This window comes from Triticum urartu, chromosome 1A (assembly GCF_056163025.1).
Source record: "Triticum urartu cultivar PI428250 chromosome 1A, HENAU_Tu73, whole genome shotgun sequence".
Lineage (NCBI taxonomy): Eukaryota > Viridiplantae > Streptophyta > Magnoliopsida > Poales > Poaceae > Triticum > Triticum urartu.
In genome coordinates, this window is record NC_141873.1 from 288722726 (window position 1) to 288794518 (window position 71793).

The following is a 71793-nucleotide window of genomic DNA, read 5'->3' on the forward strand; positions in this document are numbered from 1 at the left end:
TATCCACATGCACAAATTCTTTCCCTAACCCCCTCTTTCTTTTTCTTCTCTTTAATTGTTTTCTGTTAAAAAGAATAAGAAGAGGAGAGAGAGGGAGAGCAGGCCAGCCAAGAAACTCAGGCCGGCCAATCTGCACCAGGCCCAGCTGCCAGCCTCCCTAGCTCAACAGCCAGGCCTCCCGCCACTTGGGCCTCCTAGAAGGCTGGCCCACTTAATCCCTTCCTAACCCTAGCCCCCCACCGATCGAACCCTCGATCCCCCTCGTCCTCCTCCAGAGCACCGCCAGCCTCCCCTGTCTCATCCTCCCGATCCTCTCACCCTCTCCTCACAACGCCCCTCTCCCTCGATCCCTCCTTCTTCCTTGCTTAGCCAGGGAGAGGAGCGAGGCCCCGCGCCCGTTCCCCATATCTCTCCCTCTCCTCGCTCGCGCACAAGAGAGGACCTCCCCGCGCTAGTTCCTTCCACGCCGCCCTCCTCTGCCATGGACTCCCTCCTCCCGTGCGCCTCTCCTCCTGTTTCTCTTTGTCACCACCAAGTACCTCAACCTTGCCGCCGGCAGCAGCAGCAGCTGCTGCACCCACTCGCCGATGCCATGCCCGGACCTTCCGCGCGCCTCGCCTTCGACCTTGGCTTCCGCGTCCCATGGCCACAAGCGCCACCAGCAGCAGTTTCCGGCAATCCCCGTCGCTGAGTCCCTCGCCGCCCTTCTGCACCTCGTCTCCGGCCCTGCCCATTGGAGCCACGCCTCCCGGTGCCCGCAGCTGCGTCGCCGGTCTTCCGCCTCGACCCGGCATCGTCCCCTTTGGCAACCGCATAGGTGCAGCACCATAAGTTTTGCCTCTGTACACCCGTGTGGTGTTGACCATGGAGTTCCACCAGTTGCTAGCATCACTCTGTTCCTTCCTCCCTAAATGGTATCGCTAAGTGCCTTTCGGCGTAACCAAGACTGCGAGCACCACGGATCCACCAAGTACCTCAACGTCCGATGCCAAGAACGACCACCGAACAGGGAATAACACCAAGTACCAGGTCAACAAGGACCGCCAAGTTCGTCTTCCACCGTCTCCAAAATCGCCAAGTACCACGACGCCAAGTACCCCATCAGAATGCCAAGGTGGATCGCTACCGTTGACGAGGTTCTGATAAGACCGTCAAGGGAACGACTACTTCCATGATGAAACAAGAACAACTACCATCGATGTGCATTTCGCCAAGTACCACTACCGTCGACCCTCGAAGACTCCATGGACGTCAAGTCCCTCGCCGTGACCCCGAACATCTATGGAAACTTGTGCGACTAAGAATGTAAACGACTACCATCGACCCCAAGTTACTCGGATTCGTCAAGTCCCTCTACGAAACGTGTATCACTACTTCCACTATGACTGTCCCGAGAACGTCTACTTCCTCTACATTGCACCGAACCCGAACCATCTCGTTTGCACGCTTCGAAGGTATAACCGCCGAGACGATGACCCGTGGACGAATGCATGTGTTGTATGAGATGCATGTTTAGATGTTGTATCCGCCCGTGAACGTTAGTTGATCCCTCACTTGACACCACCGTCGACCCGTGGGACACCCGGTAACCGGGAGCACCCCACCATCTCTTGCGTGTTCCACACATCTGCACACTTCTCTTTTGCATCGGTATCTCAATCGAGTTATCGGAACCGATATGTTGTTGTGGCATCATTTTCGGATTCGCCGCCATGGCACCCCTTTTCATTCCGTCACGGCAACCAAATGCTTCATATCATGTTCATGTCAACTTTTAACAAAAAATGCATAAAACTTGCATATGTCATCCGCATCATGATAATAACATTTAAAATGTTAAAAATTGTTGTTTGCATTAAATTGCTAAATGCATATGGGGACTTACCGGAATTGTTGTTTGATGTTTCCGGCCCCATTTAAATTGCTTAGATAGTGTAGTTTAATTGTGCTTAACCTCTTGCAATGTTAACCAACATTTAAATATTGTCTTGTTTATGAGTGAGACGAACTAAATAATTGAATGTGGTGTTTTGCCTATATGCATCTCGTTGCATATTGAGCCCCACTTAATCTGTAGTTTTGTTTGTGCACTTTGCCATGCCATGCATATTTAAACCGGACATGCATCATCCTTGGTTGTGCATCATGCCATGTTTATGCTTGTGTGTTTACCATGTTTGTCGGTGTCAAAACCGGCGGATCTCGGGTAGGGGGTCCTGAACTATGCGTCTAGGCGGATGGTAACAGGAGACAGGGGACACGATGTTTACCCAGGTTCGAGCCCTCTTGATGGAGGTAATACCCTACGTCCTTCTTGATTGTTCTTGATAATATGAGTAGTACAAGAGTTGATCTACCACGAGATCGAAGAGGCTAAACCCTAGAAGCTAGCCTATGGTATGATTGTTGTTCTTGGTCCTACGGACTAAACCCTCCGGTTTATATAGACACCAGAGGGGGCTAGGGTTACACAGAGTCGGTTACAAGGAAGGAGATCTATATATCTGTATTGCCAAGCTTGCCTTCCATGCCAAGGAGAGTCCAATCTGGACACGAGACGAAGTCTTCAATCTTGTATCTTCATAGTCCAACAGTCCGGCCAAAGGATATAATCCGGCTGTACGGATACCCCCTAATCCAGGACTCCCTCAGTAGCCCCTGAACCAGGCTTCAATGACGATGAGTCCGGCGCGCAGATTGTCTTCGGCATTGCAAGGCGGGTTCCTCCTCCAAATACTTCATAGAAGATTTTGAACACGAGGATCGTGTCCGGCTCTGCAAAACAAGTTCCACATACAACTGTAGAGAGAATAATATTTTCACAAATCTAATCTGCCGACGCATTCCGCGGTGTGACATCACACCACAGCCAGGTCACCATTCGAATCATTTTTCACAACCAACCTCAGCGTGTTTCGCAAGGCGATTTCCTTGGCACGTCTTGTCGAAGCAGAGATCATGTCCCCTTATTACGGGATTCCCATCAATATGGACGTGGGTAACCCAACCGCGCCAACAATTACGGCGCTTGGGGGATAAGCAAGTTTTACCAGGTTGGTGGGGGCGCATAGTTTTCGTTCGCCCTTATAAAGGGATAAGGGTTCACCTTTTTCTTCCCACGCCTTCTTCCTCCTTGCTCATCCATTCTCGCGCACTAGAGCTCCAGCGCCCAAGTCCACATCCTTCTCCTCAACTCTCTCCAAACATGTCCGGAGCGGGAGGCAAGTGGATGGTCCCCTCTGTCATGGAGGGAGACATCAAAAAGCTATGTGGGGCCAGATACTTAGCCACAGATATCGTGCACCAGCTGCCAGCCGCGGGGCAGATCGTCCCTACCCTGGAACCTTACGAAAGGGTGGTTTTCCTCCCCACTTCGTCCATGGACTGGGGTTTCCCCTCCATCCATTCGTCCGCGGCCTTATGTTCTATTATGGGCTGGACTTCCATGATCTGGCCCTGAATTTCATCCTCAACATCTCGGCGTTCATCGTCGTGTGCGAGGCTTTCCTCCGCGTCCGGCCCCACTTTGGCCTATGGCTGAAGACCTTCAATGTCAAACCGAAGGTAGTAGGCGGCCAAAAAGTGGAATGCGGCGGAGCCATGGTGGGCAAAATGCCCAACGTTACATGGCTCGAGGGCTCCTATGTGGAGACCATAAAGGGGTGGCAATCAGGGTGGTTCTACATCACCGAGCCACGCGACACCAACTGGGTGGCGGTGCCCGAGTTTCGATCCGGAATCCCCACGCGGCTCACTTCCTGGAAGGAGAAGGGCATGTCCTGGGGCTCATCGGTGGAGCTGGACGGACTCCAGAAGTGTATCCGGAACATGATAGGCAAGAAACTCAAGCTTGTCAACATAGTCCAGGTCATGCTCTTCCGTCGGATCCTCCCGTGTCAACGACGAGCTTTCAACTTATGGGAGTTCGACCCGGCCCAGCACCAGACTCTACGCGAGCTCTTCGACACGACGCATAAGGACGTCTGGAAGGTGCTCTTCAAGGGCACCGAGGTCCCCCCTCCCCTTACCGAGGACCGCGGGCTAAGCGCGACGCGCCCTGCGAATCCGGTAAGTTCTGTACACCTCGTAGGCTATTTATTTTCCATAGTTTAACCATGTGCGGGGTCTGAGCTCCCATGCCTTTGACAAGACTGGGTGGAGACATCGGAGCAGATTGACTGTCTGGCCCCTCTGCCCGAAGACCCTGCAGACGCTCTCCTGACGGAGATTTGGACTCTGGCTCCTTATGAGGTGCCAGAGAAGAAGATCAAGAAGAAGGCCACGGGAACCCGAAAGAGTTCCCGGTGCCAGGTGGTATCGGACTCATCGTCCGATAACTCCGAGACGCACTCCTCCCGTGAAAACAAGGAGGAGGAAGATGAAGATTCTCCCCCTCCAGTCGGGGGAGACAAGAAAAGGAAGGCCGCCCCAACCGGGGAGGCCGAAGGGTCCAAGAAGGGAAGGACTCTCCTTCCGGACTATTCCACCACCGCCGCCGACAGCGAAGACAAGTGGTTACTCAGGGCCAAGCCCCTAGCGAAGTCGTAAGTATTCGGATACTAGAGTAACTCATAGCATACTTTTATTGCACTGCTTTTCCTAACATCGAATATGATCATGCAGTCCGCCCCGAGCCCGTATCGACGTATCCTCGTCGGGCGGTTCCTTGGACTCGGCAGATATGAATAGTGAGTCACTTCCAACCGCCTCCTCTCCTCGCCCTACGGACAATGTCGAGGTATTGTCTCAAGGGGCACCGAGCCGGGGGGGAGATAGTCCTGGAGGCGCCTCAAGGCGACCTTCCGGACTCCAGGCGCAAAGGGAGCAAGACTCCCAAGGGCTCCAAGTTCGGCCCTCAGCCGAACACCGCGCCGGAACCTCCAGTGGTTCCGGACTCCGGCAGGCAGCCCCCTGCCAAGAGGGGCAAGCCGCCCGTGCCGGTGACCTCTGTCTATCCAGAGGCACCGGACAACCTACTGGGAGCGCTTCGCGGCGCTTCCATCGATGAAGAGCACCGCACTATTATGAGTGCGGTGATAAAGAAGGTTCAGTCCGCCAAGAGCGGACTGATTGAAGCCTGTGCCAGCCTTTTAACAGACTTTGAGGTAAGTATTTAAAATATAGGAAAATATTACCGCATAGACAGTAGCCCCTGATGCTCTGTTTGGTGTTCACAAAGAAAAGCCAAATAGAGGATCAAATAATATCTGCAGGAGACTAATACAAGTATGTCTATATGCGTATGCAGGCTTCGCTGCTGACCTCTGCCGCACTGACTGCGGAGGTCGCCGCACTGAAGCAGAACCTCGAGCGGTCCGAGAAAGAACTCGGCCTTGCCAAGAGGGAGCTCGAGGAGAACAAAGGTAAGTAATGCCTTGTCTATATATATATAAGATGTGGTTGCAAAATGATAGGATCATCATGGATGTGCCAGGGGCCACGACCGAAGTGGCGACCCTGAAGCGAGCACTGTCCGAGGCCGAAAACAAAGCGGCCGAGGAGCGCACCGAGCGGGAGAAACAAGAGGCATGGGTGGGCGAGGTGCAGCAAGAGCTCCAGGCTCTCGTGAAGAAGCACGAGACTTTGGAGCTTGACTCAAAGACGCGAGAGTCCGAGCTTGCCGCGGCCCTCGAGAGCACAAAGCATGCCAAGGCTGAAGCCCAAAAGGCCCTCTAGGAAATTGAGGCGATGAGGAAGATAGCGGCAGGTAAGGCATTCATTATGCAAAGCAAGCATGTGAAAGTAAATTACTTGTTACTTACCCAAGTCCGGAGCTCTCCAGGAGCATTCGCAGATTTGCCCCGCAGCGTGTCGGATGCCGCAAAGTACTACCAAGCCGAGGAGGGAAGCTCGACAGAGAAGTTGTTCTAGTCTCAGTATACTGGGACCGAACACCCGATGCCTGTGAGCGACCAGCTGAAGCAACTGGTCGAGCTGCACAAGGCGGCCGAACAGACCATGGGGGGCCTTATAGTCCGGATGTGGCCTGGCGACTCCCTTCCCAACAGCTACTTCGGCCTGGTGAGGCGGCTTGTGGATGCCTGCCCAAGGCTGGAAGTCATAAAGCGGTCCGTCTGCATCGAAGGTGCACGCCGGGCTTTTGCCCGTGCGAAGATGCACTGGGCCAAGATGGACGCCGAGAAGCTGGTGAAGGAGGGGCCGCCGAAGGGCAAGGAGCATCGCCACCCTGAAATGTATTATGAGAGTTTCCTGAAGGGTGCCCGTCTTGTGGCGGACGAGTGTGCGAAGGATGTAATTTTTGAATGAACTTGCCCGTGTGATCCTGTATTATGAAAACTTGTTCATGTGCGCTATGCAACGCTTGTTTGAATTTAAAATATTACCTTCTGTGTGGTTGTTTATCAAATATGAGAGATGGCCAGTCGTCGGCTTCTGCCCCCATGCCACGAGTGCTCGGGTGTTCGGGATAAATCTGAGCACTCTTTTTCCCATTGTTGGGTCCTTCAAGGGAGGTGCTCAGCACAACGAACAAGGCAATCAGACTATAATGCTTTATCACTCTCACTTAGCCATAGAAGTCTACAATTTTAAATTTTGGCGAAGCCCCTAGTATTCGGAAGGCCGAATTCGGGGCGCTATACACGCCTAAGCCGGACAACGCCGACTCCTGGCCCTAAGCGGCATAAGTCTTTAGGGACTCGAGACCTCTCGAACAGCGACCAGCTCTTGCCTTATCATGACAATCAGTTTTAGCTTTCTCTACTAAGGTGCTTGCCCAGATGAACCAGGGCACAATCGCAGTAGTTCTCCCAGTGCTACCTTAGCCGATATAGCGGAACGTAAGGTACCAAAACATGGGAGCCGGGAAAACCCAACTATTGACCCAAGACATGATTCGGAGCTGATGCATATAATGCTATAAGTTCGGGGTGCCTCACTGTCGAAAATGTTGCTTGCTTCTTTCCGGTTTGCTTCTCTCGTTAGCTTCGGTTTTCGTTCCGGAGTTGTGAGGATTCGTTCGACTACGTCTGTTTGTCTTCTTCATGGAATCGTTCTTCTTCCTTGCGGGATCTCAGTCAAGATGACCATACCCTCGATATCACTTCTATCTTTGCTTGCTAGTTGTTCGTTCTATCGCTATGTCGCGCTACCTACCACTTGTTTATCGTGCCTCCCATATTGCCATGTCAAGCCTCTAACCCACCTTTCTAGCAAACTGTTGTTTGGCTAAGTTACCGCTTTTGCTCAGCCCCTCTTATAGCGTTGCTAGTTGCAGGTGCCTTGCAGGTTGTTCCATGTTGGAACATGGATATGTTGGGATATCATAATATCTCTTATTTAATTAATGCATCTATATACTTGGCAAAGGGTGGAAGGCTTGGCCTTTTGCTCGGTGTTTTGTTCCACTCTTGCCGCCCTAGTCTCCGTCATACCGGTGTTATGTTGATTTTGCGTTCCTTACGCGGTTGGGGTTATGGGACCCCCTTGACAGTTTGCTTTTAATAAAACTCCTCCAGCAAGGCCCAACCTTGGTTTTACATTTGCCTAACAACCTACCTAACCTTTCCCTTGGGGGTTATAAACCCGAGGGTCATCTTTATTTAACCCCCCGGGGCCAGTGCTCCTCTAAGTGTTGGTCCGAACCGAGTAGACTGCGGGGCCACCTTGGGGAAACTTGAGGGTTAGTTTTACTCGTAGGATGTCTCATCCGGTGTGCCCTGAGAACGAGATATGTGCAGCTCCAATCGGGATTTGTTGACACACTCGGGCGGTCTTGTTTTACCATTGTCGAAATGTCTTGTAACTGGGGTTCCGAGACTGATCGGATCTTTTCGGGAGAAGGAATATCCTTCATTGATCGTGAGAGCTTGTGATGGGCTAAGTTGGGACACCCCTGCAGGGTATAAACTTTCGAGAGCCGTGCCCGCGGTTATGTGGCAGATGGGAATTTGTTAATATCCGATTATAGAGAACTTGACACTTGACTTAATTAAAATGCATCAACCGTGTGTGTAGCTGTGATGGTCTCTTTTCAGCGGAGTCCGAGAAGTGAACGCGGTTTGGGTTATGTTTGAACATAAGTAGTTTCAGGATCACTTCTTGATCACATCTAGTTTCACGACCGTTGCGTAGCTTCTCATCTTACTCTTGTACTCGTATGTTAGCCACCATATTTTGCTTAGCGCTTGCTACAAATCCACCTCATTACCACATCCGACCCATAAGCTTAAATAGTCTTGATCTCGTGGGTTTTGAGATTGCTGAGTCCTCGTGACTCACAAATACTACCAAAACAGTTGCAGGTGCCAATGATACCAGTGCAGGTGATGCTACCGAACTCAAGTGGGAGTTCGACAAGGAACTTGGTCATTACTATATTTCGTTTCCTAATGATTAGTAGTGGAGCCCATTTGGGACGATCGGCGATCTAGCTTTTGAGGTTATCTTCCTTTTCATTTGGATTTGACCGTAGTCGGTCTATGTGTGTATTTTGGATTATGTATGATTTATTTAAGAATTGTGTGAAGTTGCGATTGTAAGACAACTCTCTTTATCCCTTTCTTGTTCATTACATGGGATTGTGTTAAGATGACCCTTCTTGCGACAAAACCACAATGCGGTTATGCCTCTAAGTCGTGCCTTGACACGTGGGAGATATAGCCGCATCGTGGGCGTTACAAGTTGGTAATCAGAGCCATCCCCGACTTAGGATCCCCCTGCTTGATCGAATCGCTGACGTTGTTGAGTCTAGAACAAAATTTTTTGAGTCTTAGGATTATATATATCGAAGAGTAGGATTCTTTTTACTCCTCAGTCCCTTCGTCGCTCTGGTGAGGACTCCTGACGTAGATGTTTTGTCTTTCCTCTCCTCAAATTTCACAAAAAAATTTAGGATCACGCGGGTATCTTGGGATCGTTCCGATATTCTTGTGACGATAACATTGTTCTTGGTGCTTCCTGACATTTAGGGGTTGTGGTAGTGTCCCGGGGAGTTGAGCTCCGAGGTGTTGTCGTCATAATTTTATCGTTGCAGTTCTGGAATACATGAGTTCGCCGACATCGAAAATCTCTTTTATGCAGCTAATGGTAAGATAACCTCGACGCCACCCAGTACTGGGGCGGGAGTTCGGTAGTATTGCCATAACTCATATAACAGATGCTTTTCGAAGGTTGAGGTACACGATTTCCGGAGTTTTCTTGGTTATGTGTTGACGGATGGATACAGTTGGAGCGTAGGGATTGTTAGTTGTGTGATATATTGTGCCTCCCTGTATCCCCAACACCAGATTGCATAACCAGATAATTTCGGGAGTTTATAGGTGGGAATTCAAGTATCTCGTAGGGTATCTTTCCAACAGACACATGATACGATATGGGGTCTATCATATGTTTGTTCTGGCTTATTCTGCAAGCCAAATCCTTTGTTTTGTTTTCAGTTGTGGTATTCGAGTTGCTTCGAAGTCAAGTGTTGATTCCATACCTTCCCTAAATGGTGTTCTCATATTTCTACGAGAGTGCTAATCCTTTCGATCATTGAGATGGTCATGTCTATTCTTTCCCAACCGGCGTGCTTCTCTCCAGGCTAATCCTCTTGTTTTTCCCATTCGCGAGATCAATTATAAGTTTTCTCAACGGTATCCATTCCATCTGCCCAAGTTGCCTTTGTTTTCCCGCCCTCTCACCCTTTTCTTCAAGGAATCAGATTTCTTAATCAAGTATATTTTTTGTTGATTGGAAGTCTCTCCATTCTTTTCTGTCAATGTTCTTATCAGGTGATTCTCAGGAAGATGCTAAGGGAGCTTCAAGTTCACCACTCTTCACTCGTTTTCTTCTCTGGTGGATTCAACTCAAGCTTTCGATGTTGATCATATCTTTTCCTCGCTTGAAATGTTTTCTCATGCCGGTGCACCTCTTAATCATCCACTTCTCGCCATTCATTTGTTCTGGAGTAGTGAAGATATCTCAGGAGATTCGTGTTTTCATTCCTAATCTGTTCAAGATATCTCGAGGTTGTTATATCTTTTGAGCCACTTAATTCAACCGGCGCAATCTCTCTTTTAAATCATTCAACGATGTATCTTTTGAGTGGGCCCTAACCCACATGTCTTTTCCCAGGATCTTACCTGACTCTTCTAAAAAAATTTTGGAGTTATTCTCAAAATCTTTTTCAAAGTTTGACGTGAGAATGAATTATCATCAGTCATATATCTTTCTCCAAGATCTTTCAAATTCTTTTCATCGTTGGTTCAGCCTTTCTAATTTTCATTCCGGAGTGCCTCAACAATTCATGGTGGCGTATCTCGTCGTCATTCTCGGATTTTGAAGACCGAAGAAGAGTTCCTCTTAAATCCTTACCCATTCTTCCAAAGATGCGTAGTTCAAATTTGATGCCATCCTCTCATAATTGTTTTCGATTGTGAGAATTCTTTTCACCCATCCGGAGCAATTCAGGAGTCTTTTCAGTTTGATTCTCCGAATCCCATCATCTTAGAATTATTCACTCTCAGCTTTCAGCTCTCATTCTTCAAATCTTACCGGTCCATCATTCGAGCATTCTCTAATCAGCTCGGGATCTCTTTGCTCTCTTGCATCTTGATTCACTCAAGTATCTTCGTGCGTCTGTAATTCTTTCTGGCGGTTTATTCTCTTTTCATCATCTATTTCAATTCTCACGGAGGTTCATTTAAGATTTTCACTCCCGTTATTATCGTATCAGTTCATTCGTTCATTTTCAATTCCTTCCGATGGTTCGCTGAAGACCTTATCCAAGTTGGCGCTATATCTCTCCTCAATCCTTTTCAACAAGAATAAGTTGCATGCCAAATCTGTTGCTTGTCATCAATTTAACTTGGTGAAGGATATGCATAACGTATTCTTATTATTTGTTCCATCCGAGTGATCTAATTTCTTCTTTCTAGAGTTGCTCTTCATGTCAAATTCTCGATTCAAGATGCTTCATCTTTTCTTTTCCGGAGTTCCAAGTTTTCCGCATTATCTCATCGCGAAGATCCATCTAAGGCATCGCAAGGCTTCACCTTGTGTTTTCAACTTCTCTTCCTTTTATCATCCTTTTATTACTGGAGTTCTTCATGGAGGCTCTACATGGTGGTTCATCAAGGATTCTTTTCATTCTTCAATTGTTCTTCAAGATTTCTCTTGAAGTTATGATCCGCCAAGCTATACTCTAAAATAAACATGGTGTTCAACACATGTATTGTTTTGAGGAGTTCAAGCATTCTGCATCTTGCATTCCGAAGTGCAATTCTTTCTCTCTTATCTTTTGAGGTGGTGTTATGTCACTCTTGACGATTTCCCTTTGTGTTTCATGATTCACAAGTTGTCCGGAATGACATATTTTAAACCCATCATTTTCAATTCGTTCATGAGATCCTTTGCAACCCATCAATCTCTTCATTGGAGTTATCTTGGGTTATATGTCACCTAAAGATTTCCCTAAGGATTGTTGCTATTTATGGTGCTCATAAATGACCCAAGTTCTTCATTTATCCTCTCGGTGAAATAAGTTTCTCGTCTCTTTGTTCATATCAATCCAATCTATTGTTTCTGTTAGTGGCAAAATTTCACCTCATAATTTTGAGAAGCTTTCCATAATCCCACTACAAGCTTATTCATTTCGTTGTTGGTTTTCCAACAAATCCGTTATAACCTTCTTGGAAGGGTGCTTTCCATGCTCATTTGTGGCAGAAGTTGGCATTTTCTTCTCCATTCTTTTATTGCAATGATCTATCTTCTATTCTTCCTTCTGGAGGCATTGTGATGTTGCTCTCTTCACTCATCATCTCGAATTATGAAGATCATGTTCTTTTCCTTGCTTAGCCATTTAACCGGAGTGTGGTGTTCTCCTTTCAAGTTCTTTTCATATTATCAAGTTTTCCTTCTCTTTTCTACCGGAGTGCTGTCCAAATTCTGTCATTCTTGTTCCTTGGCTGTCTCATTATACCGGTGTGGTTTCATATTCTTTTGGTTTGTTAAGTTCTTGTTTCATGTCTTTCAACCCACAAGGTTCTCATAATGTTCTTTGTTCCGCTTTTTTTTCTAACGGAGCTTTTCAATCTTGTTAATCTCCGCTGTATTCTTTCTTTCAAGTTGTTCAACCTCCCAAGGTTCATGGTTTCACTCGTTTGTACAAGAAGCAACTTAGTTTTACCTCTCCTCTTCCTTTTCTACTTCTCTCCGGTGCCATCCTAGATCTCGGGATGAGATCTCTTGTAAGTGGAGGAGTGTTGTGATGCCCCAAGACCGACGCTCCAGAAGACTTCCGTATTTTCGTGACCTCCGTGTGTTTCATTTGTGCTTGCTCTATTTATTTTTGCATTGCATCATGCCATCATGTTAGCATGTCTTCTAATTTTTAAAACTCAACTAAATAAATTGCATAGATCTTTTGATCTATTTAAATCGAGGGAATTCACATGGTGATTTCTCTTTATAACATATCCTCCTAATAATTATGGAGCTATTATAAATATTCCATTTGTTTGGAATTAACCGGAACACACTTGCAAAATAAATCCCAATGCCTTTGTTATCACAATTCTTGGTCTCTAATTTTGCCATATATCCTTTCATCACTTTCCGGAGCTCCACCCTTGTCGTTGACTCATGGACCCCCCCTGATGTGAAACCGACGCCAAAAATTTCTATAAATACAGAAACCCTCAAAAAGAAACCTAGATCGGGAGTTCCGCCGCCGCAAGCCTCTATAGCCACGAAAAATCAGTCTAGGCCCTCTCTGGCACCCTACTGGAGGGGGGCCATCATCACCGGAGGCCATGGAGGAGGATCCCGGAGGGGGCCGTCATCGCCATGGAGGCAAAGGACCAGAGGGAGAACCTCTCCCCATCTAGGGGGAGGCCATGGAGGAGGAAGCATAGGGGGGAGAACCTCTCCCCCCTCTCTCGGTGGCGCCGAAGTGCCATCAGGGGAACCATTGCCGCGGTGATCGTCTCCATCAACATCACCATCTTCATCACCATCCTCATCTCTTTTACGTGATCCACTCTCCCACACCCCGCTATAATCCCCTACTTGAACATGGTGCTTTATGCCACATATTATGATCCAATGATGTGTTGCCATCCTATGATGTTTTGAGTAGATTTGTTTTGTCTTTTGGGTTGATTGATGATCTAGATTGTTTGAGTTGTATGTTTTATTTTGGTGTTGTCCTATGGTGCTTTCCGTGCCGCGCACACGTGAAGGATTCCCGATGTAGGGTGTTGCAATACGTTCATGATTAGCTTATAGTGGGTTGCTAGAGTGACAGAAGCTTAAACCCGAGTAAGGGGGTTGTTGTGTATGGGATAAAGGGGACTTGATGCTTTAATGCTATGGTTGGGTTTTACCTTAATGATCTTTAGTAGTTGCGGATGCTTGCTAGAGTTCCAATCATAAGTGCATATGATCCAAGAATAGAAAGTATGTTAGCTTATGCCTCTCCCTCATATGAAATTGCAATGACGACTACCGATCTTGTTAACAATTTCCTAGGATAATTCCGCACACCGACCCATCATTATTCCACACTCGCTATTTACAATATATAGTAATATATTCTAACTTTATGTTAACAGCACCTACTTTTATATTTTAGTTCTCCGATATCATGCAAAGTTATCCTCTTCATACCTGCAACGTAGTTTATTTCTCGTTTCTAGATGGAAGCAAAAGTTCGGTGTACATAGAGTCGTATCAGTGGCAGATAGGCTTGAGAGAATATTGATCTTACCTTTAGCTCCTTGTGGGTTCGACACTCCATACTTATCAATTCCACCTTTGGAAATTGCTACGATGATTCCTTGCACTTGGGGATTATCACCCATCTAGGGACCTTTTCTGGCACCCTGCCGGAGGGGGTTCAATCACAGAGGGCTTCTACATCAACTCTATTGCCCTTCCGATGAAGCGTGAGTAGTTTACTACAGACCTACAGGTCCATAGCTAGTAGCTAGATGGCTTCTTCTCTCTCTTTGATTCTCAATACCATGTTCTCCTTGATGTTCTTGGAGATCTATTCAATGTAATACTTTTTTGCGGTGTGTTTGCCAAGATCTGATGAATTCTAGATTTATGATCAGCTTATCTATGAATATTATTTGAATCTCTCTGAATTCTTTTATGCATGATTTGATATCTTTGTAATTCGCTTCAAACTATCGGTTTGGTTTGGCCAACTACATTGGTTTTTCTTGCAATAGGAGAAGTGCTTAGCCTTGGGTTCAATCTTGCAGTGTCCTTTCCCAGTGACAGTAGGGGCAGCAAGGCACGTATTGTATTGTTGCCGTCGAGGATAAAAAGATGGGGGTTTTCATCATATTGCTTGAGTTAATTCATCTACATCATGTCATCTTACTTTATGCATTACTCCGTTCTTTATGAACTTAATACTCTAGATGCATGCTGGATAGCGGTCGATGTGTGGAGTAATAGTAGTAGACGCAGAATTGTTTTGGTCTACTTGACACGGACATGATGCCTATATTCATGATCATTGCCTTAGATATCGTCATAACTTTGCGGTTTTCTATCAATTGTCTAGCAGTAATTTGTTCATCCACCGTATTATTTTCTATCTTGAGAGAAGCCTCTAGTGAAACCTATGGCCCCTGGGTCTATTTTCCATCATACAAGTTCTATTACTATTTTTGCAATATTTTACTTTCCGATCTATAAATCAAAAATACCAAAAATATTTACTTTACTGTTTATCTATCTCTATCGGATCTCACCTTTGCAAGTAACCGTGAAGGGATCGACAACCCCTTTATCACGTTGGGTGCAAGTTGTTTGATTGTTTGTGCAGGTATTCGGTGACTTGTGCGTTGTCTCCTAATGGATTGATACCTTGGTTCTCAAACTGAGGGAAATACTTATCTCTACTTTGTTGCATCACCCTTTCCTCTTCAAGGGAAAAACCAATGCAAGCTCAAGAAGTAGCACGGTCCCTGTCGGTGTCAAAACCGGCGGATCTCGGGTAGGGGGTCCCGAACTGTGCGTCTAGGCCGGATGGTAACAGGAGGCAAGGAACACGATGTTTTACCCAGGTTCGGGCCCTCTTGATGGAGGTAAAACCCTACGTCCTGCTTGATTAATATTGATGATATGGGTAGTACAAGAGTAGATCTACCACGAGATCGAGGAGGCTAAACCCTAGAAGCTAGCCTATGGTATGATTGTATGTTGTATATGATCTATCGACTAGCCTGGCCTCGGTTTATATAATGCACCAGAGGCCTAGGATAACAAGAGTCCTAGCCGAATACGCCGGTGGGGAGGAGTCCTTGTCTTGATCGCCAAGTCTTGTGGAATCTTCCTTGTATGCGGCAGCTGTCTGAACTGGCCCATGAGTATACGGCCATGGGGGTCCTCGGCCCAATCTAACAGATCGGGAGATGACGTGGTGAGTACCCCCTAGTCCAGGACACCGTCAGTAGCCCCCTGAACCGGTCTTCAAGTTAGGGACACTCCTCGATTCTTCCGAACCGTTCTTCATCTTCGGTCGTCGGTCTTGAAAACTGGTTCAACAAATCTTCTCATCTTCGATCTTGAGGATCGCCGAAATGCATTCGACGAGTTTACACGTTGGGTATCCGAGGAGCCCCTTTAAGTTTCCGGCCTTTATCAATGCCTTGTTATTTTTATGCCACACCTCGGGTTTGAAGTTGTTCCTGGGAGGCAGTGTCCTCTTGCGTCCGAGCTCCAACGCCGGACTGCATTCGAGGTATCTTTTGCAGCCGAGCACCAACGCCGGACCGCTTCTGAGCTCTAACGCCGGAATGTATCCGAGCTCCAACGTCGGACTATGTATCTGAGCTCCAATGCCGGACTGTATCCGAGCTCCAACGCCGGACTGTATCCGAGCTCCAACGCCGGACTGTATTCGAGGTGTCGTAAATCACCTTGGTTCAAAGAAATTTGAAGGAGTTTAGCCGAGCTTAATGCCGGAAATGCCCTCTATGGAGCCAGCCACTAGCGCCCGAGCTTTATGCCGGACTGCTTCCGAGGTGGTGCACCACCCCGAATGTGGGCCTATATTTGTCAATATTTTTGATTGGTGCAATTTATTCTCTGCCGAGATATATATAGCCAGTAGCCCTCAAGGTGGGTATCGGTCTAAAACCCTAGACGCACATGAAGGATGACATAAGACCGCTGATCCCAGTAGCCGCTGAGACTCAGGTTGATTTGCAAAATCGGTCTAAGGATCAAGTCCTAGCTCGGCAGAATACTTCGGGACACAAAAAGCGGCGTGCTCAGTCCTCGAGACTCAGGTTGGGTGCGGTCGACCAACCTGAGGATCAAAATCTCCTCAGAAACTGTATTACACTTAAAATTTTCTGCATTGGACAGGCAATGCAGTAGCCCCCGAGACACTGGTCGGGTGGCAACACCAGATCAGGGGATCGATGTGCCCCTTTAATATTTGTAAATAATGAGCCCGAAGCCCAGTAGCCCCCGAGCCTTAATGCAGGCACGGGTGGCCGAATTAAGGATTGATATCCATAGTAGAATCACAAATTATGTGTAATGACTCTATGTATCCAAGTACTTTATGTCATTAATGCTCGGATCCGCATTGTACCAAACTTTGTTGACCGACCATCGGCTTCCACCTCCTCGGCCAATAGCCGAGGAGTGTTTGTCCTACTTTATAAAGCCTTTATGAGGGCAAAGATTTACAACAAACAAGGCAATCTGGCCATACGGTTTTATAAACAAAGGTATGCAGAGAGATATGTTATATTACTGTTTAACAGAAGAAATGTCTTCCAAAGAAAATAGTCCCGCTATCGGTTCCTTTCTTTGGGTTGTCATGCTAAGCATGATCATGAAACCTCAACTCCAATGTAAGAGCAAAATGTCGAGGATTTAGTTTGGGAGGCCAGTTAATAGCCCCCGGTAGTGTTCGGCGACAGTCGAGGTCAAGCCGTAAACACTTCGGCCATTGTTATGAATGGCCCGTCATTTAACACCGTCATCGGATCGCTGACCAGTTTACGCTTATTGTGACAGTCAGTTTTTGGCTTTCTCCACTGAGGTGCTTAACCATGTGAGCTGGAAGCACAATCGCAGTGGTTCTCCCTTTGCACACCTAGTCGAACAAAGCGGAACGTAGGAGGCAAGCGCAGGAGCCGGGCAACCCAACTATTGACCGAAGACACAATTCGAAACCGATGCATATATAGCAATATCCGAGAATGTTTTTGCCGAATCTCTAAAGGTGTCCGGCGTTGCACTGCGAGACTTGTGCTGAAAACACACAAATAGTTTAAAAGTGCCATAAGCTTGGAAAACCAAAAAACGTCAGTAAAAACTTGACGTCCGAACAAGATCAAGTGTTCGGTGCCAATCCGAAAATTGGCCTTAGCAAAAGAAGTGCTTCTGTCGTGCTTTAACATGATACATCCTATCTCAAGACTTCAAGCGGGTCAGCCTACGGCTTCAACCTCCTATCCCAAGGGCGGAGTACTTCTCATTAGGCCAGTTTAGCAAACTAAACTCTAGCGGCTTTGAGAGAGAAATTAGGCTCCCCGGCTAGTGACCACACGCTCGTGTCGAAAAAAGGAGTGATAGATAATAATAATAATAATAATAATAATAAAACTTTGCAACGACTAAGAAGAAGAACACTTATCATAAAACGGCTCATATAAATTTAAGAGCCCCCAAGTGACTTGGGTAAAAGAATGATTGCATGTACCAAAGTATTTATATCATATCTATGTTCAACCGAACATTAAACGCGTCTTAACCGACCGTCGGCTTCTCCCTCTTCGGTCAAGGACCGAAAAGTGTTATGTACTCCATCTGTCGAGAATATCGACGGTGTTTTCAATAACCAGGCAATCAGGCCATAAGGCTGTAACAGACAAAGCGCGCTCAGGGAACTTATGCTATATTACTGCGAAGTGTAAGGAGCATCTTTGAAGAAAATAGTACCCCCACCGATACCTTTCTTCGGTGCTCATTGTTATTATGAGACTTGTGCAATAGATTTTTTGTACTCATGAATTCCGTTGTGTGCCGACCATCATTGAAAACTATAAGAGCGCTAGCTTTCGGCTTCACCCAGTCTGAGGTCCGGCTCGGATGACCCGATCGTGACAATCGCAGAGGTGCTCCCTTTACTCCCTAGCCGAACAATCGGGAACGTAGGGGTAAACACAGGAGCGAGGCAACCCAGCTTGCAAATCGCTTAAGTCAATATGGTGCATATTGTGGCGTAATACACGAACAAGGAATGAAGCCGTACAAGTATAATCATTTGCAAGAGGAAAAGCTTCATGAAGGAAGCCCCCAAATGAATTTATGCGTCACAAACAAAGTTTGGACAAGGAAATTTTTTACAAGCAACTTTTTTTCCAAAAAAGTATAATGCTTGGTCGAAACGAACACAAGTTAAAAATTAAAGCTTTGAGCATGAAAGCGACTTAGCTGGTTAATGTGTTCGGTATTGATGACGCGGTCCGAACTTTATGCGGGACAAGGTTCCATCCCCCAAGCCGGTCCCGAGATGGCAGAGCGGAGAGCTCGACACGCCGAAGTGGTGACATAGCACGGTCAATGCAGACTGGCAGAGTGACGCCGAAGTCCCCAGATCTTTTTCCTGTGCACAAAAAATTGTGCAAACCGGAGATAATAGTAATCATAATAATTAAAAAAAATCATTGCATAATAAATAATTTATGCGAAGTGAGTAATGAAACAAATATGGCCTGGCGCCGATGTCAATGTCGATGCAGAGCGTCGGCGTGATGCGGTGAAGGCGTGGCAAAGCCCGAATTCACAGGTCGGTCCGAGTTCCGGATGCGGCGTTCGCCGGACTATGTACGGAAACTGACCGAACCACCATGCGACTGTCGCTAATGCGGCCACCATTTGATAGACCTGTGTACCAGAGTAATAAATCCTTGGGAAGAATGAACCCAAACAAGCAAAAAATACTATTGTTGGGTACATAAACAAGAGAGAACTAAATAAGTCATGTGGTGTTCCGTCAATATGCAACTCGTTGCATATTGAGCTCCACTTAATTTGTAGTGTTGTTTGTTGCACTTTGCCATGCCATGCCCTCTTTAAACCGGACATGCATCATACTTGTTGTGCATCATTCCATGTTGTTGTAGTGGTTGTTTACTATGTTGTTTGCTTCTTTCCGGGTTGCCTTTCTCGTGAGCTTCGGTTCCGTTCCGGAGTTGTGAGGATCCGTTCGACTTCGTCCATGTGTCTTCTTCATGACTCGTTTTTCTTCCTTGCGGGATCTCAGGCAAGATGACCATACCCTCGAAATCACTTCTATCTTTGCTTGCTTAGTTGCTCGCTCTTTTGCTATGCCTATACTGCGATACCTACCACTTGCTTATCATGCCACCCATATTGTTGAACCAAGCCTCTAACCCACCTTGTCCTAGCAAACCATTGTTTGGCTATGTTACCGCTTTGCTCAGCCCCTCTTATAGCGTTGTTAGTTGCAGGTGAAGATTGAAGTTTGTTCCTTGTTGGAACATGGCTATGTTGTTCGTTGTTGGAACATGTTTATATGTTGGGATATCACAATATATCTTATTTAATTAATTCATCTATATACTTGGTAAAGGGTGGAAGGCTCGGCCTTATTCCTGGTGTTTTGTTCCACTCTTGCCGCCCTAGTTTCCGTCATATCGGTGTTATGTTCCCGGATTTTGCGTTCCTTACGCGGTTGGGCTATTATGGGAACCCCTTGACAGTTCGCCTTGGATAAAACTCCTCCAGCAATGCCCAACATTGGTTTTACCATTCGCACCTAGCCTCTTTTTCCCTTGGGTTTCGCGGACTCAAGGTTCATCTTTATTTTAACCCCCCCGGGCCAGTGCTCCTCTGAGTGTTGGTCCAAACTAGAGCCCTGTGCAGCGCCCCCTCGGGGAAACTCGAGGTTAGGTTTTAGTTGTATGGACTGCTCATCTGAGTGTGCCCTGAGAACGAGATATGTGCAGCTCCTATCGGGATTTGTCGGCACATTCGGGCGGTGTTGCTGGATTTGTTTTAACTTGTCGAAGTTGTCTTGTAGAACCGGGATACCGAGTCTGATCGGAATGTCTCGGGAGAAGGTATATCCTTCGTTGACCGTGAGAGCTTGTCATGGGCTAAGTTGGGACACCCCTGCAGGGTTTTGAACTTTCGAAAGCCGTGCCCGCGGTTATGGGAAGATGGGAATTTGTTAATGTCCGGTTGTAGATAACTTGAACCTTAACCTAATTAAAATGAATCTACTGCGTGTGTAACTGTGATGGTCTCTTCTCGGCGGAGTCCGGGAAGTGAACACGGTGTTGGAGTTATGCTTGACGTAGGTTGCTCTAGGATCACTTCTTGATCATAGTTTCTCGATCGTGCTTTGCCTTCTCTTCTCGCTCTCTTTTGCGTATATGTTAGCCACTAAATATGCTAGTCGCTTGCTGCAGCTCCACCTCATACCTTTACCTTACCCATAAGCTTAAATAGTCTTGATCGCGAGGGTGTGAGATTGCTGAGTCCCCGTGACTCACAGATACTTCCAAAACCAGCTTGCAGGTGCCGATGAGTCTGTGCAGATGACGCAACCAAACGCAGGAGGAGCTCGTTGAAGATCTTGTCCTTTATGTTGTTTCGTTTAGTTGGTCAGTAGTGGAGCCCAATTGGGGTCGATCGGGGATCTGTGTAGCATTTGGGGTAGTTTTCTTTTATTTTGGCTCCGTAGTCGGACCCTGATTGTATTTGGATGATGTAATGCTTTATTCATGTATTTGTGTGAAGTGGCGATTGTAAGCCAACTATGTATCCTTTTCCCCTTATTGTATTACATGGGTTGTTGTGAAGATTACCCCACTTGCGACATTGCTTTCAATGTGGTTATGCCTCTAAGTCGTGCTTCGACACGTGGGAGATATAGCCGCATCGAGGGCGTTTACAGGGAGGACCCTCGGGTTGGTTCCGTCGGATCTCACCTCAAGGTTACTCCCACCGGGATCTCGTCTCATTCTTGTCGTCGCACCAACTCCCGACCCGACCGCCGTGTTGGTGACCACCGCTTCTGATGTTGCTAACCCTGCCCTTTGTCGCGGTTTGTATCCTTTCTCTACCTGTTGGGCTTAGTGTGCTTCACTGAGTGTTTGTGGTGGTTGTGCTGCGATGACGGGCGGCCGGAAAGCCACACATGCTCTGCGTGTTTGTTGGTCCTTCTGGTAGTGCTTGCATGTGTTGTTCAACTAATGGTTCTACTGAAATAAAGCTTCATACGTTGTCTGTGAACTGTTGCGGTTCAGAAAGGAAATAATTATTGCAATAGAGTTGTTCCTGTTGCATGTACTAGAAGTTTGACACCATGTGAAACCTTAAACTCACCCATTTTGATTTGGTTTGCAAGCCAGTAATCTGCTGTAGAGGCTGTCGCTGAAATCGTAATCCAAGGCGACCGACAGAAACAAACTTGCTGGTGCCACAGAAGTTTGTTAATTTGCATTTCACGTGTGTTGCAAGTTTGATGTAGTTGGTGATTCCGCAGAGGCTGGGACCAGCCAGGCGCTCAACGCATCACGAATGGTCCTTCAAGATTTTTTTATCTGCTAAAAATCCGACGTTAATTTTTTAGTGGTGGCAAATTGAACTTTTTTATGGCAATTTATGTTGTATCAAGGATGGCAATTTCTTTTAACAAGCATCGCAAATCCAGGCAAAAATCTGAAATGGCGGATTTTGTCGTGCTTGCTAAAGGAAATTGTCATCTTTGTGACAACATAATTTACCCTAAAAACGTTTGATTTACCACCCCTAAAAATCTGATGTTCTCTTTGTGACAAGGTTCTCTTTGCAACCTTAATCTAAGATTTATGACATGACCATCACCGGATGCAGTTTATGGTACTATTGACTTGAAGAACAAAAGAGTGCAATAATATCAAGGCATGAATAAGTATTTTGAAAAGGTGAAATGGCCTGGTGCAATAATATCAAGGCATGAATAAGTATTTTGAAAAGGTGAAATGACCTGGTGATTATTAGGGGAACTGTTTAATGCTTAATCTTAATTCTTAATTGCTCTGAAGTGATGACTTTTTAAAAGCTATTGTTCTTCTAATCATATACAATGTCGTTTGTATGTCACCATGTAGAGCAAAATAGGTAACTGTCAGTCCATGTTTTCGTTGACCAGATCAAAAGAATTCACACTTAAAATATTGTGAAGCTCAACAGGGCGAAGTGGTTTTATTAAGATGTTTTGAGGTTTACTCAAAATAGAGCTCATCATTGTCGATAAGAAACTATTCTAGATCTTGATTGATGCACACTGAAAGAATATTATTCTTGTACAACAAGCTGAGGAACGGTTAGATATGCTCACAGATATTTGAATGTTTTTAGTGTGTAAAGTAAAATAATTCTCTACATCTTCGTTCTCTCTATTCATATTCACTTATTGTAGTGCCTTTTTTTTCATCGTTTTAATCATGCCATGTGCTGCCCTTGAGTGGCGAGATAAAGTATACAATATCGTAGAGACATGCATGTTTTAAGGCTGATTAGGATCTATTTTCGTCTTATACCTTTTTGTTATGTTAATTAAGGTCAATTTGATGTCATGGTGTGCATTGGAGTGAGATGTACATAGTGTTGCAAATTGTTACAAATAATAATTACATTTTTATGAGATTATATCAAAGAAAGCTAGGGTGCATCGGCCTGATTATATTGCACTCATCTCGTTTCTAAATAAAAGTCTTTTTAGAGATTGCACCACAAACTACATACGGATATATAGACATATTTTAGAGTGTAAATTCACTCATTTTGCTCCGCATGTACTCCCTTCGTTCGGAATTATTTGTCTCGAATATGGATGTATCTAGAACTAAAATACGTCTAGATACATCCATTTCTACGACAAGTAATTCCGAACAGAGGGAATAGTTCATAATGAAATATCTAAAAAGACTTATTTTAGAAACGAAGGAAGTATTTTTTATAGTAAACATAAAATATAGCTAACTCTTGCATTGCATCATTTGTTTCTCTTAGTTAGGCCTTCAATTTGAACTTTTCATTTGATCTTCAAAACTTTAGTGCTTGTTGTAATATGTTTGAGGAACGCACGGGCCTAGTAATAATAATAGTTGTAAGAAATTGGACTCCATTATAAAATCTAGTGTGAGATTTTGACCGTGACAATTGGTGTATGCGGTGAGCAACCTCAAATCCAACAATGTCATCAAGAGAAAAAATGTCCAAGTCGACGCGGTCAGCGAGATGTCACGGGGAAAATAATGGTGTCCTTTCAGCGCGACAGTGACGCGGGCGGGGGTACAGCGAACCACTGTGTGCGGGTCCCACTCCCGACCTCCATGGACCGAGCTCACCCACCCCCTTCGTCCTCCTCCACAGCTTTCTCCATCTCCTCACGTCCTCTCACTGCCTAGTAGCCTAGCTAGTCTATCATCGTAGCTGTAGCTCCAGGCCTCTACTAGCCCGCAGCGTAGAATACGACTAGACGTAGTGCGAGCTGAGCCTGAGCTACTGCCACTCTCGCGACCGCGGGCTCCTGCTCCGCTCCCCCACCCCCCTCTCCCTCTCTCACTGGCCGGCCTTTAAAGCTGTCACCTTTTGCCACCCTCCCCGTGTCGCTGTACAGTCTCTCTCTCTCTCCCCCTCCCCCTCTCGTCGCTCGTGCTGCGGTGTGCTCGTTCGATTGCCTCAGGTCGGACGGACGGACGCGAGCTGAGGGCAGGAGGGGCCGGATCCGGTGGTCCGGAGCGCGAGCTAGCGGCCCCGGTTGTCGCGGCGGCGGAGGAGTAGTAGGTGGAGTCCAAGAGGAAGCGGTTCATGGACGTGGTTCCTCCTACCGCAGCCCGGCGGGGCGGCGGGAGGCTGTGAGCGGGTCACCGGCGGCGCCCCTCCCCGCGCCGGCCGGCCGGCGTGTGTGGAGGTAACTCATGTCTAATTTCGCTCCACGCCTGATTTGGGAGCTCGGGAGGACGATTCTCGCATGTACTCTCAGAATGCTTATCCGCGTCGCCATTTGCCTTTCCTGATGGATCTTTTTTTCCGTCACTGAAAACATTTTTTTCTGCGATTATCCGTCTATTTTTTTGTCTCTGTCGCTGGAGGATTTAGCTGATGTTTCCGCGCGGCTAATTTTTCCACTTTTGATTCTCGCACGAAATCGCGCGATTCTGGCGTCACCTCGCCGCCCGCATTTGCGTCTTCTGCTGCGGCTGCCTTTCCTTTTTCCCCATTTCAGATACTGAGCCAAAAGCCGCCTCCTTTGCGTGCTTTTCCACGCTTTGTTGTTTATTAAGGGAGGGATCAGGAGGAGGGATGGAGGGACGCGGATGGCCCAACCGCGCTCGTCAATCTCCCGCGTTTCCCCATGTCAAATTTGTTCTAACCGCTCGAAAATCTCCTCCCAGGTTGTTCTGCCCTCAAGGATCGCTGCGCGCCGCGAGGGGGTGAAACTAGGACGCAAAGGAAGAGCTTAAGATGGCGGCGGCTGTGGCGGCGATGCGTTGCGGGAGCGGGAGCGGGAGCGACGGCGGCGGCGGCGGCTACGACAAGGGCGGGATGGACTCGGGCAAGTACGTGCGGTACACGCCGGAGCAGGTGGAGGCGCTGGAGCGGGTGTACGCCGAGTGCCCCAAACCGACTTCCACGCGCAGGCAGCAGCTGCTCCGCGAGTGCCCCATTCTGTCCAACATCGAGCCCAGGCAGATCAAGGTCTGGTTCCAGAACCGAAGGTGAGCATGTCGGCCGCCCGCCGCGCTTCGCCTTTTGTGATTTGATGGAATTTGCTGCATCAGCAGCCATTACGCTGCATGAGAGTGTAATGGTGGCTGGGTAAATTGAGTAAGGATGGATCACGAACAAATGTGGGAGTTTCTAGTTCTGTGTTGGAGCATATGTGTATTTTTCCCAATCTGGGTAGGTTCTGCATTCAAGCATAGTTGTCATGGGCTTTTCTCCGTGGTTGCAGGTGCCGTGATAAGCAGCGGAAGGAGTCTTCGAGGCTTCAGGCCGTGAACAGAAAACTGAGCGCCATGAACAAGCTGCTCATGGAAGAGAATGAGCGTCTCCAGAAGCAGGTCTCCCAGTTGGTTCATGAGAATGCATACATGAAGCAACAGCTGCAGAATGTGAGTCTCCATTTTGTTGTTTTACTTTTACAGACCACGTTGCTTGTAGGACCTGTATAAGTTTCTGACCGTGGCTACCTTGTGTCTGCATTACATTTCAGCCTTCGTTGGCCAATGATACAAGTTGTGAGTCAAATGTGACCACTCCTCCAAACCCTCTACGGGATGCAAGTAACCCAGCTGGGTAAGTGGTTTTTGTTACCGACAACAGATGGGATCATCCGATTCCCTTTTATGCAAGAACTTGTTACATATCTTCCTTCCATTTTTTCTAGACTCCTTGCAATTGCGGAGGAGACATTGACAGAGTTCCTCTCAAAGGCTACAGGAACTGCTGTTGATTGGGTCCCGATGCCTGGGATGAAGGTCAGTTACCAATTCTGGAGGTTCTTTGTTCCAACACTGATACTAACGCTAAGTGGATCTATGCATGCTCATTTGTTTCTCCTTCCTGTGATTAGCCTGGTCCGGATTCGTTTGGTATTGTTGCCGTTTCACATGGTTGCCGAGGTGTCGCTGCCCGTGCCTGTGGTCTGGTGAATCTAGAACCAACAAAGGTAACTGTATACCTCAAACTTCGTTTGGAACTTCATGTTAGTTCAAGAACGCTCGTTGTTTGTTTCCAAGAGAATCATGAAGAAACTGTCGAATTTGTAGTTAACCATATTGTTTGTATGATATATGGCGTGGTTTCTAAAAAATGAAGAGAGACCTCAGAAAAAAAACTGTACCCCAGCTAGCCGTGCATACCTAGCTCCCGTTTCTCTAAAGATGTAAATAAAGCCTTTTGGAAAACTGAATCAATAAAGTTTTAAACTTAATAAAACAACTCATATGCTGCAATTTCATTTTTTTTGAAGAATCTTCTCATCTTGCCAGTTGAAACAGAAATCCTATCATATTTTCTTGCACTCCAAACTTCTCTACAAAATTGAGGCACACTGTTCTACTAAGAAATTATTCCCTGGAGTTTCTAATATTGCTGTGCATTCTAGATTGTGGAGATCTTGAAAGACCGCCCATCTTGGTTCCGTGATTGTCGGAGTCTTGAAGTTTTTACGATGCTTCCAGCTGGAAACGGCGGGACCATTGAACTCGTTTACATGCAGGTGAGCATTATGTCATTGATCACTTCTTCCTTTGCACAATAATATGGTGTACTTTAGTTCGGTAACTTGTATTGTCCATGCTATTTCTTACTCTTGGTTTGTACATTCAGATGTATGCTCCTACCACTTTAGTTCCTGCACGTGATTTTTGGACGCTGAGATACACAACTACAATGGAAGATGGAAGTCTCGTGGTGTGTATGAACTTGAATGTTGTATTGTTGTTAGTCTAGAGTGTAAATTAGAGCCAACGAAGCCTTTTGCTTACATCCCTGTATATTGTAGGTTTGTGAGAGATCTTTGAGTGGTTCAGGAGGTGGTCCAAGTACTGCCTCAGCACAGCAATTTGTAAGGGCTGAGATGCTTCCTAGTGGCTATTTAGTTCGGCCATGCGACGGTGGGGGTTCAATTGTGCATATAGTGGATCATCTGGACCTTGAGGTCTGATTTCAAACATAGATGTTAAATTCCGTGCATCGATGTTCCCTCCCCATGTTTCTTACTAATTTAATTCAATTATATCTTCACAGGCTTGGAGTGTTCCAGAAGTGCTTCGCCCGCTCTATGAGTCTTCTAGGGTAGTTGCTCAGAAAATGACTACTGCGGTGCGTTCTTAGTTACTACATTTCTTGATCCGCTTTTACCTTGAATTTGTATTTGTATGTTATCTTCTGTAGTATATGTACAGTGTCCACCTTTTACTTCTGATGATCAGTTCCTTGTGGCTCTTACTTGGCAGCTCAGAACCTCAGCCTAGTGCAATTGTTCAATATCTGTTATAATAGGGACATGTTTTTTTGGGATGAACAGTAAAAAGTGAAACAATCCAAAATAGCGAAGTTTCATGGAGAAAAAAAAATATTCGTAATGTTCTGGGCAACAACAAAATAAAAATGATGCTCCAAATAAGTTTTTTCTGAAACCATCTTGGAGCACTGATTTTTTTTTTGTGTGCAGGACAGCACGAAAGTCTTTCTGTTTTGAAAATTTGCACCTAGGTAGACTGCTAGGCAATGTTTGATATTTTTCGGATTTTACTGTTCATGACAGGAGCATATGTACTGGGTTCCAGACTGACACTTTTTATTATAATATCTGTTACATATGGGGAGGAATGATCATAATTGAGTTCCTGTTTTTGGCACTGTAATGCCTAGATACATGCTTAGATTTTTTAGAGAATAAACATCTTATTAGAAATGCTTGTGTTGTCCAAAACAATTTAACTACTTTAGTTTAAAGTCATTCGCTGGTTGGTGACTGTGCTCAAATATGCGATGCTAAAGTGAGATACTTCAAGATGATACTCATAATCCAGAGCTTTAAGTTTTTTATGGCACTTTGGCATACAAAAGTAGCTAACTGCTTTTTGCATCTTTTGACTGCTGGATCGTTCTGTAAATCCTAGTTTGGTACTGACCATTTCTTGTTGTCAAGGCATTACGACACATCAGACAGATTGCTCAAGAAACTAGTGGGGAGGTTGTATATGCTCTGGGGAGGCAACCTGCTGTTCTGCGGACATTTAGTCAGAGGCTGAGTAGGTTAGTCCTGGCTAATGATACTGCTACTTTTGCCCGTGCATGCCTTGGGCTGATGTTTATCTTGACACCATTTTTATGCCCTTTCAGAGGATTTAATGATGCTATAAGTGGCTTCAATGATGATGGTTGGTCTGTAATGGCTGGAGACGGCATTGAAGATGTGATTATTGCTTGCAACTCAAAAAAGATTAGGAGCAATAACACTGCTCCCAATGCTTTTATAGCTCCTGGAGGTGTTATATGTGCTAAAGCATCAATGTTACTGCAGGTGATGATGCGATTATTACATATATGTTAATTTGCATTCCCATTGATAAACACTTTGTTAAGTTTATTAAAACATCTGTTGTTCGATACTGGTATTCTTGCATCTTGTCAAAAATCTGATGGCATGCATTTGGATGGTAGCCTGGTACTTTTGGTTATTGTACTGTTTGTGCTATTGGCTTGTAGTGGTATACTAGAAATGTAGGTTTTGTTTTGTTTCACTTAGCTAACATTGCAGACACTGGAGAATTGAAAACCAACTTGGATCTTTCTCTTAATTCTTGTCTGCTATTTTTCAAGCTCTTACTCTGTCTTTGTTTGGTTTACTAGAGTGTTCCACCAGCAGTACTGGTTCGGTTTCTGAGGGAACATCGGTCTGAATGGGCTGATTATAACTTTGATGCATATTCGGCTTCAGCGCTGAAATCAAGCTCATGCTCACTTCCTGGGTTGCGTCCCATGAGATTTTCTGGGAGCCAGATCATCATGCCACTTGCTCACACAGTGGAGAATGAGGAGGTATATTCACAAATCTTTGCATGTACAGCCGTATGATTTGCTAGATGTTGGCATGATTTGGTATCTCTTCGAGACATTACAAATTCCTGTCGCTCATTGTTATATGCGTTATTAATCTATCCATGTAGATAATTGTGATGGATTGTCCTTGGTTGTATTTTCACGTTCTTCATTCTTGTAAATTTCCCATTTGTGTCTCATGTAACCTTCGTAGAGAGTGTGGCAGTGTTTAATAGTGTGGCAGATTGATAGAATAGCAATAGGTTATTGGCAAGCGAGCCTTATAACAAGCCTATCATTTGGAGAGGATAATAAACAATATGTATTTATACAAGATATGTTGATAAATTGCAAGCTATTTTTCTTGATGAGCGTAATAGCATGAAATCTTGATGAATAATTCAATATGCAGATTCTAGAAGTTGTTCGTCTTGAAGGGCAAGCGCTCGATGAGGGTCTTTTATCAAGAGATATCCACCTGCTTCAGGTAATAACTGACAGTTCATTGATTTAGTCTCTAGTGTTCTATTATCTGATCAATCAACCAGTTGGATTTCACTTTGCACATTGCTTATTAGTTGGATTTCTACTTTGATGCTAGTACTGTGAAGTGTACTGACAAGTGGTACTAAAAAGATCTCTGAACTTTATTGATCTTTCAGTTTTGCACTGGAATAGACGAGAAATCAATGGGATCCTGCTTCCAACTTGTCTTTGCACCAATTGATGAGCTTTTTCCTGATGATGCTCCATTAATATCTTCAGGCTTTCGTGTTATACCACTGGACATGAAAACAGTTGAGTATCCTGTTTCTCTAATTTATTGTTATAGTGAAATTCAGGACACCACTTTCCTTTACTGATCAATAATTCACTTTTCCTGGCAACTGCATTTTTTTACATGTCCTCCTACACTATGCTCCATTCTGTTCAGAAATGCATTGTAACATACTTCTATGCCATCAAAATATTTCTGAAAGTTTTATAGCTGAAACCTGATAGCCATTCAATTACAGTAGGATGGCTCTTGTTTGGCCCAGTCTTCTGGTTTCTACTTTGTTATATGTAGAATGATTTTCAGTTGCTCAGATTTTAACCCCCGGCCTCTGCATCAATCGATGCATACAAGCATCTTTATTAATTATTCAGCAAAGGTCTGACAAGAACATACATCAAGCCACCCGAAGCCACCACTCACACCTACGAACTCGATAATGTGGAGTGCTCTCCCTCCCCATATCTAAAACTGGTGTCGTCGCTGATCCATCCGCATAACGTATCGGAATCTACATCGGGTGCAGCAAACCTAAAGCGTATACCACATGCACACGCTTGAGAAGCCGCCATCATCATCGAATCGCTGACCCATCTTCAGGAAAGAGATCACATCAGCCTTGCCCTTGCCAGTCTGGCCATCCGTCAACACCAGCACGGCGCCCAACGGCACCACCTCCCCACGCGCAAACTGCTGAGCACGTCGCGGTCGCAGCCGGTACACCGCAGCACCATACCGTGAAGTACCAGCAGCCGACACAGCTTGAAGTCTCCGGAAGATCTGTCGTGCGTAGCACCTGCCGAACAGGCATGACCCAACGTAGCACCTGTCGGCCAGGCATGACTTGACATCTCCATCGAAGCTTTGTGCAAAGATGAAGCCGCCTCTGTCTTCCAACGCTGCTCCACAAACGATGCTCCCAAGAGAGAAACGACACCGCAGTGCTGCCATCGTCCAATCTGGAAGACCAGATCCTAGGCTTTCCCTCGGAGCAGCATGAGTGGGTCGATAGTAGTTACACGACAATGCCTTCATCAAGGTAACGCCTTGATGAAGGCATCGTCGTGTAACAGCGCAGAACGCCGCCATCGCCCGCCGTCGGCTTGGTTTTCACCGGCAACTATGCCTCCCCGACTCGCAGCCGGGACTAGACGACGGATCTTGAGATCCGACCACCCAGCCTCAGGCCGACCACCTCTGACGGAAGAGATGACCACCACAGCCATAATCCTCGTGATGCGTGGCAGAACCGGAGTACCTCCGTGACCTGTCACTGAAGCCGATGAGAGGCAGCAGGTTGAGAACGCGACGACAGCAGCCCGCCTAGACTCAAAGGGCCTAGATTGAGCCCGCCTACCACACCGCCGCCTCCTGCCATCCCCGCCGTCAGGAGCAGAGCCCACCGACGTGCCCCAGCCGCCGCTGCCCGCCGTCCTCCTCCGCCGCGCCACAGGGCCTTTGCCCGGCGACGTTGGCGGTGGCAGCGAAGGGAGGGGGAGGCGCGGGAGGTCGAGGGGAGGACCGGTGCTGGCCACCCGGTGGCGGCCGCACGGGGTTGGGGGAGGGAGAGTCGTCCAGATCTTCTCGAGTTTCTTACCTCCTTCGAACTCATCTTTCATAGGATGGTGCATCCGCTGTTAAACACTAGATTTCCTGGTGACTGCATTTTTACATGTCTGCCCTACACAATGCCTCCATTCTGTTCAGCTACATTGCGCTGATACTTCAAAAAGCGCATGTATCCAGCCAGATACTGCCCCAATACTCGGATACTGCCCTGATACGGCCCGATACGTATCCCGTAAGTATCCATTGATTTTTTGATTTTTTTAAAAGAAAATAATGTTTGATACTCCTGGGATACTGCTGCGGTACGTTTTGGATACCTGAAACCCCTCTTTCGATGTGAAAAATTCCCTCAATAGTAAAGGCGCACCTTTTGAAGATTCCCAACATGGGCGTGAGTTCATGCCAAAACATGACTATCGATGTTCTTGTTCAATTGAAAGGTGAGCAAGAGAGTCGATGCACTGATTGGAGCAGCAAACCTAGGGAAATCCCACTGCCAATTAATGTAAGTGGACCAAGTGCAAGAAAAGAAAGGGGGTAATTCTATTGAGGCATGCTTTGACCTAGAAGCTCCTTAACTTTTTCATATTTTTAATAGTTAATATATGTAATATCTGTATATAAATGTATCCCCGTATCCATGTTTTTAGAAAATTGGCGTATCGCGTATCCGATACATATCCAAGTATCCCGTGCAACGTAGCTGTTCAGAAATGCATTATAAGATACTTCTATGCCATCAAAATATTTCTGAAAATTTTATGGCCGAAACATGGAAGCCATTCAATTCCAGTAGGCTGGCTCTTGTTTGGCCCAATCTTTTGGTTTCTACTTTGTTATATGTGGATTGATTTTCAGTTGCTCAGATTTTAACCATAATATATTTCATAGGATGATGCACCTGCCGGTAGAACAGTAGATTTCCTGGCGACTGCATTTTTACATGTCTGTCCTACACAATGCCTCAATTCTGTTCAGAAATGCTTTGTAACATCTATGCCATCAAAATATTTCTGAAATTTTTATGGCTGAAAGCCATTCAATTCCAATAGGATGGCACTTGTTTGGCCCTATCTTCTGGTTCCTACTTTGTTATATGTAGATTTATTTTCAGTTGCTCAGATTTTAACCGTCAATATCTTTCATAGGATGGTGCACCCGCCGGTAGAACACTAGATTTGGCCTCTAGCCTTGAAGCTGGTTCAACTACACTGCAAGCCTCAGGCGGTGCGGACGATTGTAACCTACGATCAGTGCTGACAATTGCCTTTCAATTCCCTTACGAGATGCATCTCCAAGATAGTGTTGCAACTATGGCCCGGCAGTATGTCCGCAGCATTGTCTCCGCCGTTCAGAGAGTGTCGATGGCTATCTCTCCCTCTCGATCTGGCTTGAATGCTGAACAGAAGATAATTTCTGGCTTCCCTGAAGCTGCAACACTTGCTCGCTGGATATGCCAAAGTTACCGGTAAGTATACCCATCGTCTTCTATTTTTATCATGTGGACGATTGATGCCAGTAGTGATCAGTGCTGCTTTTTGCTCTGGTCTACACCTATTCTTGCAAGGCCATGGAGTACAAGTAACATCTTTTCGAAAAAAAAATGGAGTACAAGTAACATAATAGTAGATGCCCAAAATTAAATGTATACTAAAGATTAACTTGAATGGAAGCTGATGCAAAACAACCATATTTACAGGTTCCATCTGGGGGTCGAGTTATTTAGACAGGCAGATGAAGCTGGGGAATCTTTATTGAGAATGCTCTGGGATCATGAAGATGCTATTTTGTGCTGTTCTTTCAAGGTACCTTCTAAAATGAAAAAGCACTACACACAAAAGTAAACAAATGCGTTTAACTGTTGTTTGTCTGTTATGTCTTCCTGGATGTCTGTTAAAATCATGTGAATACCGCTAGGCAGAAATGTGGGCTTTCTTGGCTGATATTCCTACCTCCATGCTAACATTCTTTCAGGAAAAGCCTGTATTTACGTTTGCAAACGAGATGGGAATTAACATGTTGGAAACATCTTTCGTTGCCCTTCAAGATCTCTCGTTGGACAAGATATTTGATGAAGCTGGTAGAAAGGCACTATACTCCGAGATCCCAAAGCTGATGGAGCAGGTATTCAACTGCTTCTTTCGAGCAACTAAAAAAATTACTCTGAAGTCTCAACTGCTAACACAAAATCAGTAGGATCGATGCATGTATTTGAACCTTGCCATGTAAAAATTCAGGGAAGCGCCGACATGTTTCATTTCTGTTTGTGTATTTCATCTCTCTGATTCTAATAGGCAGCCTCCATGAACTGATTAAACTTACTTTCCAATCAAGTCCTTTAAAATACATTTTGTCTATGTTCTCTTCTTTGCTGTTGCTCATTTGGGAAACGGATTAGAAGACGGCGCATCTAATAATCATTCATCTATCTGTTCAGGGCTTTGTTTACCTGCCAGGTGGTGTGTGCTTGTCTGGGATGGGCCGCCATGTCTCATTTGAGAATGCTGTAGCATGGAAAGTAGTTGGTGAGGACAACAATGTGCACTGCCTCGCCTTCTGCTTCGTCAACTGGTCTTTCGTGTGATCATCCTCCCAAGGCAATCCGTGTCCGTCACACGCAGCTCCATTTTTGCTCTCTGTAGAAGAGAACCGGCGCCTCTGGAAAGTAGTTGTTCGCTATCTTTAACTAGTTTGTTTCTTGATTTGAAGAGCCAGCATCCGGAATAATTCTGCCTAGTGTAAATCTGCTCACATTCCCACTAATTTACCCAGGCAAGAAGCTGGCTGCTGTCTGTCTGATTGAGGTGTATGATATGGAATGCTAGTAGCGAAATTGGGACAGGGCTGATGTATAATCAGTGTTTGTGTGTGAAGCGCTTTGGCCGGTTCCTATTTGACTATGTTGCGCGGGTACTTCAGAAAGCGCACATGTCCACCCGGATACTGACCCTATTTTGGATACTGCCCTGATATGTATCCTATAAGTATCCCTTGATTTTTTTGATTTAAAAGAAAACACGTCTGCTTTTCTCTCCCTTAATCAAAGTACTCCTTTGGTTTGAAGGAATTCTATAGGATAGACTAGCAAAAAGGCACGTTGCACGAGAAAAGAATACCACATGCTTTTAATTTACAAAGGAGAAAACTTTGTTTTTGTCACTCTAGTTTTTGTCTACTTTGTTTATGTCACTCTAGAATTTGATATATCATGCATCACAATTGCCATTCCTTGGCAAAAACAATAACTTTACTCCGATCCGTAACCTTAAGCTCATCCTCGTGCCGTCATCCCGAGCTCATCCTCGATTCACACGGAACTCCTCATGCCTCCTCTATGATCACCTAGTTTGGTTCGCCAACATCTTCTTTCTGATAATTTATCCACCCCTTTGCTAAAGAGTCTTGGCTTGTTGTTTACAACCTATCTGAAAGAAGATGTTGATGTCGCATATTTTGTCCTCAAGCCCAACGATCATAATAGAGTGCTACATCCGATATGTTCTACACCTTTGATATGTGGACACACAGGTACTTGCGCCCCTATTTCATCACTATTTCTTGCCATACATGTCATAGGTACTTTTCCCTGTTTCATCACTATTTATATCTTATTAAACTTGTCTTTTATATTATTTTATTATCATGCATGCCTCCTTTTTACTTCTTGTCATGCATGTCCTCTCTTTTTCCTTCTTATATATAGGAGAAATAGGGTAACATCTCATATTTATCAGATCTCCTCTGCATTTTTTCTTTTATTTCTTTTATAACGGACATCCCATCTTTATTGGATTTCTTTTTTATTTCTTGTCATGCATGTCCTTATTTATTGGGTGTCTCTAGCAAATTTATCTTTAATTTCGTCTTCAATCTTGTTGCTGAGGTGTTCATCCCCAATCTGGATATGTACCGTACCTACCGGTATGAAAGAAAGACGTATAATGCATTACTGATTAAAATTGCACCCTAGATAGTATTTTTTAATGGTTAACAGGTAAAATAACATCGTATTCAGATTCTACAATTTTTTAATGAAATTTCATATATAACATGTTATATTTGGAGTTACGGTTTAGAAGCTATGCGTATTTTAAAAAACATTTAATATGTACTACATGTTTAATGTCAAAAAGCATCAACAGGTTTTCTATAAAATAGCATGATAGATTAAGAATACCTATTTCTTTTATTAGTAAGTATAGATATAGATTTTAATAGAAAAAATTTCTTTGGAGTTCTTTGATTTGCAGGAATGAATTCTTATTCGTATGGAGGAATTCTTCCTATCCTCCACAATTCATTAGAAAATAAACATTAGCCTAGATTGAATGAAAAAATTCCTATGATGTGAATTAAAGATTTTTTTTCTATTCCTATTCACAGGCTTACAATTTTCAAAGAAGGCCTAAGAGGGTATGATGGTCAATATAAAACTCATCAATCTATTAATCGGGCCCCGAAGGACGCCTCGTTCGGGCTTGCCTTTCTCATCTTCATCCAATCTGCTCCGACCGAGCTCACTTACCCGGTCGTGGATTGCGGAGCAGCCCATCTCTCAGTCCTCCATTGAAGGCTCGAACTGTTGTCAAACTTTCTCTGCCCAGGAAAAGGACGAGATCTTTTCTCAAAAAAAAAAAAAGGAAAAGGACGAGACGAAGGGACAGTAATTACTAATTAGCACAGTCTAGACTCGGTCCAGCCCTTTCCACGATTACTGAATCGACGTCTCGTACACAAGCTGGCTCAATCCTGATCGATTTCTTCTGTCTCTTTTATGAGCTAATTTGATCGCTGATAGATCCTTGCCGCCGATCGAATACGCACACATCGTTGATTGATTATTGCCGCCCGCCGGATATGTACGCAACGCACGAAGCCTAATTTCCAACATGGAATATCGTACGGATTAACTCATATATAGGCCACTGAGCCTTATGAGCTTAGTGCCGAAACCGAAATCATTTTGTGTGCGTGTGTGTGTGTGTGTGTGGGGGGGGGGGGGGGGGGGGGGGGTGAAGGGAGCAAGTCTTGAAAAGAAAATAATGACCTGTGAGAGGATGGAGGCCGCGCGCTCTGGCGTCCTCGGTGGCGACGCCCCCTCGCCGTTGCCTATCGCCGACCCCGCCACCGCTCCTTCCGCCGGCGTCTGAGCCCCTCGCCTTCTCTCCGGCCCCGTGCGTCGCGCCCTTCCCTCCCCTTCCCGCCCGCTCCGGCCCCGGCCCCCGCCCCCCCCCCCCGGGTGCGCTGGGCGGATCTCGCCGACGATGAGCCGCCCCCTCGGTGTGCCCAGCCGGGCCGGTGACTTAGCCCCCCAGGTGTGGGGTTCGGTCGCCGGCTCACGGCCGCCGCGGTCGCTGACACTGCCCTCGAGCTCGCCTCGGGCGGGTGGGGGGCAAAACGGGACCTTGCGCGCGGGAGGGGCGCGCCGCCGCCGGCCGCGGGCCTGGGGGGTCGTCGGGCGCTTAGACAGGGGCCGCGCCGGATCGTCGTGGCGTTGCTCGGAGGTCTATGACGGCCTGCCATCGTCGGCCCCGCCGGCGGCTCGCCGCGTCGCGCCCCCCGCCGCCCCGCTCGTCCGCGCAACGCCTTTCCGGCTGTTCATCGCCTCGTTCGGTTCCTCTGCATTGTGCTTCCGTGCCTCCTCTCCCGCTCGTCACCTGCGTGTGCTCCCCGTGGCCGGGTCGCCGGCGACGGCGACGGCGGCTAGCCTGGCGAATCGAGGGGAAACCCTACGATCCGCGGTTGCCCCTCCTCTGTCGGGCCGTTCCCCGCCCGCCCCGTGCCGCCTGGGCCACGCGTCGGCTGCAGTGGGCCGGCTAGGCCGCGCCCCAGCCCATCGGCTGCTTCCAGCTCCTGGGCCCTTGCCCCGGCTGCCGGGCCGCCCTACCAACCTTGGGCCGGCGCTGTGCCCTAGGCCCAGGTCCATCGGGACCTCTATCTGGATCCCCTTCGCTCCGACTCGCCCCCCCGCCGCCACCCTCAATCTAGCTCGCCTCTCCCTCCCCTCTCGTCCAGCCACCGCCTCCGACGGCCCTCCTGCCGCGCCCGCTGCCCCCCCGCCCTCCTCTCTCATCTCGTCGCGCCTGCCCATGACGCGCGAGTGGGACGTCGGGGCTGCCCGCCCCAAGCGCCGTGAGGCCGACCGGTGCGAGGCTTCCCGCCCCTCCCCTGATGCCCTGCGACAGGAGGAGGAGCTCCGGCGGGAGCCGCGCGCGCTCCGGGACGGCCGCCGTGAGGAGCGCCGCTCTCCGACCCACCGCGACTCCCGGGGCCGGTCTCGCTCCCCTCGGCTGGAGGCGCGCGCGAGGCGGCGCTCGCCTTCCCCTGCCCCGCGGCGCGGCCGGGGCCCCTCCCCGGCACGGGCCCTGCGCCCCCGTCCCCCCGCTCCCAAGCCCCACCTCCAGCCCCCGCTACGAAGCGATACGTGCCGCCCCACGCCTCCGGGTCCTCGGCTCCTTCCGCGACTACCGCTCCGGGCGGTGGCCCCCCTTGCGGGGGGGGGGGGGGGTGAAGGGAGCAAGTCTTGAAAAGAAAATAATGACCTGTGAGAGGATGGAGGCCGCGCGCTCTGGCGTCCTCGGTGGCGACGCCCCCTCGCCGTTGCCTATCGCCGACCCCGCCACCGCTCCTTCCGCCGGCGTCTGAGCCCCTCGCCTTCTCTCCGGCCCCGTGCGTCGCGCCCTTCCCTCCCCTTCCCGCCCGCTCCGGCCCCGGCCCCCGCCCCCCCCCCCCCCCGGGTGCGCTGGGCGGATCTCGCCGACGATGAGCCGCCCCCTCGGTGTGCCCAGCCGGGCCGGTGACTTAGCCCCCCAGGTGTGGGGTTCGGTCGCCGGCTCACGGCCGCCGCGGTCGCTGACACTGCCCTCGAGCTCGCCTCGGGCGGGTGGGGGGCAAAACGGGACCTTGCGCGCGGGAGGGGCGCGCCGCCGCCGGCCGCGGGCCTGGGGGGTCGTCGGGCGCTTAGACAGGGGCCGCGCCGGATCGTCGTGGCGTTGCTCGGAGGTCTATGACGGCCTGCCATCGTCGGCCCCGCCGGCGGCTCGCCGCGTCGCGCCCCCCGCCGCCCCGCTCGTCCGCGCAACGCCTTTCCGGCTGTTCATCGCCTCGTTCGGTTCCTCTGCATTGTGCTTCCGTGCCTCCTCTCCCGCTCGTCACCTGCGTGTGCTCCCCGTGGCCGGGTCGCCGGCGACGGCGACGGCGGCTAGCCTGGCGAATCGAGGGGAAACCCTACGATCCGCGGTTGCCCCTCCTCTGTCGGGCCGTTCCCCGCCCGCCCCGTGCCGCCTGGGCCACGCGTCGGCTGCAGTGGGCCGGCTAGGCCGCGCCCCAGCCCATCGGCTGCTTCCAGCTCCTGGGCCCTTGCCCCGGCTGCCGGGCCGCCCTACCAACCTTGGGCCGGCGCTGTGCCCTAGGCCCAGGTCCATCGGGACCTCTATCTGGATCCCCTTCGCTCCGACTCGCCCCCCCGCCGCCACCCTCAATCTAGCTCGCCTCTCCCTCCCCTCTCGTCCAGCCACCGCCTCCGACGGCCCTCCTGCCGCGCCCGCTGCCCCCCCGCCCTCCTCTCTCATCTCGTCGCGCCTGCCCATGACGCGCGAGTGGGACGTCGGGGCTGCCCGCCCCAAGCGCCGTGAGGCCGACCGGTGCGAGGCTTCCCGCCCCTCCCCTGATGCCCTGCGACAGGAGGAGGAGCTCCGGCGGGAGCCGCGCGCGCTCCGGGACGGCCGCCGTGAGGAGCGCCGCTCTCCGACCCACCGCGACTCCCGGGGCCGGTCTCGCTCCCCTCGGCTGGAGGCGCGCGCGAGGCGGCGCTCGCCTTCCCCTGCCCCGCGGCGCGGCCGGGGCCCCTCCCCGGCACGGGCCCTGCGCCCCCGTCCCCCCGCTCCCAAGCCCCACCTCCAGCCCCCGCTACGAAGCGATACGTGCCGCCCCACGCCTCCGGGTCCTCGGCTCCTTCCGCGACTACCGCTCCGGGCGGTGGCCCCCCTTGCGGCCGCCAAGGTCCTGCCAAGAAGAAGAAGCGTCGCGGTCAGGGCCGAGGCAACCTGCCCCCCTGCTACCTCCGGTCCCGGGCTCCTCCGTCGTCCCGGATTTCGTCTCCAACCGTTCCCGCCCCCTTGCTTCAATTGCGGGGTGACGGGCCACTCGCAAGTCAACTGCGCCAACCCTCCGTGCTGCTACATCTGCAAGGATCCCGGACACCCCGCGCTTCTGTGCCCTGACCGCATTGTGACGTCGGAGCTCATGATGTATGGCCACGGCATCGAGGGGCTGGGCTTCTTTCACCTGGAGGTTCCCGACCTTCCGCCGGCCACCCCTTCCCTTCAGGCGATCGTCACCGTGGTCGACGGGGTTGCCTCCCCAGAGATGATCGAGGCTGAACTCAACCACCTCTACCGTCGGCAGTGGGACTGGGCGGTCACCCCGACCGCCGGTTACATCTTCACTGTGGTCTTTCCCGACTCCGTTAGCTACGGCTATGCCACGCGGAGTGGCCGGATCACCCTCGCCCTCCACCAGCTCGTCGTCGACATCACCGAGCCAGTCTTGGACGCCCATGCTGTGGCCGTCCTGAATACTGCTTGGCTGCTTGTGGGCGGCCTCCCCGACATCGCCCGGTCTGAGCTCGTCATCCGCCAGATGTCCAAGATTCTGGGCAAGGTGGTGGTGGTTGACGAGCTCTCTCTCCGCAAGGAGGAGGAGGTCCGGGTCAAGGTCAAGTGCTTAGACTCCACCAAGCTTCACGTCACCGTTCGTGTGTTCTTCAACGACTAGGGGTACGACCTACGGATCGCTCCCGAGCCTCCCAACCATGTCGGTCGCCCCCGCTTCACCGATGATGGTCCCCCCGGTGATAACTCGGGGGCCAACGACGGCTACCATGGCCGCCACCGGCCCCGCTCTTGCCGGTCGGATGACGAGGAGGGATCGGAGGACTCTCACTCCCGGTCTCAGTCTCGCTCTCCCTCACCTCCGGCCGCCGGGGGGCATGGGCGCTAGGTTGCCCCAGGTCTGCTCCTTGAGGATCCGCTCGGCTCGATGCCCGAGTCCCCTGAGGCCAGTGATGCCTCCAACGTGGGCTTGGTCGTCTGCCCCAGGTCCTCTCCTCGCTCCCCCGCTCCAGTCGGCTCATCGCGCCCCAGCTCCCCCCCGTCGCCGCCGGGTCCGCCATCCCCGACCGCCGGCGTGGTGGTCCCGGTTGTGGCCTCCGTCGCCCCCGCTGACCCCCGCGACGTCCCGCCTCTGCCGATGGGCTCCAGTGCGGTCGGGGAGGCCCCGGTTGTTTCGCCGCTGCTCGCCGAGGGGGAGGCGACATCCCCGGCTTCCCCTCCTGGCGCGGTGATCTTCGCCGCTCCGTCGGGCCCGATAATGGCCCTCGGTGGGGTTGTGGTGGCTCCGGCTGTCACCAGCCCGCCCACTGACCCCCCCCATGGCCACCTCGTCTCCTCCGGTCACGGATTCTCCCCAGCTCGCGGGTCCTCTCACCGACCTGGCCCCGGCCGTCGCCTCCCCTGCCGAGCTCGACCCCGACTCCGGCGCCCCTGGCTGCGTGCTCCCTCCCGCGACGGCTCTTGGCACGGACTTGGAGACTCGGGTGACCACTCCCGTGGCCGCCCCGCCTCCCCCTCCGCGAGCCGCGGCCTACTCTCGCCACGGCCGGTCGTCCTCCTCTCCGGTGGCTGCCTCCCGCCGGAGCGCGCCGATTGACGCGGCGCGCCCCGAGGGAGGCCCGGCGCTGCCCATCCATGAGCGGGCGGAGCTCCGGGCGGCTGCCCGGAACCTGGAGCCAGGTACGCCGGCAGTCCCCCCTCAGCATCTACTTGCTCATTCTTTGATTTGGAGTTGGTTCCGCTCGGTCACCTTGCGAAGGTCGCGTCAGATTCTGCGATCCTGTTCATGGGGGAGGTTGGTCCCTCCTTAGTCCAGATTGAGGCCATTAGGGCCCGTGAGATCCTCGATGGTCGCCTCGCGGAGGCCCGAGCGGTTCTGCTCGCGCCTCCCCCCCGCCGCCGACCGTGTCAGAGGATGCCGCTCCGCCCCCTTCTCGGCGGGCTGGTGGCATTCCCCCCTGTCCATGGCGTAGCTGTGGGGCCGAACCCGTTCTCGCACCGCCGCTCTCTGCGCCCAAAGCGCATCTCGTGTCATGGGGTCAAGCAGCCCCCCTATGGATGCTTGATGCGTGCTCTCTTCTGGAACATTCGCGGCTTCGGCCATGATGGCCGCCGCCAACTCATCGAGTACATGCGTGAGGAACACATTGACATTGTCGCCATCCAAGAAACCATGCGCACGGAATTCTCCCTCCCGGAGCTCGGCCGTCTCAGCCCCCACCTCTTCGCCTGGCATTGGCTCCCTTCTAGTGGGAGCGCGGGCCACTCGGGTGGCATCTTGTTAGGCGTCAAGGATGCCACCTTTGAGGTCGGCAGTATGGACCGGGGATAATTTTTTGTCAGCATGGAACTTTATGAACGCGCCATCAACTTCAAGTGGGAGGTTATTATTGTCTACGGCCCCGCCGACCATAGCCGGTCCTCCTCCTTCCTCGAGGAGCTCCACCGGAAGATCTCGGCTGCTTCGCTTCCGGTGGTGGTCGGGGGCGATTTTAACCTCCTCCGCTTCGCGGAGGACAAGAGCAATTCGCATGTAAACTTTGCACGGATGCAAATGTTCAATGACTGCATTGCTGACCTTGGTCTCCGTGAATTAGATAGGGTTGGTGCCAGGTTCACCTGGACCAACCGTCAGGCTACTCCGACCCAGTCCGTCCTGGACCGGGTCCTAGTTTCCCTGGAATGGGACCTCCGGTGCCCCCTTGCTTCCCTCCGGGCCATCACTCAGATCGGTTCTGACCACGTCCCCCTCCTCCTCTCCTCCGCCGGCGAGCTTCCCCCGACCGCTCCCCGATTCCGGTTTGAGACATTTTGGTTGTCCCAAGCTGGCTTCGTCGAGGCCGTGACCGCCCGTTGGGTGGAGGCTCACGCCCTCTCCCAGTCCTTGTCTCGCCCCCATCCGCCATCGACGTGTGGCATTTCTGTGCCAAGCGTGGCCGACAGTTCATGAAGGGCTGGGGCGCCAACTTGGGTCGAGACCTCCGTGAGTGCAAGAAGGCCCTTCTGTCTGCTATTCAGGCCCTAGACCTGCGCGCGGACTCCTCTGGCCTCTCCCCTGAGGAGTGGCTTTCCCGGTACGACCTGGAAGACCAACTCTCGATTATCTACTCCGATGAAGAGGCCTACTGGCGTTTGCGCGGGGCACAAAAATGGGTATTAAAGGGTGATGCAAACATGGCGTATTTTCAGGCCATCGCGAATGGTCGCCGTAGACGCAACACCATCCCCCTCCTTTGGGATGGGTCTTCTCTATTACAGTCATCGCGGGACATAAGGTCCCATGTGGACGGTTTCTATAGATCTCTGTTCGCTGTCGTTCCTCGGAGCGGCCTATCCCTGGCCCCGGACTGTTGGTCCGGCCGCCAGCTTGTCATGGATGAGGAAAACGCGACCCTCACGGCCCCCTTCTCAGAGGGCGAGGTCTGGGCCGCCATCAAGGGCATGAACCCTACCTCTGCCCCGGGCCCGGATGGCTGATACGTCTCCGTCGTATCTACTTTTCCAAACACTTTTGCCCTTGTTTTGGACTCTAACTTGTATGATTTGAATGGAACTAACCCAGACTGACAGAATTGCCATGATGTTGTTTTATGTGCAGAAAACAAAAGTTCTCAGAATGTCCTGAAACTCCACGGAATATCTTACAATAAATAATAAAAAATCCTCGCCAAAGATGAAGACCAGGGGCCCCACACCCTGTCCATGAGGGTGGAGGGCGCCCCCCCTAGGGCGCGCCCCCTACCTCGTGGCCCCCCTGGAGACCTCCCGACTCCAACTCCAACTCTATATATTTGCTTTCGGGAAGAAAAAAATAGAGGAGAAGAAATCATCGCGTTTTACAATATGGAGCCGCCGCCAAGCCCTAAAACCTCTCGGGAGGGCTGATCTGGAGTCTGTTCGGGGCTCCGGAGAGGGGGATCCGTCGCCGTCGTCATCATCAACCATCCTCCATCACCAATTTCATGATGCTCACCGCCGTGCGTGAGTAATTCCATCGTAGACTTGCTGGACGGTGATGGGTTGGATGAGATTTATCATGTAATCGAGTTAGTTTTGTTAGGGTTTGATCCCTAGTATCCACTATGTTCTGAGATTGATGTTGCTATGACTTTGCTATGCTTAATGCTTGCCACTAGGGCCCGAGTGCCATGATTTCAGATCTGAACCTATTATGTTTTCATCAATATATGAGAGTTCTTGATCCTATCTTGCAAGTCTATAGTCACCTATTATGTGTTATGATCCGTTAACCCTGAAGTGACAATAATCGGGATACTTACTGCTACCTCTTGAGCACTGCGTTGGATTTCCCCGAAGAGGAGAGGATGATGCAGCAAAGTAGCATAAGTATTTCCCTCAGTTTTTGAGAAACCAAGGTATCAATCCAGTAGGAGGCTACGCGCAAGTCCCTCGTACCTACACAAAAACAATAGCACAACGCAACCAACGCGCTTAGGGGTTGTCAATCCCTTCACGGTCACTTACAAAAGTGAGATCTGATAGAGATGATAGATAATATTTTTGGTATTTTTGGTATAGAGATGCAAAGTGAAAAGTAAAGGGCAAAGTAAAGGAAAGCAATAATAAGGTGATGGAGATTGATATGATGAGAAAGAGACCCGGGGGCCATAGGTTTCACTAGTGGCATCTCTCAAGAGCATAAGTATTCTACGGTGGGTGAACAAATTACTGTTGAGCAATTGACAGAATTGAGCATAGTTATGAGAATATCTAGGTACGATCATGTATATAGGCATCACGTCCGAGACAAGTAGACCGACTCCTGCCTGCATCTACTACTATTACTCCACTCATCGACCGCTATCCAGCATGCATCTAGAGTATTAAGTTAAAAACGGAGTAACGCCTTAAGCAAGATGACATGATGTAGAGGGATAGTTTCATGCAATATGATAAAAAACCCCATCTTGTTATCCTCGATGGCAACAATACAATGCGTGCCTTGCTGCCCCTTCTGTCACTGGGAAAGGACACCGCAAGATTGAACCCAAAGCTAAACACTTCTCCCATGACAAGAACAACCAATCTAGTAGGCCAAACCAAACTGATAATTCAAAGAGACTTGCAAAGATAACCAATCATACATAAAAGAATTCAGAGAAGATTCAAATATTATTCATAGATAGACTTCATCATAAACCCACAATTCATCGTCTCAACAAACACACCGCAAAAAGAAGATTACATCGAATAGATCTCCACAAGAGAGGGGGAGAACATTGTATTGAGATCCAAAAAGAGATAAGAAGCCATCTAGCTACTAGCTATGGACCCGTAGGTCTGAAGTAAACTACTCACACTTCATCGGAGGGACTTGGATGATGATGTAGAAGCCCTCCGTCATCGATTCCCCTTCCGGCGGAGCTCCGGAACAGGCCCCAAGATGGGATCTCGTGGATACAGAAAGTTGCGGTGGTGGAATTAGGTTTTTGGCTCCATCCTTGATCGTTTGGGGGTACGTAGGTATATATAGGAGGAAGTAGTACGTCGGTGGAGCTTCGAGGGGCCCACGAGGCAGGGGCACCCTCCACCCTCGTGACCGCCTCGTGGCTTTCTTGACGGAGGGTCCAAGTCTCCTGGGTCTTATCTGATGAGAAAATCACATTCTCAAAGTTTTCATTCCGTTTGGACTCCGTTTGATATTTTGTTTCTCCGAAACACTGAAATAGGCAAAAAAAACAATTATGGGCTGGGCCTCCGGTTAATAGGTTAGTCCCAAAAATAATATAAAAGTGGAAAATAAAGCCCAATATAGTCCAAAACAATAGATAATATAGCATGGAGCAATAAAAAATTATAGATACGTTGGAGACGTATCAAGCATCCCTAAGCTTAATTCTTGCTCGTCCTCGAGTAGGTAAATGATAAAAAGAGAATTTTTGATGCGTTCTTAATTGTGGTATGAATATTCAGATCCGAAAGATTCAAGACAAAAGTTCATATTGACATAAAAATGATAATACTTCAAGCATACTAACTAAGCAATTATGTCTTCTCAAAATAACATGGCCAAAGAAAGTTCATCCCTACAAAATCATATAGTTTAGTCATGTTTCATTTTCGTCACACAAGAATGCTCTCATCATGCACAACCCCGATGACAAGCCAAGCAATTGTTTCATACTTTAGTAATCTCAAACCTATAAACTTTCACGCAATATATGAGCGCGAACCATGGACATAGCACTATGGGTGGAATAGAATACAATGAAGGGGGTTATGTGGAGAAGACAAAAAAGGAGAAAGTCTCACATCAACGAGGCTAATAAATGGGCTATGGAGATGCCCACCGATTGATGTTAATGCAAGGAGTAGGGATTGCCATACAATGAATGCACTAGAGCTATAAATGTATGAAAGCTCAACAAAAGAAACTAGTGGGTGTGCATCCAACTTGCTTGCCCACGAAGACCTAGGGCACTTGAGGAGGCCCATTGTTGGAATATACAAGCCAAGTTCTATAATGAAAAATTCCCACTAGTATATGAAAGTGATAACATGAGAGACTCTCTATTATGAAGATCATGGTGCTACTTTGAAGCACAAGCGTGGTAAAAGGATAGTAACATTGTCCCTTCTCTCTTTTTCTCTCATTTTTTGGGCCTTTTCTTTTTTTATGGTCTTTCTCTTTTTTTGGGCCTTCTCTTTTTTATGGCCTTTCTCTTTTTTTATTCCTCACTTGGGACAATGCTCTAATAATGATGATCATCACACTTCTATTTATTTACAACTCAATGATTACAACTCGATACTAGAAGAAAGATGACTCTATATGAATGCCTCCGGCGGTGTACCGGGATATGCAATGAACCAAGAGTGACATGTATGAAAGAATTATGAACGATGGCTTTGTCACAAATACTATGTCAACTACATGATCATGCTAAGCAATATGACAATGATGAATGTGTCATGATGCACGGAATGATGGAAATTTGCATGGCAATATATCTCGGAATGGCTATGGAAATGCCATAATAGGTAGGTATGGTGGCTGTTTTGAGGAAGATATAAGGAGGTTTATGTGTGAAAGAGCATATCATATCACGGGGTTTGGATGCACCGGCGAAGTTTGCGCCAACTCTCAATGTGAGAAAGGGCAATGCACGGTACCGAAGAGGCTAGCAAGGATGGAAGGGTGAGAGTGCGTATAATCCATGGACTCAACATTAGTCATAAAGAACTCACATACTTATTGCAAAAATCTACAAGTCATCAAAAACCTCGGCACTACGCGCATGCTCCTAGGGGGATAAATTGGTAGGAAAAGACCATCACTCGTCCCCGACCGCTACTCATAAGGAAGACAATCAAATAACACCTCATGTTTCAAATTTGTTGCATAACGTTTACCATACGTGCATGCTACGGGACTTGCAAACTTCAACACAAGTATTTCTCAATTTCACAACTACTCAACTAGCATGACTTTGATATTATTGCCTCCATATCTCAAAACAATCATCAAGCATCAAACTTTTCTTAGTATTCAACACACTCATAAGAAAGTTTTATTATTAATCTTGCATACCAAGCATATTAGGATTTTCAGCAAATTACCATGCTATTAAGACTCTCAAAATAATCAAAGTGAAGCATTAGAGATCAATAGTTTCTATAAAACAAATCCACCACCGTGCTCTAAAAGATATAAGTGAAGCACTAGAGCAAAACTATAAAGCTCAAAAGATATAAGTGAAGCACATAGAGTATTCTATCAAATTCCAAATCATGTATGGCTCTCTAAAAAGGTGTGTACATCAAGGATGATTGTGGTAGACTAAAAAGCAAAGACTCAAATCATAAAATACGCTCCAAGCAAAACACATATCATGTGGTGAATAAAAATATAGCTCCAAGTAAAGTTACCGATAGAAGTAGACGAAAGAGGGGATGCCTTCCGGGGCATCCCCAAGCTTTGGCTTTTAGGTGTCCTTAGATTATCTTGGGGGTGCCATGGGCATCACCAAGCTTAGGATCTTGCCACTCCTTGTTCCATAATCCATCAAATCTTTACCCAAAACTTGAAAACTTCACAACACAAAACTTAAAGTAGAAAATCTCGTGAGCTCCGTTAGCGAAAGAAAACAAAAGACCACTTCAAGGTACTGTAATGAACACATTCTTTATTTATATTGGTGTTAAACCTACTATATTCCAACTTCTCTATGGTTTATAAACTATTTTACTAGCCATAGATTCATCAAAATAAGCAAACAACACACGAAAAACAGAATCTGTCAAAAACAGAACAGTCTATAGTAATCTGTAGCTAGCGCAAGATCTGGAACCCAAAAAATTCTAAAATAAATTGCTGGACGTGAGGAATTTTTCTATTAATAATCTTCAAAAAGAATTAACTAAATAGCACTTTCCAAAAAAATGACAGCAGTTCTCGTGAGCGCTAAAGTTTCTGTTTTTTTACAGCAAGTTCAACAAGACTTTCCCCAAGTCTTCCCAACGGTTCTACTTGGCACAAACACTAATTAAGCACAAAAACACAACCAAAACAGAGGCTAGATAAATTATTTATTACTAAACAGGAGAAAAAAGCAAGGAATAAAAATAAAATTGGGTTGCCTCCCAACAAGCGCTATCGTTTAACGCCCCTAGCTAGGCATAACAAGCAAGAAAGATCTAGGTATTGCCATCTTTGGTAGGCAATCCATAAGTGGCTCTCATGATAGATTCATATGGCAATTTTATTTTCTTTCTAGGGAAGTGTACCATGCCCTTTTTTAATGGAAATTGAAATCTAATATTCCCTTCCTTCATATCAATAATTGCACCAACCGTTCTAAGGAAAGGTCTACCGAGCATAATAGGGCAAGAAGGATTACAATCTATATCAAGAACGATAAAATCTACAGGCACATAATTCCTATTTGCAACAATAAGAACATCATTAATTCTTCCCATAGGTTTCTTAATAGTGTAATCCGCAAGATGCCAGTTTAGAGAGCAATCATCGAAATCATGGAAATCTAGCAAATCACACAAAGTTTTGGGAATAGTAGAGACACTAGAACCCAAATCACACAAAGCATAAAACTCATAATCTTTAATTTTAATTTTAATAGTTGGTTCCCACTCATCATAAAGTTTTCTAGGGATAGAAACTTTCAACTCAAGTTTTTCTTCATAAGATTGCATCAAGGCATCAACGATATGTTCGGTAAAGGCTTTATTTTGGCTATAAGCATGAGGAGAATTTAGCACAGATTGCAACAAGGAAATACAATCAATTAAATAAAAAATTTCATAATTAAATTCCTTGAAATCCAATATAGTGGGTTTAGCAACATCTAGGGTTTTATTTCTTTTAATCCCACTTTTATCAATTTCATCATCAAGATCTAAATACTCCGAATTTTTAGAACGCCTTCTAGGTAAAGGTGGATCACATTAAGTCCCATCATTATCAAGATTAATATTGCAAAACAAAGATTTAATAGGGGACACATCAATAACTTTTAGATCTTCATGTTTATTTTCATAGGAATTGGAAGAACACGCTTTAATAAAGGCATCTTTCATAGCACGCGTCCTAGCGGTTCTTTCCTTGCACTCATCAATGGAAATTCTCATGGCTTTGAGGGACTCATTGATATCATGCTTAGGAGGAATAGATCTAAGCTTTAAAGAATCAACCTCAAGAGAAATTCTATCAACGTGCCTAGCCAAATCATCAACTTTAAGCAATTTCTCTTCAAGCAAAGCATTAAAATTCTTTTGTAAATTCATAAACTCTTTAACACTACTCTCAAATTCAGAGGGCATATTATTAAAATTTCCATAAGAGTTGTTGTAGGAATTTCCATAATTATTAGAAGGATTACTAGGATAAGGCCTAGGATTAAAATTCCCTCTATACGCGTTGTCACCAAAATTATTCCTACCAACAAAATTCACATCCATAGATTCATTATTATTCTCAATAAAAGTAGACAAAGGCATATCATTAGGATCAGAAGAAACACTCTTAGTAGCAAATAATTTCATAAGTTCATCCATCTTTCCACTCAAAATATTAATTTCTTCTATCGCATGCACTTTTTTATTAGTGGATCTTTCAGTGTGCCATTGAAATAATTAATCATAATATTATCTAGGAGTTTAGTAGCATATCCTAAAGTGATTTCCATAAAAGTGCCTCCCGCGGCCGAATCTAAAAGATTTCTAGAAGCAAAATTCAATTCAGCATAAAATTTTTGTATAATCATCCACAAATTCAAACCATGAGTAGGGCAATTACGTATCATTAATTTCATTCTCTCCCAAGCTTGTGCAACATGTTCATGATCAAGTTGCTTAAAATTCATAATATCGTTTCTAAGAGAGATGATCTTAGCAGGAGGAAATACTTAGAGATAAAAGCATCTTTGCACTTGTTCCAAGAATCAATACTATTTTTAGGCAAAGATGAAAACCAAGCTTTAGCGATATCTCTAAGCGAAAAAGGAAATAGCTTCAATTTAACAATATCATTATCCACATCTTTGTTCTTTTGCATGTCACACAAATCAACGAAGCTATTAAGATGGGTAGCGGCATCTTCACTAGGAAGGCCGGAAAACGGATCTTTCATGACAAGATTTAGCAAAGCAGCATTAATTTCACAAGATTCAACATTGGTAAGAGGAGCAATCGGAGTGCTAATAAAATCATTGTTGTTGGTATTGGTGAAGTCACACAATTTAGTATTATCTTGAGCCATCGCGACAAACAAGCAATCCAACACAGGAGCAAACAAAAAGCAAACGGGAAAAAAGAGGCAAATAGAGAAAGATAGGGAGGATAGAGAGAGAGGGCGAATAAAATGGCAAGGGTGAAGTGGAGGAGAGGAAAACGAGAGGCAAATAGCAAATAATGTAATGCGGGAAATAGGGATTGTGATGGGTACTTGGTATGTTGACTTTTGCACAGACTCCCCGGCAACGGCGCCAGAAATTCTTCTTGTTACCTCTTGAGCACTGCGTTGGATTTCCCCGAAGAGGAGAGGATGATGCAGCAAAGTAGCATAAGTATTTCCCTCAGTTTTTGAGAACCAAGGTATCAATCCAGTAGGAGGCTACACGCAAGTCCCTCGTACCTACACAAAAACAATAGCTCAACGCAACCAACGCGCTTAGGGGTTGTCAATCCCTTCACGGTCACTTACGAAAGTGAGATCTGATAGAGATGATAGATAATATTTTTGGTATTTTGGTATAGAGATGCAAAGTGAAAAGTATAGGGCAAAGTAAAAGGAAAGCAATAATAAGGTGATGGAGATTGATATGATGAGAAAGAGACCCGGGGGCCATAGGTTTCACTAGTGGCTTCTCTCAAGAGCATAAGTATTCTATGGTGGGTGAACAAATTACTGTTGAGCAATTGACAGAATTGAGCATAGTTATGAGAATATGTAGGTATGATCATGTATATAGGCATCACGTCCGAGACAAGTAGACCGACTCCTGCCTGCATCTACTACTATTACTCCACTCATCGACCGCTATCCAGCATGCATCTAGAGTATTAAGTTAAAAACAGAGTAACGCCTTAAGCAAGATGACATGATGTAGAGGGATAGTTTCATGCAATATGATAAAACCCCATCTTGTTATCCTCGATGGCAACAATACAATACGTGCCTTGCTGCCCCTTCTGTCACTGGGAAAGGACACCGCAAGATTGAACCCAAAGATAAACACTTCTCCCATGGCAAGAACAACCAATCTAGTAGGCCAAACCAAACTGATAATTCGAAGAGACTTGCAAAGATAACCAATCATACATAAAAGAATTCAGAGAAGATTCAAATATTATTCATAGATAGACTTCATCATACACCCACAATTCATCGGTCTCAACAAACACACCGCAAAAAGAAGATTACATCGAATAGATCTCCACAAGAGAGGGGGAGAACATTGTATTGAGATCCAAAAAGAGAGAAGAAGACATCTAGCTACTAACTATGGACCCGTAGGTCTGAAGTAAACTACTCACACTTCATCGGAGGGGCTTGGATGATGATGTAGAAGCCCTCCGTGATCGATTCCCCTTCCGGCGGAGCTCCGGAACAGGCCACAAGATGGGATCTCGTGGATACCGAAAGTTGCGGCGGTGGAATTAGGTTTTTGGCTCCGTCCCCGATCGTTTGGGGGTACGTAGGTATATATAGGAGGAAGGAGTATGTCGGTGGAGCTTCAAGGGGCCCACGAGGCAGGGGGTGCGCCCTAGGGGGGGTGCCCTCCACCCTCGTGACCGCCTCATGGCTTTCTTGATGGAGGGTCCAAGTCTCCTGGGTCTTATCTGATGAGAAAATCACGTTCCCGAAGGTTTCATTCCGTTTGGACTCCGTTTGATATTCTGTTTCTCCGAAACAATGAAATAGGCAAAAAACAACAATTCTGGGCTGGGCCTCCGGTAAATAGGTTAGTCCCAAAAATAATATAAAAGTGGAAAATAAAGCCCAATATAGTCCAAAATAGTAGATAATATAGGATGGGGCAATCAAAAATTATAGATACGTTGGAGACGTATCACTTACCTGTGATGACCGTAGTTTGAGGAGTTCATGTATTCACTATGTGCTAATGCTTTGTTCCGGTACTCTATTAAAAGGAGGCCTTAATATTCCTTAGTTTCCATTAGGACCCCGCTGCCATGGGAGGGTAGGACCAAAGATGTCATGCAAGTTCTTTTCCATAAGCACGTATGACTATATTCGGAATACATGCCTACATTACATTGATGAATTGGTGCTAGTTCTGTGTCACCCTATGTTATGACTGTTACATGATGAACCGCATCCGGTATAATTATCCATTACTGATCCGATGCCTACGAGCTTTCCATATACTGGTTTACGCTTATTTACTTTCCCGCTGCTATTGTTACAATCACTACAAAATACCAAAAATATTACTTTGCTTTCATTACTCTTTTGTTACCGTTACCACCACTATCATATTACTTTGCTACTAAACACTTTGTTGCATATACTAAGTTTCCATGTGTGGTTGAATTGACAACTCAGCTGCTAATACTTGAGAATATTCTTTGGCTCCCCTTGTGTCGAATCAATAAATTTGGGTTGAATACTCTGCCCTCGAAAGCTGTTGCGATCCCCTATACTTGTGGGTTATCAAGACTAATTTCTGACGCCGTTGCCGGGGAGCATAGCTCTATTCTTTGAGTCACTTGGGATTTATATCTGCTGGACACTATGAAGAACTTGAGAGATCCAAAAACCAAGATGTATCCCTCAACTATGAGGGGAGGTAAGGAACAACCATCTAGCTCTGTGCTACGTCTTGAGCTTGCGTTGGTTTTCCCCGAAGAGGAAGGGATGATGCAGCAGAGTAGCGTAAGTATTTCCCTCAGTTTTTGAGAACCAAGGTATCAATCCAGTAGGAGGTCACGCTCAAGTCCCTCGTACCTGCACAAAACGATAGCTACTCACAACCAACGCGATTAGGGGTTGTCAAGCCCTTCACGATCACTTACGAGAGTGAGATCTGACAGATAGAATATTTTTGGTATTTTTGGTATAAAGATGCAAAGTAAAAAAGTAAAGGCAAAGTAAATAGCAAAACAATATAAAAGTGATGGAGATTGATATGATGAGAATAGACCCGGGGGCCATAGGTTTCACTAGTGGCTTCTCTCAAGAGCATAAGTATTCTACGGTGGGTGAACAAAGTACTGTTGAGCAATTGATAGAATTGAGCATAATTATGAGAACATCTAGGCATGATCATGTATATAGGCATCACGTCTGTGACAAGTAGACCGAAACGATTCTGCATCTACTACTATTACTCCACTCATCGACCGCTATCCAGCATGCATCTAGAGTATTAAGTTAAAAAAAGAATAACGCCTTAAGCAAGATGACATGATGTAGAGAGATAAATTAATGCAATATGAAATAAACCCCATCTTGTTATCCTCGATGGCAACGATGCAATACGTGCCTTTCTACCCCTTCTGTCACTGGGTAAGGACACCGCAAGATCGAACCCAAAGCTAAGCACTTCTCCCATGGCAAGAACTACCAATCTAGTTGGCCAAACCAAACGGATAATTCGAAGAGACTTGCAAAGATAACCAATCATGCATAAAAGAATTCAGAGAAGATTCAAATATTATTCATAGATAGACTTGATCATAAACCCACAATTCATCGGTCTCAACAAACACACCGCAAAAAGAAGATTACATCGAATAGATCTCCACGAGAGAGGGGGAGAACTTTGTATTGAGATTCAAAGAGAGAGAAGAAGCCATCCAGCTACTAACTATGGACCCGAAGGTCTGAGATAAACTACTCACACTTCATCGGAGGGGCTATGGTGATGTAGAAGCCCTCCGTGATGACGGCCCTCTTCCGGCGAAGCTCCGGAACATGCCCCAAGATGGGATCTCGTGGATACAGAAAGTTGCGGCGGTGGAATGAGGTTTTTGGCTCCTGTTATGATCTTTTGGGGGTACGTGTGTATATATAGGAGGAAGAGGTACGCCGGAGGAGCAACGAGGGGCCCACGAGGCAGGGGGGCGCTCCCTAGGGGGGGGGCGCCCCCACCCTCGTGACCGCCTCTTTTGTTCCTTGGAGCAGGGTCCAAGTCTCCTGGATCATGTTTGGTGAGAAAATCACGTTCCCGAAGATTTTATTCCGTTTGGACTCCGTTTGATATTCCGTTTCTTCGAAACACTGAAATAGGAAAAAAAACCAGCAATTCTGGGCCGGGCCTTCGGTTAATAGGTTAGTCCCAAAAATAATATAAAAGTGGAAAATAAATCCCAATATAGTCCAAAACAGTAGATAATATAGCATGGAGCAATAAAAAATTATAGATACGTTGGAGACGTATCAGGCATCTGAAGGAAATATGCCCTAGAGGCAATAATAACGTTATTATTTTTTCCTTATATCATGATAAATGTTTATTATTCATGCTAGAATTGTATTAACCGGAAACATAATACTTGTGTGAATACATAGACAAACAAAGTGTCACTAGTATGCCTCTACTTGACTAGCTCGTTAATCGAAGATGGTTATGTTTCCTAACCATAAACAAAAGAGTTGTTATTTGATTAACGGGATCACATCATTAGGAGAATGATGTGATTGACATGACCCATTCCATTAGCTTAGCACCCGATCATTTAGTATGTTGCTATTGCTTTCTTCATGACTTATACATGTTCCTATGACTATGAGATTATGCAACTCCCGTTTGCCGGAGGAACACTTTGTGTGCTACCAAACGTCACAACGTAACTGGGTGATTATAAAGGAGCTGTACAGGTGTCTCCAAAGGTACATGTTGGGTTGGCGTATTTCGAGATTAGGATTTGTCACTCCGGTTGTCGGAGAGGTATCTCTGGGCCCTCTCAGTAATGCACATCACATAAGCCTTGCAAGCATTGCAACTAATGAGTTAGTTGTGAGATGATGTATTACGGAACGAGTAAAGAGACTTGCCGGTAACGAGATTGAACTAGGTATTAAGATACCGACGATCGAATCTCGGGCAAGTAACATACCGATGACAAAGGGAACAACGTATGTTGTTATGCGGTCTGACCGATAAAGATCTTCGTAGAATATGTGGTAGCCAATATGAGCATCCAGGTTCCGCTATTGGTTATTGACCGGAGACGTGTCTCGGTCATGTCTACATTGTTCTCGAACCCGTAGGGTCCGCACGCTTAAGGTTTCGATGACAGTTATATTATGAGTTTATGAGTTTTGATGTACCGAAGGAGTTCGGAGTCCCGGATGAGACCGGGGACATGACAAGGAGTCTCGAAATGGTCGAGACGTAAAGATCGATATATTGGACGACTATATTCGAACATCGGAAAGGTTCCGAGTGATTCGGGTATTTTCGGAGGTACCGGGGAGTTACGAGAATACGAGGAAGAAGCAATGGGCCTTAATGGGCCTTAGTGGAAAGGACCAGGAGGTGGCGCGCGCCCCTCCCAAGCCCAGTCCGAATTGGACAAGGGGTTTGGGGCGCGGCCCCTCTCTCCCTTCCTTCCCCTCTTCCCCCCTTTCCCCCCTTCTCCTAGTTGGACTAGGAAAGGTGGAAACCTACTCCAACTAGGAGAAGGAATCCTACTCCTCCTTGGCGCACCCACAAGGGCCGGCCGGCCTCCCCCTTGATCCTTTATATACGGGGGCAGGGGGGCACCCCATAGAGACACAAGTTGATCCACGTGATCATATTCTTAGCCGTGTGCGGTGCCCCCTTCCACCATAGTCCTCGATAATATTGTAGCAGTGCTTAGGCGAAGCCCTGCGACGGTAGTACATCAAGATCGTCACCACGCCGTCGTGCTGACGGAACTCTTCCCCGACACTTTGCTGGATCGGAGTCCGGGGATCGTCATCGAGCTGAACGTGTGCTAGAACTCGGAGGTGTCATAGTTTCGGTGCTTGATCGGTCGGGCCGTGAAGAGGTACGACTACATCAACCGCGTTGTGCTAATGCTTCCGCTGTCGATCTACAAGGGTACGTAGATCACACTCTCCCCTCTCGTTGCTATGCATCACCATGATCTTGCGTGTGCGTAGGAAATTTTTTGAAATTACTACGTTCCCCAACAGTGGCATCCGAGCCTATGTTTTATGTGTTTATGTTATATGCACGAGTAGAACACAAGTGATTTGTGGGCGATATAAGTCATACTGCTTACCAGCATGTCATACTTTCGTTCGGCGGTATTGTTGGACGAAGCGGCCCGGACCGACATTACGCGTACGCTTACGCGAGACCGGTTCTCCCGACGTGCTTTGCACAAAGGTGGCTAGCGGGTGACAGTTTCTCCAACTTTAGTTGAACCGAGTGTGGCTACGCCCTTTCCTTGCGAAGGTTAAAACAGCACCAACTTGACAAACTATCGTTGTGGTTTTGATGCGTAGGTAAGATTGGTTCTTGCTTAAGCCCGTAGCAGCCACGTAAAACTTGCAACAACAAAGTAGAGGACGTCTAACTTGTTTTTGCAGGGCATGTTGTGATGTGATATGGTCAAGACATGATGCTAAATTTTATTGTATGAGATGATCATGTTTTGTAACCGAGTTATCGGCAACTGGCAGGAGCCATATGGTTGTCGCTTTATTGTATGCAATGCAATCATGTTGTAATGCTTTACTTTATCACTAAGCGGTAGCGATAGTCGTGGAAGCATAAGATTGGCGAGACGACAATGATGCTATGATGGAGATCAAGGTGTCACGCCGGTGACGATGGTGATCATGACGGTGCTTCGAAGATGGAGATCACAAGCACAAGATGATGGTGGCCATATCATATCACTTATATTGATTGCATGTGATCTTTATCTTTTATGCATCTTATCTTGCTTTGATTGACGGTAGCATTATAAGATGATCTCTCACTAATTATCAAGAAGTGTTCTCCCTGAGTATGCAACGTTGCGAAAGTTCTTCGTGCTGAGACACCACGTGATGATCGGGTGTGATAGGCTCTACGTTCAAATACAACGGGTGCAAAACAGTTGCACATGCAGAATACTCAGGTTATACTTGACGAGCCAAGCATATACAGATATGGCCTCGGAACATGGAGACCGAAAGGTCGAGCGTGAATCATACAGTAGATATGATCAACATAGCGATGTTCACCAATGAAACTACTCCATCTCACGTGATGATCGGACATGGTTTAGTTGATTTGGATCACGTAATCACTTAGAGGATTAGAGGGATGTCTATCTAAGTGGGAGTTCTTAAGTAATATGATTAATTGAACTTAAATTTATCATGAACTTAGTCCTGGTAGTATTTTGCAAATTATGTTGTAGATCAATAGCTCGCGTTGTTGCTTCCCTGTGTTTATTTTGATATGTTCCTAGAGAAAATTGTGTTGAAAGATGTTAGTAGCAATGATGCGGATTGGATCCGTGATCTGAGGTTTATCCTCATTGCTGCACAGAAGAATTATGTCCTTGATGCATCGCTAGGTGACGGACCTATTGCAGGAGCAGATGCAGACGTTATGAATGTTTGGCTAGCTCAATATGATGACTACTTGATAGTTTAGTGCACCATGCTTAATGGCTTAGAATCGGGACTTCAAAGACGTTTTGAACGTCATGGAGCATATGAGATGTTTCAGGAGTTGAAGTTAATATTTCAAGCAAATACCCGAGTTGAGAGATATGAAGTCTCCAACAAGTTCTATAGCTAAAAGATGGAGGAGAATCGCTCAACTAGTGAGCATGTGCTCAGATTGTCTGAGTACTACAATCGCTTGAATCAAGTGGGAGTTAATCTTCCAGATAAGATAGTGATTGACAGAATTCTCTGGTCACCATCACCAAGTTAGTAGAACTTCGTGATGAACTATGATATGCAAGGGATAACGGAAATGATTCCCAAGCTCTTCGTAATGCAGAAATTGATGAAGGTAGAAATCGATAAAAACATCAAGTGTTGATGGTAGACAAGACCACTAGTTTCAAGAAAAGGGCAGAGGGAAGAAGGGGAACTTCAAGAAGAACAGCAAGCAAGTTGCTGCTCAAGTGAAGAAGCCCAAGTCTGGTCCTAAGCCTAAGACTAAGTGTTTCTACTGCAAAGGGACTGGTCATTGGAAGCGGAACTACCCCAAGTGATTGGCAGATAAGAAGGATGGCAAAGTGAACATAAGTATATTTGATATACATGTTATTGATGTGTACTTTACTAGTGTTTATAGCAACCCCTCAGTATTTGATACTAGTTCAGTTGCTAAGATTAGTAACTCGAAACGGGAGTTGCAGAATAAACAGAGACTAGTTAAGGGTGAAGTGACGATGTGTGTTGGAAGTGGTTCCAAGATTGATATGATCATCATCGCACACTCCCTATACTTTCGGGATTAGTGTTGAACCTGAATAAGTGTTATTTGGTGTTTGCGTTGAGCATGAATATGATTTGATCATGTTTATTGTAATACGGTTATTCATTTAAGTAAGAGAATAAATTGCTGTTCTGTTTACATGAATAAAACCTTATATGGTTACACACCCAATGAAAATAGTTCATTGGATCTCGATCGTAGTGATACACATAATCATAATATTGAAACCAAAAGATGCAAAGTTAATAATGATAGTGCAACTTATTTGTGGCACTGCCGTTTAGGTCATATTGGTGTAAAGCGCATGAAGAAACTCCATGCTGATGGGATTTTGGAATCACTTGATTATGAATCACTTGATGCTTGCGAACCATGCCTTATGGGCAAGATGACTAAGACTCCGTTCTCCAGAACAATGGAGCGAGCAACTGACTTATTGGAAATAATACATACTGATGTATGTGATCTGATGAGTGTTGAGGCTCGCGGCGGGTATCGTTATTTTCTGACCTTCACAGATGATTTGAGCAGATATGGGTATATCTACTTGATGAAACACAAGTCTGAAACATTTGAAAAGTTCAAAGAATTTCAGAGTGAAGTGGAGAATCATCGTAACAAAAATAAAAAGTTTCTACGATATGATCGCAGAAGTAAAATATTTGAGTTACGAGTTTGGCCTTCAGTTAAAAACAATGTGAAATAGTTTCACTACTCACGCCACCTGGAACACCACAACATAATGGTGTGTCCGAACGTCATAACCGTACTTTATTAGATATGGTGTGAACTATGATGTCTCTTACCAATCTACCACTATCGTTTTGGGATTATGCATTAGAGACAGCTGCATTCACGTTAAATAGGGCACCATCTAAATCCGTTGAGACGACACCGTATGAACTATGGTTTGACAAGAAACCTAAGCTATCGTTTCTTAAAGTTTGAGGTTGCAATGCTTATGTGAAGAAGTTTCAACCTGATAAGCTCAAACCCAAATCGGAGAAGTGCGTCTTCATAGGATACCCAAAAGAAAAATGTTGGGTACACCTTCTATCACAGATCCGAAGGCAAGATGTTCGTTGCTGAGAATGGATCCTTTCTAGAGAAGGAGTTTCTCTCGAAAGAAGTGAGTGGGAGGAAAGTAGAACTTGATAAGGTAATTGTACCTTCTCCCTTATTGGAAAGTAGTTCATCATAGAAATCTGTTCCTGTGACTACTACACCAATTAGTGAGGAAGCTAATGATAATGATCATGTAACTTCAGATCAAGTTACTACCGAATCTCGTAGGTTAACCAGAGTGAGATCCGCACCAGAGTGGTACGGTAATCCTGTTCTGGAAGTCATGTTACTAGACCATGATGAACTTGCGAACTATGAGGAAGCGATGATGAGCCCAGATTCCGCGAAATGGTTTGAGGCCATGAAATCTGAGATATGATCCATGTATGAGAACAAAGTATGGACTTTGATGGATTTGCCCGATGATTGGCAAGCCGTAGAAAATAAATGGATCTTCAAGAGGAAGACGGACGCTGATAGTAGTGTTACTATCTACAAAGCTAGACTTGTCGAAAAATGTTTTTGACAAAGTTCAAGGTGTTGACTACGATGAAATTTTCTCACTCGTAGAGATGCTTAAGTCTGTCCAAATCATGTTAGCAATTGCCGCAATTTTATGAAATCTGGCAAATGGATAAACAAAACTACATTCCTTAATGGATTTAAAGAAGAGTTGTATATGATACAACCAGAAGGTTTTGTTAATCCTAAAGGTGCTAACAAAATATGCAAGCTCCAGCGATCCATCTATGGACTGGTGCAAGCATCTCGGAGTTGGAATATACGCTTTGATAAGTTGATCAAAGCATATAGTTTTATACAGACTTGCGGTGAAGCCTGTATTTACAAGAAAGTGAGTGGGAGCACTACAACATTTCTGATAAGTATATGTGTATGACATATTGTTGATCAGAAATAATGTAGAATTATTCTGCAAAGCATAAAGGAGTGTTTAAAAGGATTTTTTCAAAGAAAACCTCGGTGAAGCTGCTTACATATAGAGCATCAAGATCTATAGAGATAGATCAAGACGCTTGATAAGTTTTTTTCAATAAGTACATACCTTGACAAGATTTTGAAGTAGTTCAAAATGGAACAGTCAAAGAAAGAATTCTTGCCTGTGTTACAAGGTGTGAAATTGAGTAAGACTCAAAGTGCGACCACGGCAGAAAATAGAATGAGAATGAAAGTCATTCCCTATGCCTCAGCCATAGGTTCTATAAAGTATGCCATGCTGTGTACCAGATCTATTGTATACCCTACACTGTGTTAAGCAAGGGAGTACAATAGTGATCTAAGAGTAGATCACTGGACAACGGTCAAAAATATCCTTAGTGGAATATTTCTCAATTATGGAGGTGACAAAAAGGTTCGTCGTAAAAAGTTACATCGATGCAAGTTTTGACACAGATCTGGATGACTCTAAATCTCGATCTAGATACATATTGAAAGTGGGAGCAATTAGCTAGAGTAGCTCCGCGCAGAGCATTGTAGACATAGAATTCGCAAAATACCTACGGATCTGTATGTGACAGACCCATTGACTAAAATTATCTCACAAGCAAAACATGATCACACCTTAGTACTCTTTGGGTGTTAATCACATAGCGATGTGAACTAGATTACTGACTCTAGTAAACCCTTTGGGTGTTGATCACATATCAATGTGAACTATGGGTGTTACTCACATGGTGATGTGAACTATTGCTGTTAAATCACATGGCGATGTGAACTAGATTATTGACTCTAGTGCAAGTGGGAGACTGAAGGAAATATGCCCTAGAGGCAATAATAAAGTTATTATTTATTTCCTTATATCATGATAAATGCTTATTATTCATGCTAGAATTGTATTAACCGGAAACATAATACTTGTGTGAATACATAGACAAACAAAGTGTCACTAGTATGCCTCTACGTGACTAGCTCGTTAATCGAAGATGGTTATGTTTCCTAACCATAAACAAAAGAGTTGTTATTTGATTAACGGGATCACATCATTAGGAGAATGATGTGATTGACATGACCCATTCCATTAGCTTAGCACCCGATCGTTTAGTATGTTGCTATTGCTTTCTTCATGACTTATACATGTTCCTATGACTATGAGATTATGCAACTCCCGTTTGCCGGAGGAACACTTTGTGTGCTACCAAACGTCACAACGTAACTGGGTGATTATAAAGGAGCTCTACAGGTGTCTCCAAAGGTACATGTTGGGTTGGCGTATTTCGAGATTAGGATTTGTCACTCCGATTGTCGGAGAGGTATCTCTGGGCCCTCTCGGTAATGCACATCACATAAGCCTTGCAAGCATTGCAACTAATGAGTTAGTTGTGAGATGATGTATTACGAAACGAGTAAGGAGACTTGCCGGTAACGAGATTGAACTAGGTATTAAGATACCGACGATCGAATCTCGGGCAAGTAACATACCGATGACAAAGGGAACAACGTATGTTGTTATGCGGTCTGACCGATAAAGATCTTTGTAGAATATGTGGGAGCCAATATGAGCATCCAGGTTCCGCTATTGGTTATTGAACGGAGACGTGTCTCGGTCATGTCTACATTGTTCTCGACCCCGTAGGGTCCGCACGCTTAAGGTTTCGATGACAGTTATATTATGAGTTTATGAGTTTTGATGTACCGAAGGAGTTCGGAGTCCCGGATGAGATCGGGGACATGACGAGGAGTCTCGAAATGGTCGAGACGTAAAGATCGATATATTGGACGACTATATTCGGAAGTCGGAAAGGTTCCGAGTGATTCGGGTATTTTCGGAGGTACCGGGGAGTTACGAGAATACGAGGAAGAAGCAATGGGCCTTAATGGGCCTTAGTGGAAAGGACCAGGAGGTGGCGCGCGCCCCTCCCAAGCCCAGTCCGAATTGGACAAGGGGTTTGGGGCGCGGCCCCTCTCTCCCTTCCTTCCCCTCTTCCCCCCTTTCCCCCCTTCTCCTAGTTGGACTAGGAAAGGTGGAAACCTACTCCAACTAGGAGTAGGAATCCTACTCCTCCTTGGCGCACCCACAAGGGCCGGCCGGCCTCCCCCTTGATCCTTTATATACGGGGGCAGGGGGGCACCCCATAGAGACACAAGTTGATCCACGTGATCGTATTCTTAGCCGTGTGCGGTGCCCCCTTCCACCATAGTCATCGATAATATTGTAGCGGTGCTTAGGCGAAGCCTTGCGACGGTAGTACATCAAGATCGTCACCACGCCGTCGTGCTGACGGAACTCTTCCCCGACACTTTGCTGGATCGGAGTCCGGGGATCGTCATCGAGCTGAACGTGTGCTAGAACTCGGAGGTGCCGTAGTTTCGGTGCTTGATCGGTCAGGCCGTGAAGACGTACGACTACATCAACCGCATTGTGCTAACGCTTCCGCTGTAGATCTACAAGGGTACATAGATCATACTCTCCCCTCTTGTTGCTATGCATCACCATGATCTTGCGTGTGCGTAGGAATTTTTTTGAAATTACTACATTCCCCAACAGCATCCTCAAGCTTAATTCCTGCTCGTCCTCGAGTAGGTAAATGATAAAAAGAGAATTTTTGATGTGGAGTGCTAATTGGCATGATTTCAATGCAAATCTTCTTAATTGTGGTATGAATATATTCAGATTAGAAAGATTCAAGACAAAGGTTTATATTGACATAAGAAATTATAATACTTCAAGCATACTAACAAAGCAATTATGTCTTCTCAAAATAACATGGCCAAAGAAAGTTATCCCTACAAAATCATATAGTCTGGCTATGCTCCATCTTCCCCACACAAAGTATTTAAATCATGCACAACCCCGATGACAAGCCAAGCAATTGTTTCATACTCTAACTTTTTCAGAACTTTTTCAATCTTCACGCGATACATGAGCGTGAGCCATGGACATAGCACTATGGGTGGAATATAATGGTGGTTGTGGAGAAGACAAAAAGGAGAAGATAGTCTCACATCAACTAGGCGTATCAACGGGCTATGGAGATGCCCATCAATAGATATCAATGTGAGTGAGTAGGGATTGCCATGCAACGGATGCACTAGAGCTATAAGTATATGAAAGCTCAAAAAGAAACTAAGTGGGTGTGCATCCAACTTGCTTGCTCATGAAGACCTAGGGCAATTTGAGGAAGCCCATCATTGGAATATACCAACCAAGTTCTATAATGTAAAATTCCCACTAGTATATGAAAGTGATAACATGAGAGACTCTCTACTATGAAGATCAGGGTGCTACTTTGAAGCACAAGTGTGGTAAAAGGATAGTAACATTGTCCCTTCTCTTTTTTTCTCTCATTTTTTATTTGGCCCCTTTCTCTTTTTTATGGCCTTTCTCTTCTTTTTTTTATTTGGGCTTCTTTGGCCTCTTTTATTTTTTTATTTTTCGTCTGGAGTCTCATCCCGACTTGTGGGGGAATCATAGTCTCCATCATTCTTTCCTCACTGGGACAATGCTCTAATAATGATGATCATCACACTTTTATTTTTCTTACAACTCAACAATTACAACTCAACAATTACAACTCGATACTTAGAACAAAATTTGACTCTATATGAATGCCTCCAGCGGTGTACTGGGATATGCAATGAATCAAGAGTGACAAGTATGAAAATTATGAACGGTGGCTTTGCCACAAATACTATGTCAACTACATGATCATGCTAAGCAATATGACAATGATGGATGTGTCATGATGAACTAGATGATGGAAAGTTGCATGGCAATATATCTCGGAATGTCTATGGAAATGCCATAATAGGTAAGTATGATGGCTGTTTTGAGGAAGGTATATGGTAGGTGTATGATACCGGCGAAAGGTGCGCGGTATTAGAGAGGCTAGCAAAGGTGGAAGGGTGAGAGTGCGTATGATCCATGGACTCAACATTAGTCATAAAGAACTCATATACTTATTGCAAAAATCTAGAAGTTATCAAAGCAAAGTACTACGCGCATGCTCCTAGGGGGATAGATTGGTAGGAAAAGACCATCGCTCGTCCCCGACCGCCACTCATAAGAAAGACAATCAATAAATAAATCATGCTCGGACTTCATCACATAACGGTTCACCATACGTGCATGCTACGAGAATCACAAACTTCAACACAAGTATTCTTTAAATTCACAACTACTCAACTAGCATGACTTTAATATTATCACCTCCATATCTCAAAACAATTATCATGCTTCAATCTTTTCTTAGTATTCAACACACTCAAAAGAAAGTTTCACAAATCTTGAATACCAAGCATATTATTATTAAGCAAATTACCATGCTATTAAGAGACTCTCAAAATAATTTAAGTGAAGCATGAGAGATCAATAGTTTCTTTAAAACAAATCCACCACCGTGCTCTAAAAGATCTAAGTGAAGCACATAGAGCAAAATTACTTAGCTCAAAAGATATAAGTGAAGCACATAGAGCAAAATTATAACGCTCAAAAGATATAAGTGAAGCACATAGAGTATCTTTTCAAATTTTAATTCATGTATGGCTCTCTCAAAAGGTGTGTATAGCAAGGATGATTGTGGCATACTAATAAACAAAGACACAAATAATACAAGATGCTCCAAGCAAAACACATATCATGTTGGTGAATAAAAATATAGCTCCAAGTAAAGTTACCGATGGAAGTGGACGAAAAGAGGGGATGCCTTCCGGGGCATCCCCAAGCTTTGACTTTTTGGTGTCCTTGGATTATCTTGGGGGTGCCATGGGCATCCCCTAGCTTAGGCTCTTTCCACTCCTTGTTCCATAATCCATCAAATTCTTACCCAAAACTTGAAAACTTCACAACACAAAACTCAAAATAGAAAACTCGTGAGCTCCGTTAGCGAAATAAAATAAAAGACCACTTCAAGGTGCTGTAATGAACTCATTCTTTATTTATATTGGTGTTGAACCTACTGTATTCCAACTTCTATATGGATTATAAACTATTTTACTAGCCATAGATTCATCAAAATAAGCAAACAACATACGAAAAACAGAATCTGTCAAAAACAGAACAGTCTGTAGTAATCTGTAGCTAGCGCAAGATCTGGAACCCCAAAAATTCTAAAATAAATTTCTGGACGTGAGGAATTTATCTATTAATCATCTGCAAAAAGAATTAACTAAATATCACTTTCAAATAGAAATGACAGCAGTTCTCGTGAGCGCTAAAGTTTCTGTTTTTTACAGCAAGTTCAACGAGACTTTCCCCAAGTCTTCCCAACGGTTCTACTTGGCACAAACACTAATTAAACACAAAAAAACACAACCAAAACAGAGGCTATATAATTTATTTATTAAATAACAGCAAGGAAAAATATTGGGCTGTCTCCCAACAAGCGCTTTTCTTTAAAGCCTTATAGCTAGGCATTGATAATTTTAATGATGCTCACATGAAAGACAAGAATTAAAGCACAAAAGGAGCACCATAAAGCATGTGACAAACACAACTAAGTATAACATGAAGGAAATATGCCCTAGAGGCAATAATAAAGTTATTATTTATTTCCTTATATCATGATAAATGTTTATTATTCATGCTAGAATTGTATTAACCGGAAACATAATACTTGTGTGAATACATAGACAAACAAAGTGTCACTAGTATGCCTCTACTTGACTAGCTCATTAATCGAAGATGGTTATGTTTCCTAACCATAAACAAAAGAGTTTTTATTTGATTAACGGGATCACATCATTAGGAGAATGATGTGATTGACATAACCCATTCCATTAGCTTAGCACCCGATCGTTTAGTATGTTGCTATTGCTTTCTTCATGACTTATACATGTTCCTATGACTATGAGATTATGCAACTCCCGTTTGCCGGAGGAACACTTTGTGTGCTACCAAACGTCACAACGTAACTGGGTGATTATAAAGGAGCTCTACAGGTGTCTCCAAAGGTAAATGTTGGGTTGGCGTATTTCGAGATTAGGATTTGTCACTCCGATTGTCGGAGAGGTATCTCTGGGCCCTCTTGGTAATGCACATCACTTAAGCCTTGCAAGCATTGCAACTAATGAGTTAGTTGCGGGATGATGTATTACAGAACGAGTAAAGAGACTTGCCGGTAACGAGATTGAACTAGGTATTTGGAATACCGACGATCGAATCTCGGGCAAGTAACATACCGATGACAAAGGGAACAACGTATGTTGTTATGCGGTTTGACCGATAAAGATCTTCGTAGAATATGTAGGAGCCAATATGGGCATCCATGTCCCGCTATTGGTTATTGACCGGAGACATGTCTCGGTCATGTCTACATTGTTCTCGAACCCGTAGGGTCCGCACGCTTAAGGTTACGATGACAGTTATATTATGAGTTTATGCATTTTGATGTACCGAAGGTTGTTCAGAGTCCCGGATGTGATCATGGACATGACGAGGAGTCTTGAAATGGTCGAGACATAAAGATTGATATATTGGAAGCCTATGTTTGGATATCGGAAGTGTTCCCGGTGAAATCAGGATTTTACCGGAGTACCGGGAGGTTACCGGAACCCCCCGGGAGCTATATGGGCCTTAATGGGCCATAGTGGAAGAAGAGGAGAGGCTGCCAGGGTTTGAGCCGTGCGCCCCTCCCCCCTAGTCAGAATAGGACAAGGAGAGAGGGGGCCGGCGCCCTCCTCCTTCTCTCTCTCTCTTTTCCACCTCATGAATCCTATTCCAACAAGGATTTGGGGAGAAGTCCTACTCCCGGAGGGAGTAGGACTCCTCCTGGCGCGCCATATGTGGCCAGCCGGCCTCCCCCTCTTGGTCCTTTATATATGGAGGCAGGGGCACCCTAGAGACACACAAGTTGATCCACGTGATCATATTCTTAGCTGTGTGCGGTGCCCCCTTCCACAATAGTCCTCGATAATATTATAGCGGAGTTTAGGCGAAGCCCTGCTGCAGTAGTACATCAAGATCGTCACCACGCCGTCGTGCTGACGGAACTCTTCCCCGACACTTTGCTAGATCGGAGTCCGGGGATCGTCATCGATCTGAACGTGTGCTAGAACTCGGAGGTGCCGTAGTTTCGGTGCTTGATCGGTCGGGCCGTGGAGACGTACGACTACATCAACCAAATGCTTCCGTTGTCGATCTACAAGGTACGTAGATCATACTCTCCCCTCTCGTTGCTATGCATCACCATGATCTTGCGTGTGCGTAGGAATTTTTTTGAAATTACTACGTTCCCCAACAGTGGCATCCGAGCCTAGGTTTTATATGTTGATGTTATATGCACGAGTAGAACACAAGTGAGTTGTGGGTGATATAAGTCATACTGCTTACCAGCATGTCATACTTTGGTTCGGCGGTATTGTTGGATGAAGCGGCCCGGACCGACATTACGCGTACGCTTATGCGAGACCGGTTCTCCCGACGTGCTTTGCACATAGGTGGCTTGCGGGTGACAGTTTCTCCAACTTTAGTTGAATCGAGTGTGGCTACGCCCGGTCCTTGCGAAGGTTAAAACAGCACCAACTTGACAAACTATCGTTGTGGTTTTGATGCGTAGGTAAGATTGGTTCTTGCTTAAGCCCGTAGCAGCCACGTAAAACTTGCAACAACAAAGTAGAGTACGTCTAACTTGTTTTTGCAGGGCATGTTGTGATGTGATATGGTCAGGACATGATGCTAAATTTTATTGTATGAGATGATCATGTTTTGTAACCGAGTTATCAGCAACTGGCAGGAGCCATATGGTTGTCGCTTTATTGTATGCAATGCAATCGCGCTGTAATGCTTTACTTTATCACTAAACAGTAGCGATAGTCGTGGAAGCACAAGCTTGGCGAGACGACAACGATGCTACGATGGAGATCAAGGTGTCGCGTCGGTGACGATGGTGATCATGACGGTGCTTCGGAGATGGCAATCACAAGCACAAGATGATGATGGCCATATCATATCACTTATATTGATTGCATGTGATGTTTATCTTTTATGCATCTTATCTTGCTTTGATTGACGGTAGCATTATAAGATGATCTCTCACTAAATTATCAAGAAGTGTTCTCCCTGAGTATGCACCGTTGCGAAAGTTCTTCGTGCTGAGACACCACGTGATGATCGGGTGTGATAGGCTCTACGTTCAAATACAACGGGTGCAAAACAGTTGCACACGCGGAATACTCAGGTTATACTTGACGAGCCAAGCATATACAGATATGGCCTCGGAACACGGAGACCGAAAGGTCGAGCGTGAATCATATAGTAGATATGATCAACATAGTGATGTTCACCAATGAAACTACTCCATCTCACGTGATGATCGGACATGGTTTAGTTGATTTGGATCACGTAATCACTTAGAGGATTAGAGGGATGTCTATCTAAGTGGGAGTTCTTAAGTAATATGATTAATTGAACTTAAATTTATCATGAACTTAGTCCTGGTAGTATTTTGAAAATTATGTTGTAGATCAATAGCTCACGTTGTTGCTTCCCTGTGTTTATTTTGATATGTTCCTAGAGAAAATTGTGTTGAAAGATGTTAGTAGCAATGATGCGGATTAGATCCGTGATCTGAGGTTTATCCTCATTGCTGCGCAGAATAATTATGTCCTTGATGCACCGCTAGGTGACGGACCTATTGCAGGAGCAGATGCAGACGTTATGAACGTTTGGCTAGCTCAATATGATGACTACTTGATAGTTTAGTGCACCATGCTTAATGGCTTAGAATCGGGACTTCAAAGACATTTTGAACGTCATGGACCATATGAGATGTTCCAGGAGTTGAAGTTAATATTTCAAGCAAATACCCGAGTTGAGAGATATGAAGTCTCCAACAAGTTCTATAGCTAAAAGATGGAGGAGAATCGCTCAACTAGTGAGCATGTGCTCAGATTGTCTAGGTACTACAATCGCTTGAATCAAGTGGGTGTTAATCTTCCAGATAAGATAGTGATTGACAGAATTCTCTAGTCACCATCACCAAGTTAGTAGAACTACGTGATGAACTATATTATGCAAGGGATGACGAAAACGACTCCCGAGCTTTTCATGATGATGAAATCGATGAAGGTAGAAATCAAGAAAGAGCATCAAGTGTTGATGGTTGACAAGACCACTAGTTTCAAGAAAAGGGAAAAGGGAAGAAGGGGAACTTCAAGAAGAACGGCAAGCAAATTGCTTCTCAAGTGAAGAAGCCCAAGTCTGGTCCTAAGCCTAAGACTAAGTGCTTATACTGCAAAGGGACTGGTTACTGGAAGCGGAACTACCCCAAGTGATTGGCGGATAAGAAGGATGGCAAAGTGAACATAAGTATATTTGATATACATGTTATTGATGTGTACTTTACTAGTGTTTATAGCAACCCCTCAGTATTTGATGCTAGTTCAGTTGCTAAGAGTAGTAACTCGAAACGGGAGTTGCAGAATGAACAGAGACTAGTTAAGGGTGAAGTGACGATGTGTGTTGGAAGTGGTTTCAAGATTGATATGATCATCATCGCACACTCCCCTATACTTTCGGGATTAGTGTTGAACCTGAATAAGTGTTATTTGGTGTTTGCGTTGAGCATGAATATGATTTGATCATGTTTATTGTAATACGGTTATTCATTTAAGTAAGAGAATAAATTGTTGTTCTGTTTACATGAATAAAACCTTATATGGTTACACACCCAATGAAAATAGTTCGTTGGATCTCGATCGCAGTGATACACATAATCATAATATAGAAACCAAAAGATGTAAAGTTAATAATGATAGTGCAACTTATTTGTGGCACTGCCGTTTAGGTCATATTGGTGTAAAGCGCATGAAGAAACTCCATGCTGATGGGATTTTGGAATCACTTGATGATTGCGAACCATGCCTCATGGGCAAGATGACTAAGACTCCGTTCTCCGGAGCGAGCAACTGACTTATTGGAAACAATACATACTGATGTATGCGGTCCGATGAGTGTTAAGGCTCACGGCAAGTATCGTTATTTTCTGAACTTCACAGACGATTTGAGCAGATATGGGTATATCTACTTGATGAAACAAAGGTCTGAAACATTTGAAAAGTTCAAAGAATTTCAGAGTGAAGTGGAGAATCATCGTAACAAAAATGAAAGTTTCTACGATATGATCATACAAGTAAAATATTTGAGTTACGAAGTTTGGTCTTCAATTAAAACAATGTGGAATAGTTTCACAAACTCATGCCACCTGGAACACCACAGCATAATGGTGTGTCCGAATGTCATAACCGTACTTTATTAGATATGGTGCGCTCTATGATGTCTCTTACCGATCTACCACTTTCGTTTTGGGGTTATGCATTAGAGACAGCTGCATTCACGTTAAATAGGGCACCATCTAAGTCCGTTGAGACGACACAATCTGAACTGTGGTTTGGCAAGAAACCAAAGTTGTCGTTTCTTAAAGTTTGGGGTTGTGATGCTTATATGAAAAGGTTTCTTCCTAATAAGCTCAAACCCAAATCGGAGAAATATGTCTTCATAGGATACCCAAAGGAGACTGTTGGGTACACCTTCTATCACAAATCCGAAGGCAAGACTTTTGTTGCTAAATTCGGAGTTTTTCTAGAGAAGGAGTTTCTCTCGAAAGAAGTGAGTGGGAGGAAAGTAGAACTTGATGAGGTAATTGTACCTGCTCCCTTATTGGAAAGAAGTTCATCACAGAAATCTGTTCCTGTGACTACTACACCAATTAGTGAGGAAGCTAATGATGATGATCATGTAACTTCAGATCAAGTTACTACCAAATCTTGTAGGAAAACCAGAGTGAGATCCGCACTAGAGTGGTGCGGTAATCCTGTTCTGGAAGTCATGTTACTAGACCATGACGAACTTGCGAACTATGAGGAAGCGATGATGAGCCCAGATTCCGCAAAATGGCTTGAGGCCATGAAATCTGAGATGAGATCCATGTATAAGAACAAAGTATGGACTTTGGTTGACTTGCCAGATGATCGGCAAGCCATAAAAAATAAATGGATTTTCAAAAGGAAGACGGACGCGGATAGTAGTGTTACTATCTACAAAGCTAGAATTGTCGCAAAAGGTTTTCGACAAGTTCAAGGTGTTGACTATGATGAGAGTTTCTCACTCGTATCTATGCTTAAGTCTGTCCGAATCATGTTAGCGATTGCTGCATTATATGAAATCTGGCAAATGGATAAACAAAACTGCATTCCTTAATAGATTTATTAAAGAAGAGTTGTATATGATACAACCAGAAGGTTTTGTCAATCCTAAAGGTGCTAACAAAATATGCGAGCTCCAGCGATCCATCTATGGACTTGTGCAAACATCTCGGAGTTGGAATATACGCTTTGATAAGTTGATCAAAGAATATAGTTTTATATAGACTTGCGATGAAGCCTGTATTTACAAGAAAGTGAGTGGGAGCACTACAGCATTTCTGATAAGTATATATGTATGACAAGTTGTTGATCGGAAATAATGTAGAATTAATCTGCAAAGCATAAAGGAGTGTTTTTAAAGAAGTTTTTCAAAGAAATACCTCGGTGAAGCTGCTTACATATTAAGCATCAAAATCTATAGAGATAGATCAAGACGCTTGATAAGTTTTTTCAATGAGTACATACCTTGACAATATTTTGAAGTAGTTCAAAAAGGGAACAGTCAAAGAAAGAGTTCTTGGCTGTGTTACAAGGTATGAAATTGAGTAAAGACTCAAAGCCCGACCACGGCAGAAGATAGAAAGAGAATAAAAGTCATTCCCTATGCCTCAGCCATAGGTACTGTAAAGTATGCCATGATGTGTGCCAGATCTATTGTATACCCTACACTGTGTTGAGCAAGGGAGTACAATAATGATCTAAGAGTAGATCACTGGACATTGGTCAAAATTAT

General features: G+C 45.8%; 4 protein-coding genes across 5 annotated transcripts; all 4 read left to right on the forward strand.

Moving 5' to 3' along the window:
* Positions 1–23487: 23487 nt before the first annotated feature.
* LOC125507360 (homeobox-leucine zipper protein HOX9) lies at positions 23488–33774 on the forward strand. Of its 2 annotated transcripts, XM_048671959.2 has the most exons (19): positions 23488–23914; positions 24399–24722; positions 24959–25118; positions 25220–25302; positions 25394–25484; positions 25580–25675; positions 26114–26227; positions 26338–26421; positions 26513–26668; positions 26758–26832; positions 27665–27771; positions 27859–28039; positions 28369–28557; positions 28970–29044; positions 29220–29354; positions 32050–32369; positions 32601–32706; positions 32876–33025; positions 33339–33774. In XM_048671959.2, the coding sequence occupies exons 2-19, from the start codon at positions 24469–24471 to the stop codon at positions 33483–33485; spliced, it is 2523 nt and encodes an 840-aa protein (XP_048527916.1). In that variant the 5' UTR covers positions 23488–23914; positions 24399–24468; the 3' UTR covers positions 33486–33774. The 2 variants fall into 2 exon arrangements, with proteins under 2 accessions (XP_048527916.1, XP_087375031.1); XM_087518905.1 differs by lacking the exon at positions 23488–23914 and having other exon boundaries at positions 24090–24722.
* A 3641-nt stretch (positions 33775–37415) lies between these two features.
* Positions 37416–41143, forward strand: LOC147990904 (uncharacterized). Its single transcript, XM_087518911.1, has one exon. It carries the CDS (start codon positions 37664–37666, stop codon positions 39674–39676), a length of 2013 nt encoding a protein of 670 aa, XP_087375037.1. The 5' UTR covers positions 37416–37663; the 3' UTR covers positions 39677–41143.
* A 213-nt stretch (positions 41144–41356) lies between these two features.
* On the forward strand, positions 41357–41962 carry LOC147990905 (uncharacterized). The gene has a single exon (XM_087538446.1). The coding sequence runs from the start codon at positions 41357–41359 to the stop codon at positions 41960–41962; it is 606 nt and encodes a 201-aa protein (XP_087394572.1).
* LOC147990906 (uncharacterized) lies at positions 41959–42489 on the forward strand. The gene has a single exon (XM_087538447.1). It carries the CDS (start codon positions 41959–41961, stop codon positions 42487–42489), a length of 531 nt encoding a protein of 176 aa, XP_087394573.1.
* The last annotated feature ends 29304 nt before the right edge of the window (positions 42490–71793 follow it).

What these genes read in the sequence shown, in the direction of transcription:
- LOC125507360 (XM_048671959.2), top strand. Translation starts at nt 24,469, where the DNA reads ATGGCGGCGGCTGTGGCGGCGATGCGTTGCGGGAGCGGGAGCGGGAGC. An exon ending in GATGCAAGTAACCCAGCTGG is followed by an intron (nt 25,303 to 25,393) that starts GTAAGTGGTTTT and finishes CATTTTTTCTAG; the next exon opens with ACTCCTTGCAATTGCGGAGG. An exon ending in GAGATATCCACCTGCTTCAG is followed by an intron (nt 29,045 to 29,219) that starts GTAATAACTGAC and finishes TTGATCTTTCAG; the next exon opens with TTTTGCACTGGAATAGACGA.
- LOC147990904 (XM_087518911.1), top strand. Translation starts at nt 37,664, where the DNA reads ATGAGCCGCCCCCTCGGTGTGCCCAGCCGGGCCGGTGACTTAGCCCCC.
- LOC147990905 (XM_087538446.1), top strand. Translation starts at nt 41,357, where the DNA reads ATGGAACTTTATGAACGCGCCATCAACTTCAAGTGGGAGGTTATTATT.
- LOC147990906 (XM_087538447.1), top strand. Translation starts at nt 41,959, where the DNA reads ATGAAGGGCTGGGGCGCCAACTTGGGTCGAGACCTCCGTGAGTGCAAG.